This window comes from Theropithecus gelada, chromosome 8, assembly GCF_003255815.1.
Source record: "Theropithecus gelada isolate Dixy chromosome 8, Tgel_1.0, whole genome shotgun sequence".
NCBI lineage: Eukaryota > Metazoa > Chordata > Mammalia > Primates > Cercopithecidae > Theropithecus > Theropithecus gelada.
Window position 1 is genome coordinate 103495635 of NC_037676.1, and position 72089 is coordinate 103567723.

Genomic DNA, 72089 nt, shown 5'->3' on the forward strand with positions numbered 1-72089 from the left:
TTTTTTTGTAGAGACAGGGTCTCGCTTTCTTGTCCACGCTGGTCTCAAACTCCTGGCTTCAGGCTATCCTCCAGCCTCAACCTCCCAAAGTGGGATTACAGATGTGAGTCACTGCACCTGGCCTGGCTATGCTATGTCCTTAAAATGACTGGGTGGTACGTCTAGTTCTCTTTCTCATTTTTCCGCCTGGGAGATGATGAGAACTGAAGTGGTCATCCTGAGCTCACAAGTGGAAACCTTGTGTTGAGGAGGGCTGATAACTGGACTTGGACCACCTGCCTACTTCGACAGTTGTGAGAAAAATTAACTGCATTGTGGTAAATCCTTTGCATTTTGGACTCTTTCTTACAGCAGCCTAGCTATACCTCACCTCCACTTATGAGCCTACTCATTCTGCAAAGATTTCACCAGCCTAGAAAGAGCCTCTCCATCCTCTGAATCGAAAGCCCTTTGACCTGCCTCTTGTGTTTGGCCTCACAATTTACCTGGTACTACATTTGTCTGTGCACGAGTACATGAGTGTTACCTGCTCTTTGCAGGCCAAAGAGGACAGGGGTAAAATCTTAATGGCTTTCTATTACGCAATGCCTAGCATATTGCCTTGGACAATGATTGGTTCCCAATAAATGTGTTGAATGAAGAGGATTCTTCACTGTCTGTATACATGAATGAATTGTAACAAAATTAGGGGCTAGTGATATTTGATTAAATAACCATATCTAAAAACTACTAGATAAGAGATTACTGTCAAGCTAGAGAATGAGGTGCCAAGTTGGCAAGCTACTGGTTTTTTCTCCTGTTCAACATTTGTATCAATGAACGATAGTCAATATACCCATCGTGCCTGTGGATAACACAATGGGAAGCCAAAAAAACAAAAAACAAAAAACAAAAACAAAAAAATCCCACAAAAAACTAGATAAGAGTCAAAAATCAAAAAGATCTGTACAGACAAGAATAATGGATAAAAATTAAACATTAACAGAAAAGTTCTGAATATCAGTTCGAAAGTAGGCAAAGGGAAATAATGGAAGAGAAGTAGTTTAATTAAAGACTATGAAAAAGACTTAAGGATTTTATTTGATTGGAAGTCCAGTATCAGTCAAGAATACGATGTGTTGGCCAAAAAATCCTAGTGCAATTCCAGGCTGAATACCTTCATTCAGCAACTATTTATTGGGTGTCTACTAAGTGCTTGGTGTTGTTTGGAAAACAAGGATGAAGGTGTGGCCCCTGCTTTCAAGCAGCTTACAAAGGTGACATGTGTTCCTCCTAGACTACAAAATAGAAAGCACTTGGTACTGCAGAGTAAAAGAGACAGGAAAGGTCGGCACATGTATGATGAATGGGAACAGCTGAGTTTGGCATGAGAGTGGGCTTGTGGAGAAGCACAAGGAATGATAAGGTAGGAAAGATATTTCAGTGCCAATCTGTAGTAGGTCCTTAGTGCCAGGCCAAGAAGATTGGAAGTTATGTGAACGGATGAGGAAATGAAAGATTTTGCAGCCAACAACAACAACAAAAAAAGATGGTCAGTGTTTTAGGAAGATTTTTTTGGAAGCAGTCTGTTGGACAAACTGGAGTGGGGAGACACACATAGGCTTGGACTGGGCATCATTTTAGAGATTGATGTTCATTTTGTAAGTGGAGAAAGTGAAGCAGAAGGTTTAAGTGATGTCCCTAAAGACACAGAGCTGACAGGGGTATGCAGAAGCAGAATCCAGGATGGTGCTTCTGGGTCCAGTGGGTGATAAACCAATGGCAATTAGACCTTGCACAGTTGTTACAGTTTAGAACAGCATTTCTGGAGGGACTTAAGGAAACCAGTTAAGAGACCATTTCCACAGGCAAGGTAAATATTGAGCACTGGAAGTGGAAAGAGGGTCAGCTGGGGGAGAAACTGCTCCGATGCTGTGGGTTGAAAGGGAAGGAAGCAAGGCAAAGAGGACTCGGAGACAGGAGGTACAGCAGTGGGATGAATGGCCATGGGGAATACGAGGATGAAAAGCAACTTGGAGGAGTACCATTTTGAGTGGGGCCAATTTTTTTTTTTTTTTTGAGACAGAGTTTCGCTCTTGTCCAGGCTAGAGTGCAATGAAGCGATCTTGGCTCACCGCAACCTCAGCCTGCCGGGTTCAAGCGATTCTCCTGCCTTAGCTTCCCAAGTAGTTGGGATTACAGGCATGCGCCACCACGTCTGCCTAATTTTGTTTTTTGTTTTTTTTTTTTTTTTGAGACAGAGTCTCACTGTCTCCCAGGCTGGAGTGCAGTGGCGCGATTTCGGCTCACTGCAAGCTCCGCCTCCCGGGTTCATGCCATTCTCCTGCCTCAGCCTCCCAAGTAGCTGGGACTATAGGCGCCCAGCACCATGCTCGGCTAATTTTTTGTATTTTTAGTAAAGACGAGGTTTCACTGTGTTAGCCAGGATGGTCTCGATCTCCTGACCTCGTGATCTGCCCGCCTCAGCCTCCCAAAGTGCTGGGATTACAGGCGTGAGCCACCCCTCCCGGCCCGAATTTTGTATTTTTAGTAGAGACGTGGTTTCTCCATGGTGGTCAGGCTGGTCTTGAACTCCCCACCTCAGGTGATCCGCCCACCTCAGCCTCCCAAAGTGCTGGGGTTATAAGCGTGAGCCACCACGCCCAGTAACAGAGATTCTAGTGGGGCCCATTTTAATAGAAGGGGCACTGGAAATGAATGTGTCCAGAAGAAGGTAACTGGAAAGCAAACTGCAAGAAGGAGAGAAGGAGCTGCTTAGTCTGGAAAAGCCTAAGTTATTCGCAGAATTGAGTTGAAAAGATTTCCGGGGAGAACAGATAGCTAGCGTCCTACATCTGTAGACCTTTTACAGAACAATGTTAAGCTGCCTCCTAAGGAGCTTTAGCATGGCACCAGTGGAAGGCACTGTTAGATGGCAGCAATGCAGAGTTGTGGAAAGGCCAAGGGGCAGAGGATTTGAGGCAGATCAGCTCCTATCTGTGAAGCAGTGTAGTGGGAGAAGCACAGACTTTGGAGTCACACAGACCTGGGTTCTAGTCCCAGCCTACCTCTATCAGCTGTGTGACCTTGGGGAAGTTGCTGAACTTCTTTGTGCCTCAGTTTCCATAGGTACAAAATAAAGAGGCTAGATTGGAAGACTTCCAAGATCTTGTCTAGATATAAATTCCTTGGTTCTAAAAGGGTGGCTTATGTGCACAAAATAAATAGATGGAAATACAGTATTTTTCTTTGGATTTTGCTCTCGAATCTGTACTAATATTGATTATCAAGTATGCACAGCCAGCCTGCTTCTACTGCACTGTATGATGGCATGTAATGATGGAACAGAGCTGACATGTTCACAAAAGCACTTTTCTCTGTGGGTAGGAGTGGAAAATAGTTCCATTTAGCTGATATCACTAATTTTTAAAGAAAACCATATGAGCTAAAGAGAACTGAAGATGAATGTGGGAGCTATGAGTCAACCACTGAATCTCAGCTGCATTAATTTTACATTATAAATGACACAGTTTTAAAGTTTCTTGGATTTTATAATACTTGAAATTTTTCTTTAAAAGAGTACACCCTATACATGCCAATACATGTTAAAAAGATTGAACATTTCTTCCCATTCTAAAGCATCTTTAAAACCATGACTGTGCTCTTAGCGATTTTTAATATAAAATACATTTCTAGCAGTGTTATAAACTGCTAATAGCACTTTTTGTGAAAATTGGCTACTTCATATAAAAAGAAAAACCCACAGTTTTTGTTATCTTGGTGGGATTTTTCCCCCCTTTTGAATTGTTTTATAGTGGATAATGTTGCTTAAAAACATCCAGCGTTTCCATGAGAAATGAAATATTCAGAAGACTTCTGGATAAGTGATATTTACATAGTTTCTTTAATCTTAAATATCTAACTCTTAAATAGCATATATGAGAAACTGTTTTCCTTTACTGTCATAGATTCAAAGTGGCATCAAAAATTTTCAGGTACGAAACTAAAATATAAGACCTAGAGATTATATAAGAAAGATCCATGCTGGCGATCCTTACCTCAAAGCAAACCAAGACCCAGAGGCAGAGAAGAATTTCAAAGCCTGACTTAGAGGATTGTGGAAAATAATTACATCAAATCAAAGTTTAGGACAATCTTGGACCATGGAAAGAAGAACATTTAGCACATTGTTAAAAATAGATACTCATTCTCTTTTAACCGTAAAGTTCTTTAACATCTTACATTAGCAACAGACAGATTGGACCCAGTTTCAGTTCACTCTCTGCCACTTAACCATTCCAGGCCTTGATTTTTTCATCACCAAAATGGGGGCGATGTTATTTCCTGGCAGGCTAAGTGTGCAGCTGACATGAGACAATGCGTGTGCAGTCCTTTGTAAATCATACAGCACTTCAAACACAGAGGTCTGCTGTTATGGGTCAAGACTGTCAGGAAAGCTCATGGTTAATGCGAATGACCCGGAAACGACTCGTAGCTGTTTAACACACATGTTTTTGGTATCAAAACTGCAAGCGGGATTCAGTTTGAAAGAGCATTATTGAGAGAAAAAAAAAATCTGCTCTGCAGATTCCAACTGTGATGTGGTGCCTGTTTCTTGGCACAGACCTCTCACTTAAACTAATTAAAGTTCTACACAGGTAGAAAACGAATGCTTGACTTGAGATCTGCCATGTGGACCTAAAAGATGGAATTATCTATGGCTCTTTTATTTTGGTTAAAAGAAAGCAGCATTTGCTTTGTTTAAAAAAGAAAAGTGGGGGGAGGGGAATGTATGTGGGTTTGTTTAAATGCTGAAGAAAATTGTTCTAAGCAGCTGGAGGAATAAAAGGGAGGAGCACTAAAGAAAGAATGTGCTAAATCTAAAGATATAAGAACAACACCCAGGAATTGATTGAAAATGCTTTGGTGACAAGTGAGGCATGTAATGACAAGAAAACAGCATGTGTGCATACTGAGGAGGTGCATGTGGAAAACAGGTTTCTCCTTTTAATTAGCTTTGCCGCTGGGATGACCTCCCTCCACTTTCTGCCCAGCTCTTCCATCCCAGAATTCCACTCTGGGTTCTTGTGATGTGCTAACGAGGCTGCAGGGCAGCTCTGATTGAGTGGGTCAATAACACTGGCTCAAGGCCACCTAGAGAAGTGTTCTCCCCAGCCTGACAGATGCCCTCTAAAGAAAAACCTGGAAGAGCACCAGCCTTTTTGATGGTGGCTTAGATACTTGAAGTTCAACGTCATTCTTTGGGTGAAACAGTGATTCTTCCCTGCCTGGTCAACCTGTAGCCCCTTCTGAAATTTAAAATTTTCAGGAATATGTTGGAAAGTCTACTTGTTTTTCTCCAATGTCTGTCCTCCTTCTCTCTTGATAGAATCTCAGTTTTTACTGATTGTACAAAATAAAGACATTTGCCAGCCTTCCTTGCAGCTGGTGTGTGTGTGTGTGTGTGTGTGTGTGTGTGTGTGTGTAAGGGGAAGTGCTGGGTGCAGCCTCTGGGGTGGGGTTATTGCCATCCTCCTCTTTCCTGCCTGGACCATGCAGATGAGGGCCATCCCCCAGAGATAATAAGCAATAAGATGGGAGATACCTGGGGGTCCTTGACACCATGGAGCCACCATACTCGTCTTTGGCTGCAAACTCTCACACTGTCATGGAAGATAAATAAACCTCAATGTTGCTTAAGCCATTGAAACTTTAGATCTCTGTTGCACACAGCTGAACCCATAGTCCAACAAATATATCTTCTTGACTAAATCTTACCTTCTTACTCTGATGATTTATACTCAGAATGAATTTAACTTTGTCTATATCTGGGGTAAAAAAAAACACAGCTCTTCAATAAATCTGGTTCTCTCCAAAAATATTCCAGAAAATTCATGTGATTGGAAAACTGGGCTACTTAGTAGAAATAAAAAAAAAAAAATTTTTTTTTTTCAGGGCATTGTTTGGAAAGCAAAGATCTCCAAAATTTAGTCTTCCGTTATGTCTGCAGAATGCACTTAGTACATGTTTGGTCAATTTAACGTTCGTTGGTGAACCTGGCCAGCAAAGCTTGCGAAACAGAGAATGTGAATGCACAGTGCACGACAGTGGGCTGAGCTTTGGACATCAACAGGGGAATAAAAATCAGTTCAGCTCTTGCTAAAATAGTTTTCCATTGTCTGAATCAGAACTGAGCACAAATGAGTCACCAAAGTTAAAGCTGAAAAACAACTAACTTGGACTAAGAGTGCAGTAAGCCAAAGCCAAGTCTGTTGTATATTATTTTATGGAATTATGGGGATGAAGAGGTTTTAGAAAAGAGTAATGTGGAAGAATCTATGGGCTTGTGTGTATATCTCAAGAAGTTTTCAAAACTTCATGGAAAATGTATATTATGCATGTATTTCAATGTTTTTTTTTTTTTTGCCAATAAACTCATACTACCTTGTTATAACACGTCTGAATAGAATCTAGGTTGAGGCTCTCGGAAGAGTAAGACATCAGCTTGAAAACAGCCACTATGAGAGCAACATGAATTTTGCTAAAATTGAAGCAAGAACAAATGTGTCAAATTTATGGTGACACTTGAGTGAAAGAATGGTGAAATCACTGATGCTTTATGAAAACTTTAGGAGTATAATGTCCCAAAGAAATCAGCAGTTTACAAATGGGTAACTCGTTTTAAGAAGGGATGAGATGATGTTGAAGATGAAGCCCATAGTGGCAAGCCATCCATATCAATTTGTGAGGAAAAAATTCATCTTGTTCATGCCCTAATTAAAGAGGACTGATAATTAACAACAGAAACAATAGTCAACACCACAGACAACTTAATTGATTCAGCTTACACAATTCTGACTGAAAAAATCAAAGTTGAGCAAACTTTCCACTCAATGTATGCCAAAACCATTGCTCCTAGAATCATCTGCAGGCAAAAACAGAGCTTTCAATGAAATTGGAAACAAGTAACATTAAGATCCTGAAGCATTTCTTTGAAGTAACAAGAGAAGAAACATGGCTTTACCAGTACAATCCTGAAGACAAAGCACAATCAAAGCAATGGCTACCAAGAGCGTAAGTGCTCTAGTCAAAGCAAAATTATTCTAGTTAAGAGCAAAGGTCATGGCAACAGTTTTTTGGGGTGATCAAGGCATTTGGCTTGTTTATTTTCCGTAGGGCCAACGAATGATAACATCTGCTTATTATGAGAGTGTTTTGAAAACATTAGCCAAAGACTTAGCAGAAAAACACCCAGGAAACCTTCACCTGAGAATCCTCCTCCACCATGACAATGCTTCTGTTCATTCCTCTCATCAAACAAGAGCAATTTTATGAGAGTTTTCATGTTCGGCCCACCTTACAGTCCTGATTCGGCTCCTTCTGACTTCTTTTTATTTCTTTTCTTAACAAATCTTTAAAGGGTACCCATTTTTCTTCAGTAATAATGCAAAAAAAAAAAAAAAAGGTTGCACTGACATGATTAAATTCCCAGGTCCCTCAGTTCTTTAGAGATGGAATAAATGATGGTTAGTATCATTGCTCACAAGAGTGTCTTCAACTTGATGGAGCTTATGTTGAGAAATCAAGTTTTATTTTGTATTTTTATCTTTTATTTCCATTTTTCCACAAACTTTTTGAAGTCCCCTGTGTGTTTGTATATGTACATACCTAAGCTGGAGTATAACATCAGTTTGGAAAAAATTCTTTACATTAAAATTCACTTCCAGAATACAGAGGTTCACAACTATAGGTTTCAAAGAATATCAGAACAAGAAACTAGAGATCTCTCTCCAGGTTAAACATCATTCCATTATCAATAAGGTTTGGATGTGGTTGCTCAAGCCGCTGTAAATTCTACATTTCTCCACCGATTTTGGAGTGATTTTGTCAGATATAGGGTTAAACTCCATTGCCAGCAACCCTCAATGAACCCAAACAGGAATAGTCTACTTTTCCTGATTTCTTTTTAAAGTCTCAGAAATTATCTTTTTAATTAAACATTCTAGAATTTTTCCCAGGAAACAGCTTCAATTTTATTAGCTGGTATTGTCCATAAGTCACCTTTTGGACAACTGGGTTGACATTTCCTTGATGCCTGTCTTTTGGCCACTCTCATTTATCATAAGCTTTAAGAACTTACGGCTATGCAATTTTATCTGCGTATCTTTTCAGTGCCCCAGAAGCAAACTTTTAGGGCCGAGAGACATATTTTGTATAGCTACTATATTGTGTTCTCTTTTAGCCATGTTTGTTTTATTCCTTCTAATTTTGAGAAATGAGAACACTATCTTTCATGAAGAAGAAATGGAAAGTAGAGGTTATTTGTTGATGTGAAAGGATAAGAGGTATCACATGGAATAGAACCTTTTAAAAGTGTTACACTTCTCTAAAGTTTCAACAGCAGTAGTTCTCAACCCTGGCCACACATCAGAACCACCTGGAAAGCTTAAAACAAGACAAAAACAAACAAGCAAACGATCATACCTGATCCCCACTCCAGAGTTCCTGATTTAATTGGTCTGGGGTGGGGCATAGGCATGTGTGTTTTTAAAAGTTCTTCAGGAGATTCTAATATGCAGAGTTGAGAATTACCGCAAATCTAACCATTAGAAAAGTATAACCTTTTTTTTTAAAGGCCTGATTTCCATAGGCAATCTTGTCCGTTGTCCCATGAGTTAGGATGCAGCAAAGCTTTGATAAAAAGGGATTTTCAGGCTGTAAGCCCATATACTCATGGAAGCTCTGAGCAACAAGAGGTGTTGGCTAACTTAGCTCAGTGGTTCTGAAAGTCTGATCTTGGATAGCATCACTTGAGGAATGTATTGAAAACGCTGATTTCTGAAGCTCCCTTGCTGTCCTCCTTAAGGTTCTAAATTGCTTGGGAACTGAGGTAATGGGAGGGGTACCAGCACCTGTGTTTGTAACAGGCAGGCAGGCCAAGCAGTTCTAGTGCTGCTGTCCCACTCTGAAGACCACAGCCTTACCCAATGGGACACACAGCCTTGAGAAGCATGGAAGACTACACCTTGAGCAAGATTTAGTATATTCAAAGTAAAGCTTTCCAGTCTTAGGCATGAATGGCAAGAACCTCACAGACCAGGGCTGGCTTACAGTTCAGCTCTGTCCCTTGACCAGCAGATCTAAAAGGAAGATCTTATCCTGGGTCAGAAAAACAGATGCTGACAAAGCTGCGTTTTCTGAGGTTCCCAGCATTTCTGAGGTCTTTCTTTACCAATCCCTCCCAAACGCATTATTTTGTTCATTTCTTGTCAGCTGTCTTTACATTACTCCTTTTTAAATTTTTGATCTCCAAACATAATTTATCTTTATATTGACCAGTACTCATTTGAAAGCCTCAGTTTTCCGGAGTTGGCCTTCCAGCCAACTCCCAGCAGCTTGTGCTGTTCAGGTACCCTGCGAGTGCCTCTTGTCTGTTGGAGAACTCAATGAGGTACCTGAGCTACTTCTTTCTCATAACAATTACATGTGATTGTGTGACAGAACTGTTCTTTAGGGTTCCATTCCTCTTGCACCATATTCCCTTCTAGTTTCTGGCCATAGAATCGTAACTATAATTTTCTGAACTTTTCACTACCAATCTCATTAAAGTTAAGTCTCCTGGACCCCTGTGCCTGACTCCATTCTACCTTGGAGAGAGTTGCCTGATTACCCAAGGTCTCCCTGCTAGAACCTGGGTATAGCTTTTGCTCTTTTTTGAGTTTTCACACCACTTTTTTACTAGTCACAATACCTCTTTTACATGTAATTGTAAACTACAATGATATAATTTTCCTTCTTCGTGAGAATTAGATAGTAGACCCTCATTTTTTTCATTCATTTTCTTAGATATGAAATTGTCAAGTCAATAATTTACCAAATGCACTCAGCAGACTGAACATTCTAGTAAAGGCCTAGAGAGCTGAAAAACATTTTTACTACATCTTGCCTCTCTCTGTTTGAAACTGGGGTTAGGAAACATGGTCCACGGATGGTAGTGGCTTGTGGTCCCTGGTTTTAAACTGTTCCCATGGTAGAATCACTTGAGTCTCTCTCCTTTCATCTCCACACAAATATTCTCCATCCCGCTTCTTCATGCAGGCTTCTGGCTTTCTGTGCACTTTCAGACATTTTGGACATATACTGCTCCTCTGCTATCCTTTCTCTCAGGGCTTCCATATTCCATATTCCAATTTAGAACCTCCTTAAGGTTCTAAATTACTTGGGAACAGAGGTAATGGAAGGGGTGCCAGCACCTGCTGTACACAGTCCTGAGCCCTGTGTTTCACGGTATCTAGGAAATCTTGATTTCTTCCAGGTGTTAACATCTCAAGTTCGTTTGCTTCATATTCACACTTGAAATCAGATATCACATTCCTTACTTTTTCTTCCTGTTATTTTTGCATGCAAATTAAGAGATTCTCCAATTACTCTGTGTCATACGTTTTCTTACCAATAACAGGGCTTATAGTTTCACTGAAGTAATTTTTCCACCCTCTTAAACTGCAGTTTAAGGTCTTCTTGGTGAGGTTACCGAATCTCTGACAAGCATATATTCTTTCCACAGTCTTCACAGGGCATGCTTCAGCCCTTGCTAGGAGTCCATCATTTTGCCATAACATTTGCTCCCAGGTCATCTGCTTGCAAGAGGCAATCAAGAGTTTGGGAAACCCTTACAAAAGAAATGACAATAGTTTATTTTTGGCTCCTGACATTTTGTGCTTCTAATACCCAGTAAGCCTTTCTGCCCCACAGTCAGGATGCCTTACTTGGCAGTAAATGGTGAGGCTGTAACCCAGAAACAAACATCGTTTCAGTGTTGGTCTTAATGTCCCTGAGGCGTAACTGCTGACCTTGTCTTCCCTGTAGCTGTGGCCATCATTGACTGAGGAGGGAGAAGTCCTCTTCCTCCTACTGTAATGGTTCTCTTATTGAACTCCTCAAAGGCTGGCCTTGTTTAGGTCAGGTTATCATTCAGCATTCGTATAGGAACTTTGGATTCATTACCTCCAATCTAGGTCAGAAGACATCTAAGGGACACCACCCAGGTCCAACCTCCAAGGGTTTCCATGTGCTGATGGAAAACCTGTCTCCCAGTCACTCAATGTCCTGCTGATCCGGGCCTTCTCCACTCCCGTGGCTGGGAATAGCTTTTGTTCTTCCTTTTTGTTTGAGAGTCTAATCCTGGCAAAGTGGGATGAAAGTTATTAGTCCTAATGTTCTTTTTATAACTTCTTTCTTAAACAAATGAACGAACAAATAAATGAAAACTTAGGATTCCCTTCCAGTGGTCACTTCTGCCTCCAGCGATTAATCCATCTCTCAGCTGCCTTTCACAACAAAACTTTTGAAGAGGTCTATACATGCTGTTTCTACCTTCCCATCTCCCATTCCTTCTGTAACGTGCTAATTTGGCATGCATCCTCCCCAGTCATTTGCAAATGCTATCAGGTCCCCACTATGCCCTCAGGTTACAGAGACTTTTCTCTCATCTGGCTTGCCCTCCCCTTGGGGTCATTTAACTGAGTGCTCCCCTAGAAACACCCTTCCCCTGCTTCTTCTCTCCTTTCTTGCCTCCTATTCCTCTACTTAACTTCTGAATGTAGGGGCTCCTCAGGGCTTGGTCTTGGACCCTCAGTTTTCTATCTATAATCCTTTCCCAAGTGATCACACTCAATCCTAAAGCTTTAAATACTTTCTACATGTTGACAGCTCTGGAATTTATTATCTCCAGCCCAACCTCCCTCTCAGAATCATATATGCCTCTGGACATACGTGTTTCAAGTACAATGTACCTGACACTGCCACTTGTCTAATGGGCATCCCAAACTTATATCCAAAACTGAGTTCTTAATTTCCTAGCACATTCCTCTCAAATCTGTTCCTTCTCCCAGGTTCTCTATCATCTCAGCATATGGCCTTACCAGCTGATTAAGCCACAGACCTGAGAGGCATCTTTGATTCCTCTTTTTCTTTCATCCCATACACAGATGCCATCAGCAGGTCCAAGTCTCCATCTTCCACTTGGATTACTGTTATTACAGATTACTCATCTGTCTCCCACCACCGCACACACTCGCCACCTTCCAAATGATCCCTGCACAGCAGGGAGAGTGGTCTTCACGAATGTAACTCTGACCACACTGCTCCCTTGCTCGAGACATTTTCCGCCCTTCCCATCGCATTTAAAATAGAGTCTAAAAGCCTCGCCGTAACTGACAAAGCCTTGCTGCATTTGGCTCCTGCTCTGCTCTAAATCTCATCTCATGCCATCTGGTCCCCTGGAGTGTTCCCGTCACTCTGGCACTTGGGCCCTCTTTCCTGCCTCAAGGTCTCTGTCCTTGCTTTCCTAACGCCTGCAGAGCTCAGGTTACCTGGCCTCCTAAGAGGAATGTGATGACCACCCTGTGTAGAATAGGATACACCTGCTGGCCTCTTCCACGGTGCCCTGCGCCTGCCCTTGCAGGCTATACACTGCACGAGGCAGGACCCTCCTATCATGCTCAGGGTTGCATCCCCAGTACCTGGCACCTAGGTGATCAGTACTGAATGAATATCTAGATGTGGGTGTTTTTGCACATTGGATTCCTAAGAATCTACCTTTATATGCCACAGTTCCCAAAAATGGTATTCAAACTGGGGTCTGCAGCACTCAGTATGCTGTTTAGCTCTCCTTCAATGTGACGGCCAGCTGTGGAGCCTGGCCCCTTCAGACCCACCACCGTCTTCAGGTTAAGGCCACACTCTGTCCAGGTCGCTGCCCTCTCCACAGCTGCTGACCTAGCACTGGGGGTATAGTATTGGTCCATCCCTGCCCTGCAAGGGATTCTTCTCTTGGGCAACTTTTGCCTGGGGACACCATAGGCCTGTCAGTGGCTTTCTCAGAACTGTGCTGCAATCTGAGGCTTTTCCCACCCAGCCCCTCCTTCCTTCTCCCTTTCTCCCCTCACAGATATGAGAACTACATCAAGGTGTGAAGGCTGTCCTGGTCTACTCTTGCTATCTCCCCCTTTATCTTTCAAAAGTATCCCCTAATCGATTACATTTCTAATCCAGGTGAGGCAACAGCTTCCCAGGGGCGCTTTTGAACCTTGAAATATCAATACCATAAAACATGGTCCAGAAAAGCTAACTTTTATTTGATAGTATGTATAAAACCATCTGTTCATTTCCCATACCTCTTGCAGACATGACCTTCAACTGGGATTAAAAAGAAAAAACAAACAAACAAAAAACCCAAAAGACACCTGTGCCCCAGAGCCTTTGGTTTACCGCCCAGGGCTCTGATCACTCGAGATACATTCCAGAATTCATTTAACATGTGCTCCCACCAGAGTCAGCAGAATGGGTAACCACAGGCAGACAGCACATTCTGGCAATTATCAGGCCCATGCTCCAGAAAGGCAGCCTTAAGTTCATACTCCGGGTTTATAAATAGCGAGTCATCAACCACTACCAGTTATCTTGGTACTAGTGACATAATCTTGTAACTCCTAGTGACTAGAAAGCTTCATTAATTTTGTGGAGAATAAAACCTGCTCTCTTCATCAGAGGGAGAACTGCATTCTAATTTTGTAACTTGCATGATGTGGCACTTTTCCCCCTTCTCTGATTGAAAATCAGTACTTATTCCTGCTCTGCCTAAGTGCCATGAATACCAAGGCCATTGTCTATTTTGTTCACTGTTATAACCCATGGAATGCACTCCGTAATTACTTGTTGAGCAAATTATCATACAGATGCTTTCCTATTATCTCATTTTAGCCTCAAAACAACCCTGGGAGGTGTATGTATTATCTTCATTTTACTGGAATTCAGATCAAGTGACTTTTCCAAGGTCACTTGGTACTCTCCAATAATTCAGACACCAAATATTCAAGAAGCATGTCTGCCAGGGTCAGAAAATTCAGTTGCTAACTGTTTGGCTAACATTTATTGAATACTCTAAGCCAGTGGTCTACAATGTTTTTGGCAATAGGTACGGGTTTTGTGGAAGACAATTTTTCCGTGGACAGGGCTGGTGGGGTGGGTAGGGTTTCAGGGTGATTCAAGCACATTACATTTATTGTACACTTCATATTGTTATTACATTGTAATATCTAATAATTATAAAACTCACCATAATGTATTAATAGAATCAGTGGGAGCCCTGAGCTTTTTTCCTGCAACTAGACAGTCCCATCTACGGGTGATGGGAGACAGTGACAGATCATCAGGCATTAGATTCTCATAAGGAGTGCGCAACCTAGATCCCTTGCATAAACAGTGCACAGTAGGGTTTGCACTCCTATGACAATCTAATTCTGCCACTGGACTAATGGAACTCAAGCAGTAACGCAAGCAATGGTGAGTATCTGTAAATATAGATGAAGCTTCGCTTGCTCGCTTGCCTGCCTACCCCTCATCTCCTGCTGTGCAGCCTGATTCCTAACAGGCCAAGGACCAGTAGGGGGAACTCTGCTCTAAGCACATAATGATTTTATCACATTTGAGACAGAGTTAACTATTACCACCACCCCTACTTTACAGATGATAAAACCGATTTGGACGGCAGAGTGACTTCCCTAAGGCCATACAGGGAAGGGTTAAGGTTGAAACTACAATATAGGTCTCATTCAAAATTCATGCTCTAAATTCTTACTCCATTTGGCTTTTTTTCCAATAGAAAACAATCATTCCTCCTACAAACTACTTTTTTTTTTTTTTTGACAACATGATGGAGTCTCATTTTGTCACCCAGGCTGGAGTGCAGTGACGCAATCTCGGCCCACTGCAACCTCTATCTCCCAGGTTCAAGTGATTCTCCTGCTTCAGCCTCCTGAGTAGCTGGGATTACAGGTCTGCATCATGATGCCCGGATAATTTTTGTATTTTTAGTAGACGCAGGGTTTTGCTATGTTGGCCAGGCTGGTCTTGAACTCATGACCTCAAGTCATCCGCTGGCCTTGCCCTCTCAAAGTGCTGGGATTATAGGCATGAGTCACTGTGCCTGGCCCAAACATTTAACAAAGAAAAACAGTGTATCATCTTTGAGAGACTAATGAAAGGTCGATAAAATAAATCTGGTAGAAGTATAAATCACAGAGCAGAATTGTATTTTACCTTTCATTAAAGGAAAAAAAAAGGATCTTAGTGTTCAGACAGTGGCTTGGGAAGGAGATGAACACTGACTGATATCCAGTCATTGTCAGTGTTCTGTTAACACTGTTACCAAAGACTTGAGGCACCCACTTTAATAAAAGTCTCAATGACAAAAGAACAAAACAAAATGGGGCCGTGTCCTCTTGGGCTGCAATTAAGGAAAATCTATGTGTATAAGAAAGAGAAAGGGAAGGTAGTATAACACATAAGAGAGCTAAGCAGAAACATGGGATGTTTTTCCTGAGGCTTGGTGTCCCCATTAGTTTTACATTTGACCACTTAATTCACATGTCACATTCCTGTGATTTAAAAAAAAAAAAAAAAAAAAAAAGGCCAGGCACAACGGCCCATGTCTGTAATCCCAGCCCTTTGGGAGGCCAAGGTGGGCGGATCACCTGAGGTCAGGAGTTTGAGACCAGCCTGGCCAGCACAGTGAAACCCCGTCTCTACTAAAAATACAAGAAAAATAGCCGGGTGTGGTGGTAGACGCCTGTAATTCCAGCTACTTGGGAAGCTGAGGTGGCAGAATTGCTTGAACCCGGGAGGCAAAGGTTGCAGAGAGTCAAGATTGGGCCACTGCACTCCGGAATGGGTGACAGAGTAAGGCTCTGTCTCAAAAAAGAAAAAAAAAAAAAAAAAAAGCCAGATGTGGGTTTTTGGATTATCCACCGATGTGCCTTTAGCTGAAGTTAACACGGATAGAGATGAACATTCAAAACACAGTATTTCACTATCAGCAGGGCGCAGGCCAATCAGAGTAGATCCTGCACCCTGTGTTGGTGCATGGTGCAGCCAGCATCCTGCTCTGCCAAATGTCACCCCTTCAGTTGCTGGATTTCAAAGGGGTGCAACAGGGTACAGGGTGGCTGAGGGAGTACCCACTGGGGTCAGGCCTGTGACCTTATTCCCATCTGGGTAGAGGTATTTCCACAGGGTCACTGGCACAATCATAGTGCTTTCTATAGCTAAAAATCAGCTCTGGATACAGGTTAACTGGGCACTAATTTCAACCCTTTAAGCTAAGTGAAAATGTTTGACATTGAACCTTCATTTTTCTTTGTTATTTTTTTAGGCGGATCTTTGCTCTTGTCGCCCAATGGTGCAATCTCGGGTCACTGCAACCTCCACCTCCCAGGTTCAAGTAATTCTCCTGCCTCAGCTTCCTGAGTAGCTGGGATTACAGGCATGTGCCACCATGCCTGCCTAATTTTTTTCTTTATTTAGTAGAGATGGGGTTTCACCATGTTGGTCAGGCTGATCTCAAACTACTGACCTCAGGTGATCCACCCGCCTGGCCTCCCAAATTGCTGGGATTACAGGCATGAACCACAGTGCCTGGCATTCGTTTTTCTTTAGATAAGTTATTTTAATGCAGAACCAGTTTAGAATACAACAGACGCAAACCTCTATATTTTGACATAAAGGTCACTTCATTGTGTTGGTGCATTAAAGTATTTTCTTTGAAATTCAAATTTTTGCTTTTAATCTGTCTTCTCCCTGGAATCTGACAGTAGCCACAACAATCCTCTCCAAGTGGCAGGTTTATTCCCTTAGGCCTATAATTAGACTTTCAAGAACTAAACAAGAAAATACCAGTAAACCTCACTTTATGTAATCATGCAATCAAATACTCTTTATGCAAATGGCATTAGAAGGCTGGGCTATGACATCAACTGCAGGCTCGCCTCCCTTGCACAAGGAGCTTCTGCATATGCCAGTGGGCTATGGCATTTCCTTAAAGTGGCAGGCTCTATTATTAACAGCCTTTCATGACCCAAGTCAGTTAAAATCTGGTTTTATATTGAGTTGGTGAGCTTTGTAGTTAGAACTTTTAAGGTGTTTCAAATCACAGAAGCTTGGTTTAGTTTAGAAGCAGTCTCTGTCAATAGGATGGTCACTGGTCAGAGGAATTTTTCCCTTTGGATGATGCAAGCAATCATTGAAAAAAAAAAAAAAAAAAAGAAGGGAGTTTGAATTTGAAAACCAAAACTCAAACTAATCAACCCACCAGATAACAAACCAATCAAAATCAAAACAAAAGGAAAACCAGTTTCACAGTATGAATGGAAACATACGGGACTTTTACTTATTTGATACTTGTCTGCATTGTTTGAATTATTAACCATGAAGCATGTTATTACTTTCATAATCAAAAACTACCCCCAACATGACTAGTCAAGAATGAGATACTATGAAGAAAAGTTCCAGAGCATTTACGAGCTGAGAAAGGCATTTCCCATAGCTATCAATTCAAAATCTAAGAAACCTCAAGTATTTTGAACACTTACACCTCTCCAGACTGGACACCCTGATGTAGCAATGTATCTTCATAACCACCTCTTCCAGAGAGTATTACCTTTTAGATAACTAATGAGCTTTTTTAAAATAAAAAGTTTCTATTATGTGCAGCTATACAGCTAAATGCTCACAACTACTCAGTAAAGCAGATCATTTCAGAGATGAGAACAATGCGATTTGGAGACACGAAGTGAGTTTACTCCTCCAGGTCACTCAAATTCTAAATGCCAGAGATGAATTTGAACCTCGGTGAGAAAGTCCATGCTATTTTCTCTACCTCTGTGACTCTAAAATATCTTCTTCCTGCTATTGACACACAGGAAGGTGTATCTAGGGTCACACATGGGATTCTCAACCAGCTGGCTGCAACTCACACTCTGTTTTCCCCTCTCAAGAAAGTACACTGAAATGCTACTGAATGAATTTTTATAGAGATAACCTTGAACCCATTCTCATAAGTCTATAAACTTCAGTAATTTAAAATGCTCATTAGATAACTTCTTTCCTTGGGAGGCGGAGGCAGACGGATCACAAGGTCAGGAGATTGAGACCAACCTGGCTAACATGGTGAAACCCCAACTCTACTAAAAATACAAAAAATTAGCCGGGCATAGTGGCAGGCGCCTGTAGTCCTGGCTACTTGGGAGGCTGAAGCAGGAGAACGGTGTGAACCCAGGAGGTGGAGCTTGCAGTGAGCTGAGATCACGCCACTGCACTACAGCCTAGGCGACAGAGCGAGACTCCATCTCAAAAAAAGAAAAAAGAAAAAAAAAAGAGGTAACTTCTTTCCATAGCTAGAAGCCACACATCAGTGCATCGCACACCTCCTTGAAGAACTACTGCACCACACCTCAAAGGTTTTTACACTTTACAAAAGCACTTTTCCAAACTTAAAAAAAAAAAAGTCCTCCTCACAGTGCTGTAAGATGGGAGAAGATACCGCTTTAAAGCTAAGAAACCTAGGCCTCGGAGACTTTAGTCTCTTGCGGACAAACTGAGCGACAGCTTCTGAATGGCTCCTCTATCACTTCCCTATACAAAAACCTTTCCCACGGACACCTGGTTTCCAACCTACTTCTACCAGTGTAGAAGCTTTTGTGCATACTTTTAACCCAGACATTTCATGTCTAGGAATTTTCTCAAGAAAATAACCACAATCACTTTTTTTGACTGAAAAGAGTAAAATGGATCTCAGGGTTTAAACTGTTGATCAGAAAGGTTATCATATGGTCAGTATTATTCTCCTGTTCAACCAACAGTGAGTGAGTGGCTCAACGTGAGTTCTATTTTCATGCTACCAATAAAGTCTAGTGCATTTTTTTATATAAACATAATTTATAACTTTATTTTATAATTTCATAAATTGTTTTTTAAATATTACTTCATGTTAATGTGCATTTTATATAACTTACATATAAAGTTACGTTTTATATGTAATTAGTCATAAACTGCATGATATTTTGGTCAATGACAGACTACATATACAATGGTAGTCCCATAAGATTATAATGGAACTGAAAAATTCCTATCATCTAGTGATGTTGTAGCCTTTGTAATATTGTAGTGTGATGTGTTACTGGTGTTTGTGGTGATGCAGGTATTAACAAATCTACTCTGCTGCCAGTCATAAAAGCACAGCACACACAATTATATACAGTATGTAATACTTGATAATAAACAATTGTTACTGGTTTATGTACTTACTATACTATATACTTTTATTTTAGTGTACTCATCTCCTTATTAAAAAAAATGTTAACCGTAAAACAGCCTCAGGGAGGTTCTTCAGAAGGTATTCCAAAAGAAGGCATCATTTAAGTTATCACAGATGACAGCTCCATGTGTGTTATTGCCCCTGGAGTCCCTCCAGTGGGACACAATGTGGAGGCAGAAGACAGTGATACTGATGATCCTGACTCTGTAGGCCTATGCTAATGTGTGTGTGCTTGTGTCTTAGTTTTAACAAAAAAGTTTAAAAATAAATAAAAAACTTTAAAAACAGAAAAAAAAAAACCCCAGAAGATATAAATGTTTTTGTATAGCTGTCTGTACAATGTGTTTGTTTTATTACAAGAGTCAAAAAGTAAAAATAAAAAGTTTATTAAGTAAAAAAGTTAAGGCTGGGCATTTTGGCTCATGCTTGAAATGCCAGCACTTTGGGAGGCCAAGCAAGTTGATCACTGAGGTCAGTTCAAGACCAGCCTGGCTAACATGGTGAACCCCGTCTCTACTAAAAATATAAAAATTAGCCAGACATGGTGGTGAGCACCTGCAATCCCAGCTACTGGAGAGGCTGAGGCAGGAGAATCGCTTGAACCTGGAGATGGAAGTCGCAGTGAGTTGAGATCGTACCACTGCACTCCAGCCTAGCCAACAGCAAGACTCCATCTCAAAAAAAAAAAAAAAAAAAAAAAAACCACACACACACAACCAAACTTATACAATTCAAAAAAAAAAAAAAAAAGTTACAGTAAGTTAAGGTTAATTTACTATTAAAGAAAAATACTTGTAGCCTAAGTGTACAGTGTTTATAAAGTCTACAGTGGTATACAGGAATGTCCTGGGCCTTCACATTTACTCACCACTCACAGATTCATCCAGAGCAACTTCCCAGTTCTGCAAGCTTTATTCATGGTAAGTGCCCAATACAGGTCTAACATTTTGTATTTTTTACACTGTATTTTTTTTTTTTTCTTGAGACGGAGTCCCACTCTGTTACCCAGGCTGGAGTGCAGTGGTGAGACCTTAGCTCACTGCAACGTCCAACTCCTGGGTTCAAGTAATTCTCCTGCCTCAGCCTTCCAAGCAGCTGGGTCTACAGGCACCCACCACCATGCCCGGGTAAACTTTTTTGTATTTTTAGCAGAGACAGGGTTTTGCCATGTTGACCAGGCTGGTCTTGAACCCCTGCCCTAAGGTGATCTGCCTGCCTCAGCCTCCCAAAGTGCTGGGATTACAGGCATGAGCCACCGCGCCTGGTCTGCACTCAATTTTTACTGTACCTTTTTTATATTTAGATACAAAATACTTAGCATTGTGCTACAACTGCCTACAGCATTCAGTACAATAACGTCTGTACAGGTTTGTGGCCTAAGAGCCTCAGTCTGTAGTAGGCTATACCATCTATGTTTGTGTAAGACATTCTATAATGTTCATACAATGACAAAACTGCCTAAAAATGCATTTCTCAGAACATATCTCCATGGTTAAGCAAGGCATGACTCTATATAAATATGTAAAAGTATAATAGAATCACTTAGGTTTACAATGCTGAAGATCACAGATTAAGATGTTATACATAAATATGGCATAATGATTTCTAAATATCTTATGTCAATGTTTTAAATATAAATTGAGCTTATTGTGCCTAAAAAAATTTAACACCATCACAGTACCTTTTAAGCTGTGAGCATGTCTGCTAAACGATAGGTTTATTAATTGGTAATCAGGGCTTTAGGCCTCTTGGAAGGAAGCGTTGATCCCATATATATGGCCATTTCCTGTGTGACACTACTTGATTCAAATCAGGGGTCTGTATCTGCTCCTTCCTTGACCCTCAGCTTCTACTCCTATTTTCCCAAAACCATACTCGCTTGACCTTAGGGAAGCATCTGGGATGCTGACCACCACTGTTGAGAATGTATTTAACCCACACACTGGTACAAAGCAGGCACTCAATCAACGGATGGTAGTTCGTGACCCTGACAACCCAGCCTCAAGCCCGAACTCTTCTCATGTCTGAGAACCTATATGACCCTGGTGCTCCTCCTACCTCTTCTGACTATTCTTTCAGTTACTTCTCCTAGCTCCTTCTCTACCTATCCCTTAGTGAGGGCTTTCCAATGTTTTAACTTTGGTTTGTTTATTCTTTTCACTACATACAGCCTTAAAGGTATGTTCCTAAGACTTCAACTTTATACAAATCTCTCCAGTCCCGACTTCTCTAGTCTCAGTATCATGTTTTTCATCTCATCCTGTGAATGCTTTATAATTACAACAGAAGTATGTGCATATAATTTATGGATACTTACATTGACAGAATAGTCAAGATTTTTTTTTTTTTTACTGACAGAACTTTATGATTTAAGTTGTAGAGTCCACTGATGAAGAATGATCCTGACCTAACCTATAGTAATAATATTGCAGCACCACTTGCCAGGTGATTAAAAATAAGTATTTCTAAACTAAGTTTGACATCTAGGAGCCTATTAAAATACTGAATATAAATATGCTCTATAGTCAGAAATGTATCTCAAATTCAGGTGTGATGAAGATATTCTGACACTTATTCTGACTCAATATTCTCTCCGTTTAAATTTATAAGCATCTGAGAAAGATAAGGACAAGTAAGATCAAACAGTTTGTATGTTCAAACAGGTCAATATAAGAGTAGCTTTTTCCACTTGACAAAACATGCTCAAAGCACATAACTACATCATGGGCTCCCAGCACTGCATTACTTAATGCAAGAGGACTGCTGAATGAGAAGGATCTCAGAGCCTATCTGATCCCCTATCAAATGACAGAAAACCCTGCTGCCCTGTCCCAGACATCACCAGATAATCCCTTTATTAAGAATTTTAGGGAAGGGGTGCTCATGCCATAAGGCAAGCCATTGTGATACTGGATAAATCTAGATGTTGTAATGAGATTTCTTACAGTGAGATAATTTCTATCCATGGCTTTCAGATCTGCTCTCAACAAGACAGCATAGCAACTTTCCAAATGTCCCCTTAGTAAACATGGTTTACAGTCGACTCACCATCCCTGACCTCCTCCCTGCATTGTGAGGAATGTAGACAGTGTTTCACTTATAAACAGCAGACAGAGACATTCGGAACAAAACATCAACTTCACAAGAAAACTGGCTCTCAATAAATAAAAATGTGTGATTAACATGTGTTCTCCTAAACTAAGATTGCATTCCTGTATTTTAAAGCAAAGAAGTCATGCTTGGCTCATAATAAGACTTTAATAAACTAATACATTGGCTCTTAACCTGAAAAAATGCCAAGACAGACTGCAGCCTATATTTTGTACTTGTAAACTGTAATTTTTATAAGTTCTAAATGGATTTAACATTTACTCCATTTAAACTGCTTCTTGTTTTTACTTTAGCCTTTCAGCCTGAAATCTTTCTGGATTGTAATTCTGTATTAGCTTTCCCTCCCTACTTTGTGTTATTTGTAAACTGGTAACACACATATTACACACACACTTAAAGCTGGCAGGATCTGAAACTCAACAGGTTAACACACATATATTAAACATCTGAGTGCAGAAATTCAAAATAAGTTTAAGGTCCATCCACTAAAATGTACTACTGCCTGTAGATAATCTTGCTATCAAAATTACTGTAAATTACTTTGCCTTTCTAAAATTGAGATGTATCATCAAGCTGTCCCTTGATTTCCTCAAGCATATTTTTACATGCAATTCAAAAAAGAAAAAAATACTTTGTAAACTATATAAAGTGTTCTACATATACAGTAATGCTTATAGGAGCCCTCCTCTTATGGCTTCAGTAATCTAAAAGAGTAAATCCAAAAAACAGTTTATTAAAAAGTAATCTATAAAGCAATGAGAATAGTTTGTTGCAATTTAGGGAATGCTACATTTAAAGACAATAGTTTCATGCTGTCATAAACATTAAAGTAGACACAAAAATAAGACTACTCTTGTCCCAAGGATAGTAAAGAACAATAAAATGATAAAAAGATGAAAGGTCACGCCCAGTGACTTTGAGGGTTACAAGGAGTGATCCTATCAGATTAGACAGCATTAGAGAGAGGGCACAGAAGAACGGAAGAAGAAAAAGAGGGCATCCCAGTTAAGATGCAGAAAGATTGTGTGAAGGCAAGAAAGGCATAGTAAGAGTTACTCAAAGAACAGCAAGCAATTCACTCAGCAAGAGGATGGGAACAAGTATGGCAGAAGGGGCTGGCTGGAAGCACATGCTGGGGTCAGACTGTGTGGAGGACCTATCAATCACAACCCAGGAGTATGTGTTCATCTGTATGTGGGCCAGGGAGAGCACCTAAGTGCTTCAGAGGAGGGGGCTGTGACTTGAACTGTGTTTTAGAAGAATTTCTCTTGTCGCAAAGAAAACAAACATGACAAGGGAAAAATACTAGAAATAAAACTACACATGAAATTAGTCCAAGGCCTAACTGAGGAAAAAGGAGATTCACAGTAAAAAGATAACGTACTTATTTACCTAGATACCAAGGGCAAACTTATAATTCTGCATTTTCTTCAATATTCTCTTCTGTGCTTTTTAGAAAATCAAGACACAAATTACTTATTCTCCAGTCTTCTGGATAGCTTCCTATGTGTATCACTTTCCTAAATTGACAGTGGTTCAGACTTAATGTCAAATTCTGCAAATTCCTATAGCCTTCTGAGTTGTAATTCATTATATGTCCTTTTAGTATTTCATCATATTGGGTTCATTTTCACAATGAGAGTTTTACAAAATACACAGCAAATAAATAGGAGTTGCTTAGTGAGTGCTAACACTCATTCCTTGTTATTACTGCTTAACTGAGAACAAGTAAATAAATTTCCTTTACTACTTTTTAGGAACTTTTTGCCCTTCTAAAATTTAGTCTCCTGACACTATTTTTTTTTATAGTTTGTAGTCTTCTTTCATATTTATTACTGTATATTCCTTTTCCCACAGTGCTGAGGTTCATGAAAAACAAACAAACAAAAAAACAAAAAAAAATCAGCATTCGAGTTGAGCCCTGAAGAATAAGTAGCATTTCCACAGCAAGAGACCAGGGCTGAGTGGGGGAGAAGAGAAAGTATTTTAGTCCTAAGAAAAAGCACAAGCAGAAATGGGCAAACGTGAGAAGGGTATGTGTAAAGACACACTGTGTTAGTTTCAGTAGAGGGAGGAGGGAAAGGAAGATAGAGGGAAGAAAGCTAACAGCTACTGAGCACTTACGATTGCGCAGGTACTTATACTCATTCTTTCATTTGCTTGTTAACTTAAAACAATCATTTGAGGTAGGTATTAGTTTCTGTATTTTTTTTTTTTTTTTTTTTTTGAGACAGAGTCTCACTCTGTTGCCCAGGCTGGAGTGTAGTGGCACGATCTCAGCTCACTGCAACCTCTGCCTCCCGGGTTCAAGGAATTCTCTGCCTCAGCCTCCCAAGTAGCTGGAATTACAGGTGCCTGCCATCACACCTGGCTAATTTTTGTATTTTTAGTACAGACGGGGTTTCACCATCTTCGCTAGGCTGCTCCTGAACTCCTGACCTCCTGACCCACCCGTCTCGGCCTCCCAAAGTGCTGGGATTACAGGTGTGCACCATCACGCCTGGCCAGTTCCTGCATTTTATAAGGTGACTGAAGATAATGTAACTCAGAAAGGTGAAGTAACCTGTCCAAAATGAGCAAGGGAAAAGCAGAGCCAGATTTGAACTTAGGTGTTTCCCATTTTTCTCACTGGGTCATTCAACTACAGCTTTAAATTCTTATGTTTGGCCATATTCTATCCTATTTAAGTAAGAAACACTGTTGCTATCAGAAATGCTCCCAGCTATTCAAAGCAAGGCTTGAATACAGTCTATTTTGTTACTATGAAAATCCATATACATAAATATTAAATAATAGAACCTAATATAGATCCCAAACATGAAAGGTTATTTTCTTACTGTAACTTACTAAACTGACTTAAATCTAATAAAAATACTATTTCTTCATAGCAGTCAGGTAACAATAGAAAACATATTTCACTAGTCTTGCATAAAAAATATGCCTTAAATGCAAACTGTGGATTTATACTTTATCTGTTAAGGCTTCCAGCAAGTGGTGCAGACAGAGCCTACGATTTCGTTCTCCATGTAAAATAAGTTACAGGTTTCATAACTCTAGTTATCTGGCAACTCTCAGTTCTTTCAAGTTTACTGTGGATAGCAGATTGAATATAGTCAGAAGGCCCCAACAAATAAATGGGCAATGGACAATTCACAAAATATAAACAGTATCTGGCTAACAAATGTAGTTAAAATATTCCTGCTCCACTAGAAATCAAGGAAATATACAAGGGTTAACCTACCAAATTCAGGAAAAAGTGCTAGAATTCAAACAAAGGTAATGCAGTAACATGCAAAACATCATTGGTCAAGTATTGTCTGGTCCTACATACTATATAGTCTGCAACGCTGGTTCTGTCATTTGCTATTTTAATGAAGCATTGTACACTTTACAGAAGAACTTTAAAGTTTTATGATGTGTAATTCTAAATGTAGAAACAAAGTCTTCTGCACAAATTAGAGAAAACTTAAACGTCCAACAACAGGAAAATGGTTAAAAAAATGATAGGTAATCTACCCAATGGATCATTATGCAGCCACAAAAATTCCACTTAGCACAGTCAATAACACGAAAAACCCACCTGTTATGTTGCTAAATGAAATGGCAAAGTACAAAGACATCATATGAAAAAAGTGACTACAAAATTCAAAAACATGCACTAACTTAAAAAAATCTATGTGGTAAGAATGAGAGAAGAGAGAGAGACAGAGAAAGAGACAGACATGGACACTATTCACCAAAATGTTTTGTACTGGTAAATTTTTAAAATTCAACTTTACCATAGTCTTCAAATTTTTATATATGAGATATATTTCAAAATATGTTACTTTTTTTTTTTTTTTTTTTTTTTTGAGACTGAGTCTGGCTCTGTCGCCCAGGGTGGAGTGCGGTGGCCGGATCTCAGCTCACTGCAAGCTCCGCCTCCCGGGTTCACGCCATTCTCCTGCCTCAGCCTCCCGAGTAGCTGGGACCACAGGCGCCTGCCACTTCGCCCGGCTAGTTTTTTGTATTTTTTAGTAGAGACGGGGTTTCACCGTGTTAGCCAGGATGGTCTTGATCTCCTGACCTCGTGATCCGCCCGTCTTGGCCTCCCAAAGTGCTGGGATTACAGGCTTGAGCCACCGCGCCCGGCCAAAATGTGTTACTTTTATAATGAAGTAGAGGACAAGAAATGCCACGTACAGCCACACTGTAGTCTGGGGTTATTTAGTGCAGGGACAAACATCCCTAAATACAGCTTTTTGGGCCCTAGTAGTATCATCGCATTAGAGCACAGCAAAATTCTTGCCCTTTAATCTACATTCATAATAACCTAGAATAACTAAAAGTGTTTTATGGATAGTAAACTGTTAAATAGAGAAACATACAAGAGGTTGTAAAAAGATCTCTATCAAACCAGTATCAACACAGTATTTCATTAATAAATATAAATCTTCCTGACACACTTGCATCATGTCATTCCCTGCCCCCAAACTCTGAAAGAGACCCCAGTGTCAGGAGTAATTTGAACAATTTTCTAAAGTGTGCACGCACTGCACAATCTCGTCCCATTCTAATGATTCTCCCCACTCATATCCATGGGATCAAAGGCTCTCATTCACAAGCCTTGCGCTCAGGCTGGCCTACTCACTTTGTCTCAAAGAAACTTTATGTACTTTTGCTCAATCAGCCACCCACACCTTGATTTCCCTATTCCTTCCTACTCCTCCCTCAGCTGACTCCCCATACTCCCAGGCACAGACTGCCCTCTTTAACCCACAAGCCATCCTATACACACATAAACACATACATATACATATACCTCATTAAGTTATTGTCTATAAAACACACCAAGCACTTAGCCATATAGCCTAAAATTATGTAAATAAATATATGTATTATCTCCATAACACATCTGAATTTCCAAAGATTAGGGAACTTTGCTATATTTCTTTGTATAAAACATTGCTTTTATGTAATACTTTATAGCTTACAATGCAACTTCACATACATGATTTTCAATAAATACCTTAGTGACTTAAACTTCTCAGAGTTCATCCTAGAAAGATCTGGGATAAAGATATTATTCCTGTCTACAACCCTCAAATAAAATTAGTTAATGATAGCATTAACAATTACTTTATACTGAAGATATCCCCAAGTGAATATAAAGAAATGACCAGGCCGGGCACGGTGGCTCAAGCCTGTAATCCCAACACTTTGGGAGGCCGAGACGGGCGGATCACAAGGTCAGGAGATCGAGACCATCCTGGCGAACCCGGTGAAACCCCGTCTCTACTAAAAAAATACAAAAAACTAGCCGGGCGAGGTGGCGGGCGCCTGTAGTCCCAGCTACTCGGGAGGCTGAGGCAGGAGAATGGCGTGAACCCGGGAGGCGGAGCTTGCAGTGAGCTGAGATCCGGCCACTGCACTCCAGCCTGGGTGACAGAGCGAGACCCCGTCACAAAAAAAAAAAAAAAAAAATAGCCAGGCATAGTGGTGGACGCCTGTAATCCCAGCTACTTGGGCAGGAGAATTGCTTGAACCAAGGAGGCAGAGGATGCAGTGAGCCAAGATGGCACCACTGCACTCCAGCCTGAGGGACAGAGCAAGACTCCGTTTCCAAAACTAACTAAATAAATAAATTGGAAACTCTGGAAGGCCAAGGCAGGGAGATCACTTGAGGCCAGGAGTTCAAGACAAGCCTGGCCCACATGGTGAAACCCGGTCTCTACTAAAAGTACAAAAATTAGCCAGGCGTGATGGCACATGCCTGTAGTCGCAGTGACACGGGAGGCTGAGGCACAAGAATCGCTTGAACCTGGGAAGCAGAGGTTGCAGTGAGCCGAGATCACGCAACTGCACTCCAGCCTGGGCGACAGAGNCAAAAAAAAAAAAAAAAAAAAAGAAATGACCAAAGTCTGTCTCTGAATGTGCGGATTTTAAATTTGGAGCCATATGGTATTCAAAGAATAAAAGCTAAAAAATGGCTATTTAAAAAAAAAAAAGGATACTTCGGTAAGACAACTTATCAAAAGAACATTTAAAATAAAAAATATTTTCAATTTAACATGGTAATCTACAATCAAAAATGACAGGTTGAACTTTTATTTTAAAAAGTCTTATTTTCTTTGTTAAGTAGACAGATATTTTCATTAAACCTACAAACTGAAAGCTCTTAAGATTTTTCTGAAACTTTTACAATAAGTAAAATTAAGGTAGCCTAAACTATTTCAGAATGTAAAGTCACAGTAAACACAACTCCCTGGTGTTGATCTTCATTGCCATACACTGTTAAAAAGTACATGACCAAAAAAGTCCTCTGACCAAAACTAAACCAAACACTTTCCAAAAAAACCAGAAATCTAGTACAAATGAATTAATTCAGACTGAGCAGTTTAAATACAGTATTTCAGCTATAGTTTGGACTGTGTTTGATCACTGTGTTATAGAAAAAGGCCTTTACCCACATTTTAAAATAGGTACAGTATATTACATATACTTTATATATATATATATATAGAGAGAGAGAGAGAGAGAGACAGAGTCTTGCCCAGGCTGAAGTGCAGTGGTAAGATCTAGGCTCACTGTAACCTCCACCTCCCAGGTTCAAGCCATTCTCCTGCCTGAGCTTCCTGAGTAGCTGGGATTATAAGCATGTGCTACTAGGCCCCGCTACTTTTGTATTTTTAGTAGAGATGGGGACTTGCCATATTGGCCAGGCTGGTCTCGAACTCCTGACCTCAAGTGATCCCTCCACCTCAGACTCCCAAAGTGCTGCGATTACAGGCATGAGCCACTGCACCTGGCCACATTACATATATTAATGAAAATTAAAAACATGGGTTTTCTTAGGTAAAATAGTAATGTTGATAAATTCTACCTTATGCCACATCTCAGGTTTGAATTATGATGTCATTAATTGCCTATACAGTGTCTTTAATATTAAACTAAAAGTATAACTTCAAATCTTACAATATCATCAAGGACTTATCCATCCAATTCAATGAACTGACCTAAGTATTTTTCATAATTGTATTTTTATGTTAATAGCCAATCACTTCCCCCTTTCCAACAGTTCACACTTATTCTATATAGTAAGCTTTCAAAATGACAAATTTTTTTCCACCCAAGTATTCTACAGACCTCAAAAAGGCAGACTACAGGGAAAACAACGAGAAATGAAAGAAATCTCTTGCTACCCTCACATCTACCAAGCTATACTTAAGAGCCAATTCTAAGTTCAGAAAAAAAAAAAAAAAAAGTGGGAATATAAAAACCTCTTAAAATGTAGAAGAAATTAGACTAGTTTAGTTTTCTTTAATATCTTCTTTAATAAGACATTACAGCACACAACTGAGCCCCCAGTGTGTCAGTTAAACATGGGGATGTATATCCACATGAAGAGAATGGAAACAAGTTTAATCTTAACCCCATTCCTTTTGGCAAGTAATAGAAATACAGCATACAAATGGACCAATTCTCTCTCAGTGTATTTTATCAAGTCTTTGAAGACACCATAACAGTTTTATAATGAACTCTGCTGCAATCTGTTAAAGAATCTTCAAATTAAATTACAGGGATGTTTGGTTTTTAACTCAAACACAGTAAAACGGGGATTGTACTAATAATCCCCTCATGAACTATAAGGATTAATATGCTCACGTAAGATCAATGCAGCTATTTCCCTGTCACTGAGATAATAGTGTTAAATATGGTGTCTTCAGCTGCTTATAAAAAAGGGTTAAGTACAAGAAAAAACTTTCATCCTGAATTACAGTCACTAAAACAAATGAAAAAAAATTAAACCAAAACTTGTGAATGGTTTTCTATGATTTGTCACTGAACATAAACATACATATGCTCAAAGCGCTTTTTAAAAACTTTTAAGTTGTGATTTAACCAGAACTTCTGAAATATCCACAAGAAATTAGGTAAAATTCTAACGTTCTGGTAATCAACATAGTAGGAAACAACAGATATTAAATCTGAAACTTAGGAAATTAAATACACAAAATAAAAGGACTATTTTCAAGTAAGGGCATAAGAATAGGAGTTGCTAAGAAACTATCAGCACTGAAGCTTTTCCTTGGAAACATCTTAAACTTACAGGGAAGACAAGGTGGGCAAAATATGCAGAGCTACAAAACAAAGCAATGACAAGTTACAGCAGAAGAGGGAATGCATTCTGTAATCCACAGGATCAGATAAGTGGCTCTAAGCAGTTACCAGTAAGTATTTTAGTGTTCTTCCTATTATATTGAGTTAACAGCAGTTTTACAAGTTAAGAGTTGACACAAGCAAATTAGAAGAACTCTAAAATTAGCCTTCCGTAATTGGGTAAGATTTACCATATCCATCTGAACAAACCCATTTCCCCATCCTGAGATCTAAAAGAATGTGAATATTGACCCATTTTAATACTTTTCAAGTTCAGATGGAAGTCATACTGTACACCAGTCTTTGATTTTAGGAAACAGCACAAAGCAAACTCCTAAAATCAACAACTCACTTAGAAAAAAAAGGAGGGAGAGGGTTCTGGGAATTAATCCAGCCACAAGTCATTCCAATCTTCCTGTTAATGCAAAATCCATTTGTAAAAATGGCCAAATAGTAACTACCAAAAACCTCAAAAATTAATGTTTCAATTTTAAATTAAAGAATTTCAAGAGTTTTCAAAGAATCTAGTATCAAGATCGGCCTTTACCAGTTCACATTTGTTCCATATTTTGCATTAAACAATAGGTTTAATGATTATTTCATTATGGCATATACATCAGAACCTAATCTTTCAGAAGGGCTCACTGACAATCCAACTGCTTTTAGGAATTTATCAGTTATCTACAGGGTACACCTGACTGGCAGTTAGAGCCAGGTCATACTGCAATTTTAAATATTCCAACTCAAACACAGGAAATGATCAGAGGGGTACAATGACACATAACCGCAATATACTAAGGCAGCAGATAAGTCATTTTTCACCTAGAGAATCAGCTGCCCATAAAATCATATGCACAATTTTAATGAATGAGTCTGCTCTAGTTTAAGGAACCTGCCACTGAGCTGAGAGAGGGATATAAGAATTGCACTTGCAATTCTAGCTGATGAATTCATTAGATTTTTATAAGGCAAATAATGTGGAAAGTTAGAACAGAATTTCTAAAAACATTTATCCTGTGATGTCGTAAATCAAAGTACTATTTTATTAAATGAGTTATTTTACACAATATGAACATCAATATAATTACAGTTGTAAAAAAATTTTTTATAACAAGAATGGACTGATTTTCAGATTTCCAAATCAGAGTCAACTGTACATTTACACAGAATTGTCTTTGCATGAAGCCCAAAAGGGAACAGCATAAAAATGAGTGTTTCTGTAGCCCCTTTATTTTTGCTGATCAACAGTTTGTTAGAAAAGCAGCTGCAGGTATGTTACCTAAGGTCTGAGACAGTAGAAGAGTCAAAGGTGTCGTGAATCCACCTATAAAACATAAGCAAAATTTTCAATGAATGTTACCATTGCATAAATGCAACTTATATGCATTTCAAATAACTAAGAAGCAGCACTATGAAGATAGTATCTGGTAAACTTGTCAACTGGACTTTATATTCTGAACTTTGATGAATTTATTTTAAAAAGAAATAATTCTCAAACACACAACACACCCACCACCAACTCCACTATTTAGGGGGAAAAAATCCAACCAAATGTAATGTGTAAAGTGGTAACTTTCAACCAACAAATTTATAAACAAATTTATATAGCACATATCTACATTTTGCCCTATATTTTAATACTCAGAAGCTCTGCTAAGGGGATAGGTTGATGGGGGCGGAAAAGAAGAACCTCTGCTAAGTACTATAAGTAAACTAATTGTAAAGAGGTGCTCACGAACATTGGTGTACATTGTTTTTGAGAGGGAAACTCTCAAATATCTTTGTAATCACTATTTTCCTTAAACTGATACGTTTCTTCCATTCTTGGATCAGAGATGGCTAGCATGTACTCATCTCCCCATTTTTGGCTACAGTAGTAAAAATATGGATGTTTCAAAGGCAATGAAAGGAAACAGTCTGAAAAAAAAGGGACTAAGTTACACATTAACTTACAAAGAGGAAGCAATAAAATCTCAGAAGGCAGAAATTAATTTCACAATAACAGAAGACACTTTTGGTCTTGTATACAACCCTGATATTAACAAACCAATAGAAAAAGAGGTGAGTTACCTGTAAACAACCTTATGCCTGAACATCAGCTAATTCTGGAGGAAGTGGAGTCTTAGGATGCTTGCTCTCAAAGTGCTGCTTGAAGGTCTTAGGGTCTGGCATTTGTGTCTAACAAAAAAATCGTGCAAGAGAGAGCTAGACTTTATTTATGAAATAAAAATGTGTTACTTTTTAGAATCCTGAACCTTCTCAGGATAGACAATTATCACAAAAATACCTTTAAATTCCTACAACTTAGTGGCTAGCATATGAAGAGGGACTTTGTGGTAAAGAAATTCCTAACATTCCCACATTTCACATATAAAGAAAGGTAGGTCACATAGAATGTATTCTGCTTATCTGATTAACAGCAAACAATAGGTAACATTTACTGAACCCTTATTATGTTAAGCATGTTACCTTAATTACTACAGAACCTTCAAAGTAATCTTCAGCGCCTACTAGCATCCTCATTTTACCTGATAAGGAAACTAAAACCCAGTTTAATTTGCCCAAGACCTTATTTTAACTTAGTACTAGGTATGTGACCTCTCAGATACTATACTATACTGACTTCCCTTGGCAAGAACCTTCAATTATTTATTCTTAACCCATTCAATTACACAAAATATGAAATAGAAGTCTGTGGTTTTGAGTTTTTAAGTGTGTGAACTACTCTAGCACATTTAGATTAAGGCATTTCTTCATCATTCGTTGATTAAAATTTGCACCCTGCCTCTTTCCAAACTATCACAAGTTGCTCAATTTCATTATTTTGAGTGTACATGTAGTGGACTAACCCCATTGTGGTTTCCTTTGGTACTGCCATTCACTAACTTCAAGGGTAATGAGCTTAAACAAACAGACAAGAGGTTCTGATTTGGAGCTTCAGAAGTACTTCTTTGAGAAGCAGTACAGTAGTGGTCCAGAGGGTGGACTTTGGAGCTGAACTGCCTGAGTTCAGATTCCAGCTCTTCCACTAACCAGCTGGGAGACCCCACACAAATTGTTTAATTTCCATGAGTCAGTTTACTCTTCTGTAAAATGAGAACAATAAAAGTACTTTATCTTACAGGGTTAGGTGGATTAAATAGGTGAATACATGTAAAACACCTGGCTCTATGTCTGGCATATGGTAAGCACTCAAAAGTAGCTGTTATTATTACTGTTCTTCAAATCTAATAAAACACATTAATTCTAGGAAAAGCTCTCAACATGAATATACTCTATATGGTTTTACAGACATCCTAATTATAAAATTTAGTGAAGAAAAAGAAAAAAGCCAATTATATAGCCAGAGGTATATTTACTAGCATATTATATAGCTCTAAGAGTATAGTTTAGAGTTATATGATATGCTAGTGAAGTGTTTTATATGCCCTTATGAAGACATCTTTATTTTATATGAGGAAAGGGATTTTGTTTTGTTCACTCCTTTTTCCCAGGACCTAGAGATTTTTGCCTGGCCATAGGAGCCATTCAAAAAATGTTTGTTGAAAGGGTGAATGAAGATAGATACCTAAAATAATCAGCTCTCAAACCTACTATTTCAAGCAAAGCATCTATTTTTGTCATTTCAAAATTTTAATCTATAAAAACCAATTTATAATGAAAACTGCTCACAGGAGAGCTGTATCTTTCAATTCAATTCCCCTTACCCTACAGACAGTGCAGGTATATATTAAGGCAGCTTTGGCAGCAGCCTTTTGGTCATGTCCTTGTTTCTTCTTTTGTCCAGCTTGCTTTTTGGCATTTTTCTGCTGAGACTGAATTTTCTGCTGTCCACGAGCCATATCTAAAAACAGAAGGTGAAGCATTAGAGTGGCTTATTTACTCTAATACAGAGTAATCTAAGCATAAGAACGTTCTTAGAACTGAAGCCTTAAGTTTTATAGAAACATCTGGCAAATAAAAATGTATAGGTATTAAAATTCCCACACACAAATGCTACAAAAGTATCAACTGGCAGAACCCTGTGGAAAACTAGTTGGTAGTTGTTTATTCTATGAGCCAGCAATTCCACTCTTGGTATGTACTCAACAGAAATGCAAATGTTATGTACACCAAGACATGTACAAAATGTTCTGAGTGCCCATTCCAAAACTGGAAAAAATCTGAATGCCCATCAACAGTAATATGGATACACAACTTGTATACATATTTTTATAGTATTTATACAACGGAATACTACCCAGCATTTAAAAAATTGTGGCCAGCTGGGCGCGGTGGCTCACGCCTGTAATCCCAGCACTTTCGGAGGTTGAGGCGGGCGGATCACGAGGTTAGGAGATCGAGACCATCTTGGCTAACACGGTGAAACCCTGTCTCTACGAAAACTTCAAAAAAAAATTAGCCGGGCGCGGTAGTGGGCGCCTGTAGTCCCAGCTACTCGGGAGGCTGAGGCAGGAGAATGGTGTGAACCCAGGAAGTGGAGCTTGCAGTGAGCCGAGATCGCGCCACTGCACTCCAGCCTGGGCTACAGAGCGAGACTCTGTCTCAAAAAGGAAAAAAAAAATTGTGGCTAGGTGTGGTGGCTCACACCTGTAATCCCCACACTTTGCAAGGCCAAGGTGGGTAGATCGTGAGGTCAGGAGTTCAAGATCAGCCTGGCCAAGATGGTAAAACCCCATCTCTACTAAAAATACAAAAAATAAAATAAATAAATAAATAAATAAATAAATAAATAAGCCAGGTATGGTGGCGAGCGCCTGTAATTCCAGCTACTTGGGAGGCTGAAGTCTCCGGAGAACTGTTTGAATCTGGGAGGCGGAGGTTACAGTGAGGCGTGATGGCACCACTGCACTCCAGCCTGGGCGACAGAGGGAGACTCTGGTCTCAAAAATAAACAAACAAAAACAAACTGGTTGTATCTCAATGTTAAAGGAAAGAAGCCAGTTGTAGGGAATATACATTATTTAAAGATCAAAACAGGCAAAGCTAATCTACAGTGAAAGGGGTCACCTTGGAAGTTATGGGTAATGACTGGGAAGACAGGACATGAAGGGGACTTAGGGGGTTCTGAAAATGTTCTTGAATCAAGTGTGCTTACTTGTAAAAATTCATTGAACTGTACACTTAACATTTATGCACTTTACTGTCCGTAATCTTCAAAAGTTTACGAAAAAAGTTTAGCCCCCGCCATCATTTTACTTGATCACTCTGCAAAGTATTCATTGTGACTTGCGATTGTGATTTTTATAACTTTAAGAGAAATAAAAGCTGTCTGTTAATCCTTCTAAAGGAGACCTCAGAAATAGGTGGAAACTGTTCTCTTACTTAGTTTTCATAAAACTACTGTTATTAATTTTTTTAAAAAGTTGGTCTTGCTGGATTGCTGCACAAATTATAAAATGAGATTATCAGCCAGCCACTAATCCCAGAAGTTTCTTTGCTCTCTAGACGTCAGTTCCCAGTTGAGGGAATGAACTTGGTTAAGAGGGTTCTTTTACAAAGCTGAAAGACACCACTTTTTGTACCAATGATCTGACGTGAACCCAAATGGATTAAAAAAAAAAAAAAAAAATGAAGTCACTGAAAAAAGTTACTTTTACTTTTCCATTTAAATTAAGGGCTTTTATTCGATCACACAAGTTAAACCTGTTCATAAAGAGTCTATCATGAGTCTCAATTGCTTTTTAAATATATCAAAATTGGATCCTAAGTAGAATTCATATATACATATATATATATATATATAGTTTTGACTAGCACTGTAACTGAATGTAAATCATTGCAGGACAGGAACATACAATGGATTTGTATCAACTTCACCAGAGAAGGATGATGCTAGCTTCTTCTGACTAGGACCGTTAATTAGTTAATGGATATGAGGTCAAAGCATTTCATAAAAATTACTGAGCTCCTCCTGTTCCCCAAAAAAGGAAACTAAAAAAATACACTGATTGGAGAAGTTCCCACTAGCATTAAAAAAAATGAACTGAAAGTCAGATAAAATACAAAAGAGGGTCAATGTTTTTCAGGATAGTCAGCTGAATATTTCAACTGACGAAATATGGGTTTTTTATACTAAGCTAGCATACGAGCCTAATACATTTTTGTAACTGAAAATGTTTAGCATGCCAGTCTAATATGAGAACCCCATTCCCATCAAACAATGGTAAATATTACCAGCTGTTATCAGTCCTTAAAGACTAAGCTTCCATTTTTGCTTTAGATTAAAAAAAAAAACAAAAACAAAATCTTATTAATTCTAAGCTAAAAGGCACATTAAAAAAAAAAATGTATTTAAGTCCGATGTTACCGCAAGCTTACAAACCTATTCCCACGGAAACAGGTTTGGATACTTATGTATTATTTGGACGATAGTAGTCACGTGATCAACCTTTATGTATACCAATGTTTTGTAAGATTTTTTGTCTCAATGTCTTACTATCAGGACCTTGTAACAAAATAGTCAGTCCTCTCACACATCTTAACTCTTCGACACAATGTATTTTCTGTATGTTAATACACTGATTTTGTGGGAAACTTTGTTTTACGTTGAAAAAAAAATCTTCAAAAATGGTAAGCCACTAATTTCAGAAGTTTCTTTGCTTTCTAGAAGTTACTATCTATTTTGATATTTCCATGTAGTGACTCGTACAAAGCAATGTCATTAGATACGCAAAATTATTTTTAACTTTTGCACTTAGGATTTTCCCTAAAATATAACATTACACAATAGATTTAACCCATTTTCCATTGTCACCAAACAGCAACCAAAAAGCCCGAAGAGACTTAATAAATAAAACCAGGTAAAGGAAATGGAATCAAATAGACTAAATGCATGAGGTAGGCCCCTAACTTCTGACAACACGCCGCATCGATTTCCTTTCTGAAAGCAGAAATTCAAACGAACCAACCACCTGCTTTTGGACAGCTCAACTTAGGACTTGCTCTCAAGCCAACAGAATTTTCTACAAAATCGTAGGCAGCTCTAACCGCTCCTTGAATTAAATGGGACAAACTGGAGGGAAAAAGTCATTTACAAATACCTACATGTTCGTTTTTAATGCAACTCTCAGTGTGGTTTTCCGAGGGGGCTGCAAAGATGGAAGTAGTAGAAGAAACGAGTTCTAAAATGAGGCGCTCTCGTAGGAGGCAACAAGTAAGCACTGCCCCAAAGCTCCTTTTAAAACCAACACAAATGAGTAACAGAAGAAAAGGATTTTGGGTCCAGGAAGTAGGCTCATTCTCCATAACCATCTGAAAGGAAGAGGCCCAGGCAGCGCTCCACATCCTGACCCTAGCTTTTAACACCATCGTTTTGGGGAGAGGAGAGGAGGAACGCACCCAGATTGAGGTCTCCACCCAACACTTCTCCGACCCCAGCTGCAGCCTGGCGCACCTTCCTCCCCAAACCCGCCTCTCCCACCTTGGAGACCCCTTCCTCCTCCCTGACACCAAAGGCCACGCAGCCCCCATCTAGCCAGTTCTCACGGACCCTGGTACGAGACGCGCCTCCCGGAGGCCGAGACTGCCCGAACCCCGGCCCCTGCGGCCACCGGGAGCGCCACACTCCGGCAGCCGACCGGCGGCTGTCGCCGGGGATAAGGTTACCGCTCCGCTTCCGCGGCTGGCCTGCTACCCGGCCACCTGCAGGGCCTGGCAGGCGCCCGAACTCACCCTCCTTCCCGCGGTCCGCGCCGGGCCGGGCCCCGCCGCCCCCCGCGACCCCTCGCGACTCGCGGCAAGTCCCACGGTCCCCACCGCCCCCCGCTGGCCGGCCCCCGCCCCGTTTCCCGGGCGTCCCGCGGCGTCAGCACCGCCCCCGCTGCCGCTCACCCGGGCCGGGACAGTCTTGCGTCGGAGAGACCGCACAGCGCGAGAGGGCCGGGAGAGGACGCCGGAGGGACAGGAAGGGGGAGCGCGCCCAGCACCGCCGGGGCCTCCTCCACCCGCTCAGGAGGGGAAACAGGAGAGCCAGGAGCACAACAGCCCGCGCCTCGCACGCTCGCCACCGCCGCGCGCCCGCCGCCGCCTCAGCCTTAGGGGAGGCCACTACGCCTCGTGCCCGCGCACGCCGTGCCGCTCTCCCCGGCGCCCCCGCCCCGCCTGCTCCTCGCAGCCCCGCCCACTTGCCTTCCTGCGGCGGCCTCCTCCTGGCCCCCAACCCCTCTCGCACGCCTGCGCCCTGGCCGGTCGCGCGGGCCAATGGCAGCGCGCCCCTATTACATAAGCGCGAGGGGCGGGCCCTGGTGGACACTAACTTCAGAGGACGTCGCCCTCTGTCCCCAGGCGCTCTTCCCCTCCGGCGCGCTCTGTCCCGGCGGCTTCTTCACCCAGCCCTGGGAGTCACGTGATCCCGGTCCTGGCTGGTGACCGGGCCGCGGCGTGTTTCACAAGTCGCTCGCTCACTCGCTCATCCACTCGGGCGGCGGCCGGGCCTCAGGCCCTGCGCCCCTTTTCCAGCTCCTCCCTGGCTGACGCGCCGGTCTCGGCGTCGCCCTCCTCGGCACCGGCTGAGGCGGTGGCTCGGGAGAGGATCGCGGGGCCGCGGTGGCTGAGTCACATTCCGGGAGCCCCGCCACCCAGGACACCGCGGCCCCGGCCCCCAGCGAGCCCGGCGGCCCAGCGGCTCTGAACGCGGACGCACAGCCTTTGTTGTTTCACCAGCCGCCGTTTACCTCACTCCCATGGAAACCCCGGGTGTTTTTCCAAGCTGGGGGGTTTTAGTGAGTTCAAGATTCAAGCCTGAGCCCCATTAAAAATTGCTGGCTGGGCCGGGCGCGGTGGCTCACGCCTGTAATCCCAGCGCTTTGGGAGCCCAAAGTAGGAGGATCACTTAAGCCCAGGAGTTCCAGACCAGCCTGAGTAACATAGCGAGACCCACGTCTCAACAAAAATAAAATAAAAAATTAACGGAGCATGGTGGCCAGCGCCTGTAGTCCCAGCTACTCGGGAGGCTAAGGTGGGAGAATCGCTTGAGCCCAGGAAGAGGAGGTTGCAGTAAGCCGAGATCGCGTCACTGCACTCCATCCTGGGCGACTGAGTGAAACCCTGCCTAAAAAAAAGAAGAAAAAGAAAAATTGCTAGCTAGGCTTCCCTGAGGGGTTTAGTTTGACTGCTAACAATGTACAGTACTGAGTTGCTAATACTTTGGGGAATGGTTAAAGTTCTTTGGGCGCGCTCTGTCTCTCTCTGCATTTACAGGCAATGGCAGCAAACTGTCAATATCTGACTACAGCAATGACGATTATAACCGTGATTAAATTTGCTGATTATCTGGAGACAGTACTTTAGACATCAGCCTTATTCTGCATACTTACCGCCGCCCCCCGCCACATTAGTTTCTAATTAGAACTACTAGTGACAAAAAAAAAAAAAAAAAAGCGTTTGCATTGGCTGTTCTCACCTTGCCTGTAGTGCTGTTTCCCAAGTTTGCCTGTCAGTGCCCAGGAAATGTTAGTTGAATATTAATATATCCCAAATGACTTGGACTGGACTACAGATATCACAGAATTGTTTAAACTAGCCAGGAAGGAGTTAGCTGCCTATTGCGTTTGAGTGGAGAAAAATATGAAATGAAACATGGCATGCAGTTATCTGGGTGTTCAGTTCTCCCTCTTCGTCCTCATTTCAGCTTCTCTCACCTTCACTTTTTATGCTCTTCCTTCCTTCTTACAGTTTTAAATTACTCTCTAGTCCTAGATTGTAAGATTATTTTCATCACCGAATACGCAGTATGTTAAACAGTAGACATTGAGTAAATGGATACTGATCAAATGAACCGAGTGTATCTGAAGAGAGCAGCTTTTAAATTGACATATCATGAAGCTCTGGCTTAGTCACTAATAGTCACTATAACCGTAATGGTTGTATTAATCTGGTTGACAGAAGGATGAGGTACTTGTTGGCCCTGGAAATGGGAACTTCAAAGATCTGTGTTTGTCTAGCCATGAGTGACAGTAGACAGTGGAAAGGGACAGTGAAATTTGTGTGGCAGAGATATGTCTTCTTAACTAAAGAGGTGACTCCTATTGTGAAGTAGGTTAATATGTCACTCTTTACCATGGCCTAGATGAAATATGTATTCAAGCCAGTGTTTAAGTTTTTGAGTCATAACTCCTTTGAGAATTTGGTGAAAGCTATTGAATTTGCCCCCAGAAAGTTCATGTACTTACCATGTAACTTATCCTCATAGGTAGTGTTTCTTCATCTCAGCACCGTTGAAATTTGGGCTGGATGATTCTTTATTATGGGACTCTGTCCTGGCGATTGTAGGATGTTTAGCAACATCCCTGTCTCCTACCCACTTATCCAAGTAGCACCTCACCTCCGGTTGTGACAACTAAAAATGTCTCCAGACATTGTCAAATGTTCTCGGGGTCAAAGTCTCCCCTGATTGAGAACTACTGCCTAGAAGATATGGCATATTGGTAACTTTATGTGATGGTTAGGGAATTTGAAATACAAGGAAAAAAATGAAAAAAACAAAAAAAAACAAGGAATGGATAAGATTCAACATCTGTGAAGTGACACACAGTAAATGAAAGGCGGATGAATTAGCATTACTACCAGCTGGTGTCCTACTTATGTTATAGAAATGTGACAGCAAATGTGATATGAACTCCTTAGAAGCATTTTTATACACATTTCTGGCTTTGATTGTGAATGCTACAGTAACTCTCCTGTTTTTCTTCTTCTGCCTTTAGACAGTTACCCAAGGTTAAGATGCAATAAACATGTACCTGTTTTCTATCCAAAATCACAATCAGATTAAAATGCTTCTCTAAAGACCTCAAAAGCTTATTTGTTTATTTGTATTCATGTAGGGTTTGGGGGGATGAAAGAATTGGTTGATTAATCAACATATTATTTTCCCAATAAACAGATTATTCTGACAAATGTGTAGTGGCAAATAATAGCAACAGCAATAATGACAACAATAAACTCACAACAGAAATGGATTTATTTTTGTTTATTTATTTTTTACTCGCTCTTTCTCTTCCATTCACTTCTGCTTGTTGAGATTTCTCACACGTGCAACCTGGATCGTCTTGTCTTCTTTATATTCTTTCCCCAAAGGAATCTCATTCACTGTTGTGGCTTTAAATAGCAAGCTTCAGGTGACCCCTACATTTCTATCTCCAAATTGACATATCCAAATGCCTACTACTCATCTCCCCTCTGATGTCTTATAGACATTCACATTTAATACCATATTATATTGAGTCTAAGGAGCCATTAATTGTAAGTCACATTTATGTCCATAAGATTAAAAAATACCACCAACTGAATTATGACAAAATGCTGACATCCTTGATTCTAAGATACATCTTGATTTCAGAGACTTTAAAAATAGACTTAAAAAAAGTGTGATTTACTAGAATAGCACCAAAAAGAATAAAATACTTAGGAATAAACTTACCAAGAGAAGTGCAAAACTTGTATTCTAAACTCTAAATAACATTGTTGAAAGAAATTAAAGAAGGCCTAAATAAATGGAAAGGTATCTTATGTTCATGGATCAAAAGACTTTGTAAAGATGGCAGTAATTCCCAAGTTGATCCACAGATTTTGGTGCAACCCCTATCAGAATTCCATCTGGTATCTTTACATAAGCTTATTCTAAAATTTATATGGAAATTCAAGGAGCCCAGAATAACCAAAACAACATTGAAAAAAGAACAAAATTGGAAGATTCACATTTCCCAATTTAAAAACTTATTACAAAGCTACAGTAATTAAAACAGTGTGGTACTGGAATTAGATTAGACATATAAATCAATGGGATAGGATTGAGAGTCTGAAAATAAACCTTCATATGTATAGTCAATTGATTTTCAACACAGGCACCAAACAAATTCAATGGGGTAAGGTGTAGTCTTTTCAGCAAATAGTACTGGGATAGCTAGATATCCACATGTAAAAGAATAAAGTTGAATCCTATCCTCATACCATATACAAAAATTAACTCAAAATGGATCAAAGACCTAAATGTAAGTGCTAAAACATAAAAATCCTAGGAGAAAATATAGGAGTAAATATGCATGACCATGGGTTAAAAAAGCCTTCTTTTTTTTTGAGACAGAGCCTTGCTCTTTCACCAGGCTGGAGTGCAGTGGCACAATCTTGACTCACTGCAACCTCCACCTCCTGGCTTCAAGAGATTCTCCTGCCTCAGCCTCCCAAGTAGCTGGGACTACAGGCACATGCCACCATGCCCAGCTAATTTTTGTATTTTTAGTAGAGACGGTGTTTCATCATGTTAGCCAGGATGGTCTCGATCTCTTGACCTCATGATTCACCTCAGGTGATCCACTTGTCTCAGCTTCCCAAAGTGCTGGGATTACAGGCGTGAGCCACTGCACCAGGCCAAAAAAGCCTTTTTAAGGTATGACACCAAAAGCATTAGTGAGAAAAGAAAAAAAAAGAAAGATAAATTGAACTTCATCAAAATTAAGATACTTTGTGCTTCAAAAGATGCCATTAAAAAAAAAAGACCACCTACAGGATAGGAGAATATATTTGCAAATTATATATCTGATAAATGACTTTTATCTAGAATATGTAAAGAATGCTTACAACTTCATACTAAGAAAGGAAATACCCAATTAAAAAATGGGTGACAGATCTGATTAGATACTTCTCCAAACAAGATATCCAAATGGCTAATAAGCACATGAAAAAATGCTCACCATTCTTAGTCATCAAAGAAATGCAAATCAAACTATGAGATAGTATTATACTTCTCTAGGCAACCTAGAGAAGCCTAAAGACCAGCCAGTATAGTTTTTGCTGAAGAAATTTCAAGTGAATGAAATTTATAGAATACCTCATGAGTATGAATTTATGGAGAGCTTTTATAACTTGGATCGAATTTGTAATAAGGACATTTAGAAAAGCAAAGAATAAGCAAAACAATTAACAGCTACTGGGAAGATTAAACATTGTGAAAGAAATACAAGTTAATGATAGTGTATTACATGGCTGAGCAGTGACTAGCATTTACATAATGATATAAATATGAATCAAACCACAGTTCTAAATGCCAATATAACTTTATTGGGAGGATAGGGAAATGAGAGGTTTGTATGTGTGGTAGGGACAAGTAGTGGGGGTTGGTGAAGTGAAAGAGAGCTAAATTCTCTCTGCCACAGTGGAAAGTCCATAGGTAAATGCCTAAGACTGGGGAAAATTTCAAGAAATAGTAGTATAAGAATGTTATTTAGAAGTATGTAGATAAATATCAAAAGACTTAACTAAAAGTAATTTTAAGTAGCTGTTGCTGAGAAGAGGGAATTTGGCAGGTAGCAAACTCTGTTTTTCATAACTAGTGCTATAGGACTAGTTGAATTTTTAAACGGTGTGCATTTTTACTGTGATAACACAAACTAAATTAAACAAAACGATATTTTATTTCTAATAATCTTCTAACCATTTTTGTTTCTAGGCAATATGTATGACTTCACAGCCTCTGTACTTCAGAAAGGTGGATGATTAGGTCCAGGTATTATAATAAGTGCAGGTATTGTTAGCACCCTTGGCATCTCCTTGCAATTAGAGTCTCTACTTTTCATTCCAGGTAAGGACATGCCTTTATGTTTAACTATTCAATTTTTCTAGTTCTCTACATACCATTCTAATAGTTAGGCACTCAGGCAGCTGAACAAACTAGGGAGGAGAGAGCATCCAAAGTAAATGTGCCCATCCTTTCTGTCTTTCCATGATTACTCTTGAGCAGGGGGCAAAAACAAACATGCAAATCAAGAATGGAGTGATTCATTCTTCTTCGGGTAGGAATTCATACAGGTGTCTTTTGGATGACACCTGTGTCTTGATCTTAAGCATAGTGCTCTCTTGATTTGATGGATGGCTTTGATTTTGTCTGAAATCTATTGACTGCATTGGTGATAACAGGATGACCTCACACAGAGAAATATGACCTGGGAACGGCTTCTGTAGTTTTTCTTAACTTCTGATGATTTATATAGATATTTTTATAATGTCTCCACTTTGAACCATTATTTTGAAGGAGAGAAGACAATAAAAAAAAAAGTTTAGTTACACTCTGAAATTTAACCACTTTTTGGCCAATTAATACATTTTGTCTATTAATACTTTTAATTACATGCCTAATTATATTCTGTATTTGATTTCAATAGTAGTTAAGCCATTCAGGCTCAGAAGAATTTTTAATGACTGATTACTCAGATATAAAATAAAAGAGCTAATCTGAGTGACTTCCAAGACCCCTTCTAGAGATTGAACTTCTGTGATTGATGGCTCAACAGGAACTTCAGGGTTTTTAAAAGAGAACTGTATTTATGAAAGGCAGAATCAAAATCATCCAAAACTCTATCTGTATAAAAATTTGAAACCAAGGCAGTTTACTATTTAGGTAGAAAATAAAAATGAAGGCCGGGCGCGGTGGCTCAAGCCTGTAATCCCAGCACTTTGGGAGGCCTAGATGGGTGGATCACGAGGTCAGGAGATCGAGACCATCCTGGCTAACACGGTGAAACCCCGTCTCTACTAAAAATACAAAAAAACTAGCCGGGCAAGGTGGCGGGCGCCTGTAGTCCCAGCTACTCGGGAGGCTGAGGCAGGAGAATGGCGTAAACCTGGGAGACGGAGCTTGCAGTGAGCTGAGATCCGGCCACTGTACTCCAGCCTGGGTGACAGAACGAGACTCCGTCTCAAAAAAAAAAAAAAATAAAATAAAATAAAAATGAAATTTCTATGTTTTATAAAGGAAAACTGATTGAGGAATAAATAGAAAATAGCATGAACTAAGGGGAAATACTTGTTGAAACTTCTGTGACTATGTTAATCATGTTTTTTATTTTCTGTATCTTGTGATGTTTTGACATTTGGGCGGGTCATACAGCCTTGGGGAGAGACTGCTCCTCCCAGGGCTAGCTAATTCCTGAAGGAAATAACAACTTACCTAGGAATATACCTTTCATATGCAATCTCAAGTCTGTATCCACAACTGCCTGCTCTAACTCTCACACACCAAGCCAATATTTTACCCTGCCCTAATGCATTCCCAGACTAGATACCAGGCAAGTAAGGACCACCCATATAGGCCAAAGCCCACTGAAGTTATTTAAACTGGCACGCTCTAAGCTGTTTACTCCATCCAGCCTTGACATTCTCCTGAAACCTCCCAAAAAGGCTCTGACCTAGGCTTTCCTCTTGTTCCTGCTTATGCCTGCTAACCAAACTTAGTGCTTCCCATGTGGCTCTATGTGGCATGGCTTGCCTCGTTCTCCCAGGACTTGTAAGTAGTAAATTATTCTTTCAATGGCATTGGTCTTTCTGTATCATCACTCAGTCACCTCTATAAATTAAAATCCATGGGTACAACGAGATAGTGACCTACACTTAGTTTTTGTTGTCTGTGTAAACTGGGGGAGATTCCCTGTTTTTCATGATCCTTATAGCTATAGTTGGTTGTTTCACTTGCTTAGGACACTTTATAAATGATAATTCTGACGTTGTAACTCAGTTCCTATGCAGGCCATGTAATTTTGCATGATTACACATCAAACCCCTAGATGGCCTGATGTCTCAGAGTAAATGACTTGTATCCTAACGTTCAAGGTGATAAAGTCATCAGGTGATAAGAAAGTCAATGAATTGCCAGAGAAGGAATTTAAAATGATGATCTTAAAGAAACTCAATGAGATAAAAGAAAATACAGATACACAATTCAGTGAAATCAGGAAAGCGGTTCACAGTATGAATGAGACATTTTAAAAAGAGATAGAAATCATTAAAAAAAAAAAAAAAAACCCCAGAAATACTGCAGTTGAAGAATTCAATCAATGAAATAAAAAATACAATAGATAACTCCAACAACTGACTTGATGAAGCAAGGGGAAGAATCTCTGTGCTTAAAGACAGGTCATTTGAAATTATCCAGTCAGAAAAAAGAAAGAAAAATTTAAAAGGTTAAAGAAATCCTACAAGACTTATATGACACCATTAAGCAAACAAATATCTGTATTATAAAAATTTCAGAAGAATAAGAGAAGGGAAAAGGCATATAAAACCTATTTAATGAAATAATAGCTGAAAACTTGCCCAGCCTGGAGAGAGAGATTGATATCCGGAGCCAGGAAGCTTGAAGATCCCCAGATAGATACACTTAAAAAGGTCCTTTCTGAGGCATATTATGGTCAAATTGTCTAAAGTCAAAGACAAAGGGAGAATTCTTTTTTTTTTTTTGTTTTTTTTTTTTTTTTTTGAGACGGAGTCTCTCTCTGTCGCCCAGGCTGGAGTGCAGTGACCGGATCTCGGCTCACTGCAAGCTCCGTCTCCCGGGTTTACACCATTCTCCTGCCTCAGCCTCCCGAGTAGCTGGGACTACAGGCGCCCGCTACCTCACCCGGCTAGTTTTTTTTTGTTTTTAGTAGAGATGGGGTTTCACCGTGTTAGCCAGGATGGTCTCGATCTCCTGACCTCGTGATCCGCCCATCTAGGCCTCCCAAAGTGCTGGGATTACAGGCGTGAGCCACTGTGCCCGGCACAAAGGGAGAATTCTAAAACAGCAAGAGATAAGTGTCAAATCACATGTAAGGGAATCCCCATTAGACTAACAGTAGGTTTATCCACAGAAACCTTACAGAACAGGAGAGAATGAGATATATATTCAAAGTGCTGAAAGAAAAAAAACCTAAACGTTTTCATCAACCTAAACGTCCATCAACACATGAATGAACAAAGAAAATGTGAAATATATATAGATCACATATATATAATGTGATATAATGGAATATTATTTAGTTATACAAAAGAATGAAATTCTGTCACCCACAGCAATATGAATAAGCTTGGAGGACATTATGTTAAGTGAAATCAGAAAAATAAATACTACATGTTCTCACTTGTATGTGGAGGCTGAAAGTATTGATCTGCTAGAAGCAGAGTGTAGAATAGTGGTTACCAGAGGTGGGAAATGGCAGGAGGGAGAAGGAGATAGCCCAAAGTTTGGTTAATAGATACGAAATACAACTGGAGAGGACAAATGAGTTCGAGTGTTCTATAGCAATAAAGAATAACTATAATCAACACCAATTTTCTGTATACATTCAAATCACTAGAAGAGTAGATCTTGAATGTACCCAACACAAAGAAATGATAAATATTTGAGGTGATGTATATGCTAACTACCCTGATTTGATTATTATGCATGGTATAGATTTATTGAAATGACACACTGTACCCCACAAATATGTACAATAGTATATGCCAATTAAAAATAATAGATACAAAAAAGCAAAAAACAAAAAATAACAAAAACAAAAAATATTATAACTTTGCTAAGTATCGTATATAAAAAAATTATTGTTTATACTCGTCTTATTTCCAAAGTAGACTTGGAGTACCCAATTACCCAAGTGTTAGTTTTATTTAGCTGACATTTTAACTTTTTTTCTTTCACATAATTTCAGAAAGTCAATAAAGAATGTGAATTGGTTAACCTTAAAGAGAGCTATCTTTAGCAGCTTGGAATTTAAAGTACAAATAAATGAAGGATGTCTTTCATAAGCAAATGATGTGTCATTTGGGACAAATGTGATATGATGTGTGGGTTCATCCAACATAGCCATCAGGATACTGTAGTATACCTGGTGTAGTTGCAATTTCCAAGATGGGGGTGTATGTGTACATATCAACCTTAGTAGTTAATTTCATCACTGACTGGCTTCAGCTTTTCTTATGTGTTCAGCTTGGCTTTCTGTCAGTGGGGATGAATGGATGGATATATTCAGATCCTTCCTTTGCCTGATCCATCTTCTGACTCATGACTTACATGTGTCAGATGTTTGGCTTACTTGAATCTGTGATCATGTTAGTGCATTATTATCTGTTCCACTAGAGAGGGAAGAGGTCTCAAGGCCTTGTCTCATTAGCTCTACAGTCGACTCAACTGTCCTAACCAACCATTCAATTCAGGAGATGTGAAATGTTTGCATCAACTGGGCAAATTATGCTAACTGACTGTGGCTTGGTTTCTACATTTGTTCATAGGGACAATCTAAGCCAACATTTTGTCCAATAGCATATGTCGACCATATATAGGGCTGCCTGCAAGTAGTTGGCTTGTTTCTAAAATAACCCAGTGACACTAAAAGCCCAGACTTCACCACCACACAATATATCCATGTAACGAACCTGCACTTGTACCTCTACATCTATAAAATAAGTAAATAAAATAACCCAATTAACTGGAGGGAATGACAGCATACAATGTTAAAAACAATTGTGTAGACGAAAAACTAATTATAACTTAGTTGAAAATTGACTTTTTTAAAAATGACTTTTTCAGTTCGGGGATATTTCAATATTTAATGTATCAGTGGGGGATGTATAGATATACTCAGTTCCTTCTCTTGCCCGATTCATCTTTTGACCAATGGCTTACATGTATCAGATGTTTGGCTCACTGGAAAGATAAGTAAGTTGAGAGAAATAGGAAAGTGAACTTTTCCTATTTTTGAGTCCAAAGTTTTTGGGATACATTTTAATCTCTGATTTTTCTTGGTATTTAGTAAAATTCACATTTGTTATAATATGGTGAATCCTGAGTACTGTAATTTTCAGACAAACTTTTCTTTTGCTGTTACATTATTGTTGCAATTATGAGAGTGAGTGTATTTGTCATCTGGCACAGCATTTCTTTTTTTCATAATATAAAATGCTTAGCCTGAATTGTGATCAAGAAGTGGCAGTGTAAAGCTTCAGGTCATAAATATGTATTGAAATGGGAATGAAGGTAGCAGATCCAAAATATTGGAAATGCAGCTGAACAAGCATTTAAGGAAGGGTGTGCTCCTGAATGATACCAATATATCTGGTTGCTGCCTAGCTAGGAAAGGAATGAGTCAACTTGCTGGACAAGTCCAACAGAGACTGAAGCTCTGAAATTGTGAGAGAGTTCTCATGTCCTGTTCCCACAGGATTGCCAAGGACTTTACTTTTCAGCAAAACATAAAAAGGTGCATGGGACCTTAATGTTAGAGCAGGCTTTTGGTCTTAGCACAGTGAGCTTCTGAGAGCAGTTGGCTGCTGTTTTGCATATTCTAGCTGAATATGCTACATGTCCTAGCCCTGATTCCTCTATGTGAAAAATCTGTAGAGTGTCCCAGTGCAAGGTCCCATGATGCACCTTGCAGAATTACTATATGGACAGTCATTTCCAACCATCCAAAGATATGATCAGTCTCTTTGCAAAAGGAATTCTGGCTTCACAAATTTTATTTTTTCCCCATTTTTTTTTCCCATAAACACCGAGTTACAAATTGTGCACTTCCAAAAATAAAGGAAGAGAAGGGTGCGGGGAAGAGTTTTGTGATGCGTGTGTGGGAGGGGTGAGGGAGGAAGAGTTGGGAACCTGTGGTGGGCCCCCTACCCAGCCCTGGACAGGGCTCCAGCCCCTGCAATGGGGCCTCTGAGGAAGAGGTGGGCAAGGGTCCAGGGTAGCTGAGGGTTGGAGGAAGCCTCTAAATCCAGCGCTCACCCCCAAAGACTCTCCAATGCATGACAGGGGTAGAATAGGGAAGCTGAGGAGGCTCAAAAAATGGAGCAGCAAAAAGTAAAATGAAGTTAGTGGATACAGGAGAAGTGGATCATCATGATAAGGGGATTAAAGAAGGAAAAAGTAGGTTAAGGGAGCAGTGAAAAGGTCTCCCTGAGGCCCTTAGGGAGAGGTGGGGGCCAGCTTGCCTATTAATTTAATATTAAATTGGGGATGGGGGAATTGGATTGGAGAGGAAAATTTATTTCCGGGGATGATTTTTTGGCCTCTCGGCCAGTACAGGAGAGGCCGAGGCCTGGGGAAGGCGGCGGGACCTTCGGGAGCGGGAGTCCCGGGTTCCTGTAAGTCCAGGCGGAGAGGCTCCTGAGTCCTTCCTCCCCACCACCCCATGCCTCTGACAGTGGAAATGCCAGAGGGCGCTGCTGCGGGGGCAGGAAGCCTGCCCCTGTCACCCAGCAGGCAAACGCCGCGGCCTCACTCGCACCGCCTCACTCGCACCGGGTGGATACGGTCTTGCCGCTCCTCCAGTCCCAGTCCGCTCCAGGCCACCGCCCGAATCCCTGTCAGTCCCCCGCGTGGCCTGGACCCCACCGGTGCGACCGCGTCTCTGATGTCCCTTGGTAGACCTTGGGGACATCCTCTCCCGCGCTGGAACAGGAGATGGCAGCGGAGGATGAAATGATCTGGCAAGAGCCTCCAGCTGTCATCTGTTCCATCACTCATGTCGTTCATCATCCCAAGCATGTCCACGAAGCCACCCGACGTTCCCAGCATCCCCAAGGGGGAGACAGCCCCAGCCTGCACCCTGCAACTGTGATGCCACCTGCGATGCTGAGGAAGGGGCTCCAACACCTGACAGCAAAGGCTGACGGCGAGTAGCAGAGGGGTCCACCAGGAACGAGGGATCTTCGGGCTCCACGTCCCTTATGAGACTGGACATCCTGATCCTCGCTCCAGGGGGCTCTACACCGCCCCGGATTCAGGCTCAGCGGCCCATCCGCGGGTTTCGCTTCTTCGCGTGCTGCAGGATCAGGGTCGCGCAGCCCGGGAAGCAGGATTGGTCCTGGCTTGAGCTCCTCCCTGTCCCTCCACACCCAACCCCTGCCCCGTTCCCTTCAGCCTCCTCCCGCAGTTGCCTTTCCCGAAGATCCCAACCCCCACTCCTGGACCCCGAGCCCGACTGATATTTATTTATTTATTTATTTTTAATCATTATCTTTTCCTTCCAAACAAACACCAGACAACTGCTAACATTTTCTTAAATCACCCCTGCTTCGTTGCCATCCCAAAGCAGCATCATAGAGGGGAACTGCAGAGAGATTGGTGTCGTTCAGTGTGTGTACTAACACGGAATCCCTTTGGAAAATTATAGGAGACAAATCAAGGCCTCCTCAAATGGAATAATCGTGAGATCGATCTTATGTATAAAACATGTTAATTTCTGTGAATAACTCAGTCTAGTCTACTCATTAGCCTCTTGGTAATGACATTGCAGGGAATTTTTTTTTTTTTTTCGCATCATTTACTGCTACTGCTCCTTTGAAATTTCCATCATAGCAAGTAAAGCATTTGCTTAAGGTTGAAAGGAAGAGTGTGCCAGGATCTGTTAACAGTGGTGAAGTAAGTGCATTGATCAAGAATTTAGAGGGTTCTGGCTTCTGGGTTCCCCGTGACGTGGGGGAGGCTGGGATCACCGGAAGACCAATGGGGTAGAAGAGGGGGGAAGAGGAATGTGCATGACCCATTATGTGAATGAGAAGCATTAACTGAAATAGTCAATCTCTCTCACAAAAATAAAAAATAACCTCCAAAAAAGAGGAGAATTGTGCAAATGAGCATGGCGAATCATTTTTTACATAAGCAAATAACTTCGAGCAAAGATTGGAGTTTAGATTTAGATTACAAGTTTAGTTCTGTGTGCTGTATAGTACATTTCACAAAGTCTGCAAATCTTTTCTATTAATAGAAGCAATAAAATATTTTGCATTATTCACTTAAATCAGAAATGTGCACATCTTCTGTGATTCCTTTTCTCTGCCACCCTGTGGATTTTACTTAAAACTGCAGTAGTAATGTTCAGAGATGAATATATCAACTGATGTTTACATTTTTTGATTTATTTTCATTTGAATTTTTTGAAAAGATTGACAGGCACAATTAAAAAATATTTTTTAAAACCCACCATAGGTTAATAATAGAAATTCCAAGTACATATAGGTATCTTTTATGACTTTTTTTAAAAAAGAGTTTTTATTATTAAATTATGTTTTACTTAGGCTCCTTTCTTTTTTCTTTTCTTTTCTTTTCTTTTCTTTTTTTTAAGATGGAGTCTTGCTCTGTTGCCCAGGCTGGAGTGCAGTGGTGCAATCTCAGCTCACTGCAACCTCTGCCTCTGGGGTTCAAGTAATTCTTCTGCCTCAGCCTCCCTAGTAGCTGGGACTACAGGTGCCTGCCACCAAGCCTGGCTAATTTTTATATTTTTAGTAGAGACGGAGTTTCACCATGTTGGCCAGGCTGGTCTTGAACTCCTGACCTCAAGTGATCCGCCTGCCTCAGCCTCCCAAAGTGTTGGGATTACAGGCGTGAGCCACCACACACAGTCTGGTCAACGTTTTAAAACACAAAAATGAAGTTGCAAGGATACAGGAAAGTTGAAAGAATTTTATAATACATAACCATATACCCACCACCTAGGTTCTACCATTAACATTTTTCTTTGCTTGGTACCATTTGAGGAATTTTGGTCCTCTTTAACCTCCTATAAAATAGAGAACACTAGCATGACCCCAGAAAGTCTTCTCCTCCCCTTTCCCAGTCAATCTCTACCCTTGCCCCACCAGAGGTAACTGCTATTCTGGTTTCATCCATCATAGGTTGGTTTGTTTGCTCTAGAACTTCACACAGAAGAATTCATACAGTGTAAATTCTTTTAGTAAGGCTTCTTTTACTCAGCATGTTCTTTGGTAACAAAACAAAAAATTTATCACTTGATGTCCTCTTTAAGCCATATTTTCTCTATGTTCTCCTCTTGCCAACCATTATCTTTTTTGACTAATGATAATACTGATCTTTGCCAAGTACTTTCAAATCAGTGCCAAATAAAAAGAGGCAAGTTATAGAAAGATACACATAATCTACATGTAACATTTTAAAATACAAAATAAGGCGGGGCGCCTTGGCTCAAGCCTGTAATCCCAGCCTTTTGGGAGGCTGAGGCAGATCACCTGAGGTCAGGAGTTCGAGACCAGACTGGCCAACATGGTAAAACCCTGTCTCTACTAAAAATACAAAAATTAGCCAGGCATGGTGGCAGATGCCTGTAATCTCAGCTACTCAAGAGGCTGAGGCAGGGATATCACTTGAACCCAGGAGGCAGAGGTTGCAGTGAGTTGAGATTGTGCAACTGTACTCCAGCCTAGGCGACAGAGACTCTGTTTCAAGCAAACAAACAAACAAACAAACAAAAAACAACCAACAAAATAAAATCACACAATGCTTATTTAATTTTCACATTCTGAGATTATTACTCCCCTTTTCCCCATGACAAAACTGGGGCAATTTGTCTTGATCCATGGAACTGGACACAAATCCGAATTGCTTTTAAGTTTTCACATTATTTCACTCTTCTACCAAATTTTTATCAGCATAATGTTTTTGAAATTTTTCCATGCTGTTATTTATATCAGCTGGTCTTTCCATTTTATTGCTGAGTAGAATTTCATTGTATGGGCATCTAAGTTTGTTTATCCATTCTCCTATTGATGGACACAAGCTTTTTCTAGGTTTTTAATTATTAGGGCAAAGTTGCTATGAACATTCTTGTGCAAGTGCTTTTAAGAACATATGTTTTTATTTATCTTGGGTAAATACATAGGAGTGAAATTGGTGGGTCATGTGATAAGTGTGCATTTTATTATCTTATTTTATTTTATTTTTGGAGATGGTCTTGTTCTATTACCCAGGCTGGAGTGAAGTGGTGGGATAATTGCTTACTGCAAACTCAAACTCCTGGGCTCAAGCAATCCTCCCACCCTAGCCTCCCAAATAGCTAAGACTACAGGTGTGTGCCACCAAGCCTGGCTAATTTTTTAATTTCAATTTTTGTAGAGATAAGGGTCATGCTATATCGCTCAGGCTGGTCTTAAACTCCTGGCCTCAAGTAGACCTCCTACCTTGGCCTCCCAAAGTGCTGGAATTACATGTATGAGCCACTATGCTCAGCCATACTTCATTTTTAAGCAACTGCCTGACTTTTTCAAAGTGATTGTATCATTTTATATTCCCAACAACAACATGTGAGAATTCTGGTTGCTCCATATCCTCCCCAGCATTTGACGTGGTCTAGGCCTTCTAATTTTGATAAAGGGATCCCAGGCCTATTTTCTGCTTAGAGAATTGTTTAGTATGTGAATTTTCTTTTAATCAATAGCATAGGCCAAGGGGTTCTAGGTTCTTCTCAGAAGACATGAAATTCCCTGCCACTAAACTCATCAAAAATTTAGTTGTAAGAAATAATTAAAAATAATTCCTTGAGAATATGCCATTTACTCATTCCTGTTAAGGTTCAAATTTCATCCCTGGACAAAGACTGAATATTCAGACAGCTTTCATTTACCACCTCCTTTGTAACTGTTTTTCCTGAGTTGCCCTTTATGTCATACCTTTAGCTTCCTTTGAGCAGCAGTATAAAAATACAATCACATAAAACTCTGTATTTGCTATAAGAAAGTTAAGAAAAATATAATCTATTTTATCAAATGGTTCTTCTCTTGCAATTCAGTGCTGGGAACGTATGTGCTTCTTTCTCCTGAGCTACTCATAGTTTTTCACTTGTTTGTTTGCTTATCTTAGAGACCCTGTGACTGATGACTGATCTTTTCTCTCTGTGTTTGGTCACTAAGAAGCTTAGAAATTGTGACCTATCGATTTTGCAAGAATTTCTGGCACATTATCTATGTTTGTGGCCTCTGGCTTCATTTTATAATGTCATGCTTGGTTTTCTCTTCATCTTCCTATCTCTATCTATCTATCTATCTATCTATCTATCTATCTATCTATCTATCTATCTATCTATCTATCTATCTATCTATCTGAGAAGATGTCTTATTATGTTGCCAGGCTGGCCTCCAACTCCTGGCCCAAGTGATCTTCCTGCCTCAGCCTTTCAAGTTGCTGGGACTACAGATATGTGCCACTGTGCCTGGTTTCTTTACTTATTTTGATCCTTATGTATTTTGTAAACTTCCTCAAATAATTCCCAGGCTGAGGCTAGTTCATAAATAAAATAAAATTGGGCTGCTAGTTTGATGTACTATTTAAAACATTGATTATTCAGAGAGAATGTGGCTAGTGATACACATACACACATACACAAAATTGAACATGTTTGGAACAGAGATGAATCATAAAAACAGGTTAAATACCTCTTTTCTTTTTTTAAAATTAGGGTAATTAGAGTCGCTAGGCATTTAATAATAGCAACACTATTCACCATAGTCAAAGGTAGAAATAATGTAAATGTCCATCAGTGGATGAATGAATAAAAAAACTGGTATACACACACAATAGAGTATTATTCAGCCATAAAGAGGAATGAAATTTTGGTGCATGCTACAACATAGATGAATCTTAAAAACATTGTGCTAAATGAAAGAAGCCAGACTCCAAAAGACGATATAGTATGATTCCACTTATGTGAGATAGCTAGAAAAGACAAATTCATAGAGATAGAAAGTAGAATAGAAGTTACCAGGTCTGGGAGAGTGTGGAAGGGGAGAGTTATTCCTTAATGGTTACAGAGTTTCTGTTTGAGTTGATGAGGGAGTTTTGGAACTAGATAGTGGTGACAGTTGCACAACATTGTGAATGTACTTAATGCCACTGAATTGTACACTTGCTTAAAATGATAAACTTCATGTTATATGTATATTTCCACAATAAAAATTTAAAACAACTTAAATACCATTGTTTTGTTACTAGGGTCATTTGAGTTGCTAGTCTGTTAATGAGTTGTTACTGGTTGCCATCTACTTTTTCCATAAGACATCCCAGTGCTCATGCTAGGCAATTGATATTATCAAGAAGCTCATATTTTGTTAAAAAGCCAATCTTATAATTAAGAGTTACATTTAAGAACACATGACTAAGGAAGCAGTATTATATAAACTGCAGAGATGACCAAAATGTGTCACAAGAGCCAAGACACCACAAAAATTGTCATGGCTTGGGACTATATGGGTGTCCCACAATGGTCACAGAAAGGAAGACATAAGGAAAGGCAAGAGCTGACTCTGGTCACCCACTAGGCAGGGATGATCCTGTGCAAGGGGTCAAGCAATGCCTAACATGGTTCAGAGAAATGGTCTGCCTCAGGAGTCAGGGCTAGAAAGAAAGTCATGGGAAGAGGCAGACAGAAAGTAAGCATGAGTGACTGATATATGAGGGGCAAGGTGCCACCCACTGGGCTGGGCACAGGGATACGCCTCCACTAGCAGGGTGGAGTTAAGGATCTATGCCGTTTCACAGATAAAACTCAGAAATAGGGTGTCTGGGGAAGCTATCAAATGCCTTAATAATATTTATATTCTTGAATCTAATAATTTATTGACAAGGAATTTGTTCTATGAAAGTAATTAATACAAAGATGTAAGTAACTATTAATAGAAATATTTTTATAGCAACAGTGCTTACAATAATGAAAAATTATGAGTAACTTAGATGCCCAACAATAAAGAAAATCCATAAGGCAAAATAACATGTAGCTATTAAAAATGCTGATGTGGGCTGGGCACGGTGGCTCACGCCTATAATCCCAGCACTTTGGGAGGCTGAGGCGGGTGGATTTCTAGGTCAGGAGTTCAAGACCAACCTGGCCAACATGGTGAAATCCCGTCTCTACTAAAACTACAAAAATTAGCCAGGAACGGTGGCAGGCGCCTGTAATCCCAGCTACTCCGGAGGCTCAGGCAAGAGAATCACTTGAACCCAGGTGGCAGAGGTTGTAGTGAGATGAGATCGCGCCACTGCACTCCAGCCTGGGCGACAGAGTGAGACTCTGTCTAAAAAAAAAAAAAAAAAAAAAAAAATGCTGTTGTGGAAGATTTTGCAACGGCATGTAAAGATGTTTTTATTTTTGGCCGGGCGCGGTGGCTCACGCCTGTAATCCCAGCACTTTGGAAGGCTGAGGCGGGTGGATCATGAGGTTGAGAGATCAAGACCATTCTGGCCAACATGGTGAAACCTCGTCTCTACTAAAGATACAAAAATTAGCTGGACATGGTGGTGCATGCCTGTAGTCCCAGCTACTTGGGAGGCTGAGGCAGGAGAATCGATTGAACCCAGGAGGCAGAGGTTGCAGTGAGCCGAGATCCTGCCACGCCACTGCACTCCAGCCTGGCAACAGAGCAAGACTCTGACTCAAAAGAAAAAAAAAAAAAGATTGGACAGGAGAGAGCAAGACTGGATGGGGAGAGAGGGTACACTACTATAGGTAGAATGGTCTGGAAAGGTGTATCTCTGAGAAACACGTATATGACCAGCCATCCATGTCAGCAAACTAGGAGGAGGTATGACATTTGATCCCACACTTTACACTCCTGTTAAATAATAAACCATGCTATTTCATATAGTTTATAATGATCTGTGCTGTGTTAAGGTATGGAAGGACGCAGGTGGTATATTATTGAGAAAAATTTTGAATAAATGCCACTCTTAACTCTGGTCATTTGCAATTAGATCACTTTGTACTTCACTGAAAAGACAGGAAAAGTATTGCCAGGCCATTAGCTTGGATTTTACAAAATGAGCATCAACAATTCTATGTCCAGGAAAGTTCTAGGACTCTGCTCTAAGTGGACTTAGCCCTGAAGGTGCTGGCCCAGGGTGGAAATGCCTGACATTGGCAGAGGAACAGGCAGTGCCAAGGTAGTTCCACCCCTTCCTCATGCATACCATGCCAGACCATACAACAAGGCCAAGTTTGTGCCAGCTGCTCTGCCAGAGACCTCACAGTTCATTTTATTCAACCATTCAGTAGATATTTACTGAGCTGCTACTGTGTGCCAGGCTCTGGGGATAAAACAGGGAGCAAGACAAAAACAATCCTTGTAAACTGAGAGCTTGTAGCCTGGTGAGAGAAACACAATTAAACAGGCAATTACAACAAATCATAGCAGTGCTAGGACAAGGTGCTGTGGGAACATGGGGCAGGGGTTCCTCCCTTAATTTGTAGGGGTCTTAAAAAGCTTCCCAGAGAAAGTGCTATTTGTTTGAGCTGGGCTTAGAGGTTGAGTAGGCACCAGCTGTGGCAATTAGGAAAGGATGGAGGAAATAGAGTTCCAAGCAGAAGAAGCATGGAAATGCCAGGAGGTACAAATCCTGGACTATTTGAAGCACTGAAAAGCTTAGTATTCATGGAGAACTGTGAGAAAAGAAAATCCAGAGACATGTCTTTTCTGTTCACCTATCGTTCACCTATCATTATTTTCAACAAAAATTTTCAGCCATATACTTAAATAAAGAGAATAATATAATGACTCCACCATAGCCATCACCCAGCTTCAATAATTATCACCTAAGGTCAGTCTTGTTTTGTCTGTGCCTCTCCCATTGCACCAACTCCTCTTCTCCCACTCTGTGGGTTATTTTGAAGCAAATTTCAGACATCATATCATTTCACCTGTACGTTTTTAAAAGTCATTCCATATTAATTTTATATGCAACTCCTGGTGTAGTATATTCTCATGGTAAGCACTCAGTAAACAAATTCATTTGTTTGCTGAACCAATACATAATTGAGTAAAAGAGAAAAAAGGCAGGCAGAAGCCAAGTGATGAAGGGCTTTGTCTGTCGTCTTGGAGTTTGGGCTCTATTCTGTGGGCCCCAGGGAGTCAGAGCAGGGTCTTGAGTCAGGGAATGACATACAGTGGCCATTCTACCTGAAGTGTTGGAAGGGAGAGTTTGAGGTGGAAGTTGCATCTGCAGAGAGGTTTTTAGGAGGCTATATTACAAATCCAGGCCATCAGATTATAACTATATATGGGAGAGAAAGTAGAGGTGGAGGGGGATACAAAAGGCAGAAGAAAAAGCAGAAATAGAAAGAGGAAGAAGAAGAAAAGTGGATAGTAGAGAACGAAGGAAAACATAAGTCCAAGAAAGATGAAGGAAAGCGTTGAAAATGGGAGGCTGTGGAGAGGGCCTGGAGAAGAGGGTGAAGAGCACAAGGAGACTGAAAGCTTTTCACCCTTGGTTCTTGTTGTGCCATGCCAAGCAAGTGCCTGGAGAGAGCAGAAATGCCCATTTCCTGCCAGTTCTCCTTGCCTCAATGGGCAAAATGTCAGCAGCACTGAAGGGGAGAAGCCTGGTTTCAACATCTGATCCAAGGAGGAAGGGAGAGAGGAGGAAAGTGTGGTGACAGTGGTTCTCAGGGCCTTGCACGTATTCAAGGAGCATCCAGCCAATGAAGGGGAACTAAAATCTAGACAGGAAAAGAGCTAGCAGGAACCAGGCCAAGGGGAGAGAACCTCCAGCCAACTGGGAAGAGGTTCAGGGCTAGGTCCTCCCCTAGAAGGAGCTGGAATAGGGACAAGCGCCAAGGCTCTGGGCAGAAGACCATTGTCCCTGGCACATCCAAGTGGTGTTTAATCGAATGCCAGCAGCTCAAGGCTCCCACAGACACTGGGGATGGAGGAGGGGCAGTCACCCTGTCCCCAGGCACACACTACACTCCAGGTGTGGGAGCCACCTGTTGTTCCTGGCACCCCTGCAGGATTTTCAGCCCTGGGGTCTTGGCAAAGCAGATCTTGCAAGTGAACAGCCTTTAGAACTCAAAGCTTGGCAGGCAGGGGATCAATATTTGAGATATTTCTATTTCCTAACCCTGCAAGGTTTAATAAGGTTTTATAACCATTGTTTGGTTTAGAATTAGACAAACATAGGGCTGCCTCTCCTCTCTAAGCCAGATAGTGCTGTGAAGAATTTCCCTAAATACAGCTGCCTCTCACCCTACCGCTTCCGCTACGGACCGAGGAGGTACAAGCGCTAAGGTGGTGGGAAGTCATTGTCCACGCTTGTTTACTGCATAGAGTGGGTCTTCCACAGCATCTCTACGTGAATGGAGTAGGATTTGGTCTTGTCTTTCTTCCTTTTTTTATTTGGACTAGCAAAAGGCTGCCACCTGGAAGTGTTTGCTTTGCAGACTTCACCTTCCCCTGGGTGGTGGCTAAGCTTCGACTGCAGTAAGCCGACCCATTTGAGCGATTACTCTGAGCTGTGTTCTCTAACCCAGGATTCAGCAGCAGCGAAGGTAGATTTTAGTTAGCTGTCTGCCACCTCTTCTGTCCAGAGCATGAAGGCTTGCTCTCTTTTTTTTTTTTTTTTCCTGTTTGTTTTGTTTGTTTGAGACAGAGTCTCGCTCTGTTGCCCAGGCTGGAGTGCAGTGGCGTGATCTCGGCTCACTGCAACCTCCATCTCCTTGGTTCAAGCAATTCCCCTGCGTCAGCCTAATCTTGAGCAGCTGGGATTACAGGCGCATGCCACCATGCCTGGCTAATTTTTGTGTGTGTATGTATTTTTAGTAGAGACGGGTTTTCACCATGTTGACCAGACTGGTCTCGAACTCCCAACTTCAGGCAATCTGCCCACCTCGGCCTCCCAAAGTGCTGGGGTTACAGGTTTGAGCCACTGTGCCCGGCCGAAGGCTTGCTCTTTATGGGGCCCTCTGGAGACCCAAACGATGCTCTGTGGGGCCTCTGTAGACAAGACTCAGCTAATAACAATGGGAAATGTCCTTATCTCTTTTGCGACTACCCCAGGGCCGTGGTAAGATCCACTGATAGTGTCTTTTGGTTTGTTTTTGACACCAATTGACAAGTTTCTCCCAAACTTTTTATGGAGACATTTGTATCAAGAGAAATTGGCCAGGTGTGACAGGTTTCCTCCAGTAATCTCAATGCTTTGGGAGGCCGAGGTGGGATGATCGCTTGAGGCCACGAGTTCAAGACCATCCTCAGCAACATATCTCTACAAGAAAACAACAACAACAAAAACTAGCCAGGTGTGGTGGCACACACCTGAAGCCCTAGCTACTTTGGAAGTTGAGGCTTGAGCCCAGGAGTTTGAAGCTGCAGTGAGCTATGATCACACCACTGCACTCTAGCCTGGGCAACTTAGCAAGATCTTGACTCCTTAAAAGAGAAAAACTGACAGGAACAGTAAACGAAGGGGCCTCTAAGCAAGGAGTTGGTGGAGGTCATTGATATTCCCTCAGCACAAAACTGTACACATCTTACCTAAAAGAAAGCAGCCACCCTTAGCCTATCTTGCTCAAGAATATTCGTCACAATTGACTGTGCACTCTGTTCCTGCATAAAGGACCATCTATGACACGGCAGCTTCTCAGGGCTTCAGGTTCCATTAGAAGATTTTCTTATTTCTCTCCCTGTCCCTCCAGAAGCTGCTGGATTGATCAGACACTAGCCTCTGCTTTCTAGTATGAATGTCTGTGCTTAAAACTGGTGCTCCTGGTAGTACAATACAGTAATAGCTCATCATCTACTATCAGAGAATATAAGAACATTTTCTAAAAAAAAAAAAAAAAAAAAAAAAAAAAAAATCACAATTTAATTATTGATATGTATAGGTTGTAGCCTTTTTGTAAAACAAAAAAGCACTACTCTGCTTTTGTTAACAGAATGGGCTGGAGCATAACTTAAACGTCTGATAATGATAATTTAGGATTGCCATTGGACACTTCTGATAGCATATTCTGCCCACGGAAGAAACAGTCTTTTTCTCCTAAATTTCACCAGATTGCCTCCCAGGCAGCCAGCTTTGCCTCTGCTCCTATATCTTAAAGTTTAATGGCTTTACTTTTGTACCAGTCTCCCTTTAGTAGGCTGTCTACAACCCCAGATATTCATAGAATGAGAATTTTTAGATCTAGAAAAAAATTGGCGCCTCCACAGTCTTTGATTGTCACCTAGGGCAGAACTGCAGGTTACCAAGGAAACCAAATAATCCCGTATTGTTTGTAATACTAAGTCAAAGTTGCTCTCTGTGCATCTGAAGGAACAAAGTACCAAGAGTTTGTCACAGTTGCCACTGTTAAGGTCAAAGTCTTTTAAACTTAGTCACTATTAGTCTGGAACTGTATCCAGGGAAGGGAATACTACAGTACCCAGATTTTATTCCATCGATAGCAATAGTAGGTGTCCTAGTGATTGGAACTAAGTTCCACCTCAGAGTCACGTGTCTCTTGAGTCAGTGTTGTATTCACCTGTGGATAACTGTGGGCAGTTAAGAGTAGTATAAAATAGTCCAAATAAAAGGTGAGGGAATCTTGATGAGAATGGGAAAGAGTCCAAATCTGCTAGATGTTCCAAAGTTAGAATTGGAAATTTTGGTGACTGGTTTCTAGAACAGGAGGGGGTGAAGTAGAGAGGTAGTCCCAGAGCAGCCAGCTCTCTAACTTGGGTGGTGGCACAAGCCAAGATTTAGAGCACATGGGTAGGACACGTAGACAGCAGGTTTCTCTGACCACATGCAGTTGAGCAGCCCAGAGGATACTCAGAGGAAAATGTAGTCGTCCTTGGCTTCGCAAACACTCAGATGACAACCATTCTGAGAGGTGCATATGGAATTGCCCTCACTATGAACATCACATGGTGGGAAGAGGTGGGACATTGGTTCTTTTGGGTCAAGTTCTCCCACTAACTAGCTATGGAACCTTAAGCAAGTCATAACTGTTCTTCTTAAGTTTCTAAAATGAGAATGAGAATATCTCTAAAATAAAATGAGAATATTTTCAAGGTCTGTTTCAAGTGTAAAATTCAGAGCCAAATGTACTTTGATTCACTCTGTCACTTTTTCCAGGGAGGTATATTTGCTTGTTTGTTCAATTATATATTTGTGAATTGCCACAAGACATCTATGCCAGTTAAGTCTTACAGCTTTGTCAGTTGAGTTAAGTAGAATTATTGTCTGTCAGGATATCACTTGCCTGTTATGGTTTGAACCTAGTGCATTGTGTGATGGTTACTTTTTAAAATAATTACAGATCTTGGACTTTCATCACTGTCATAATTCATCTGCCAAAACGTCCCCAGGACTTACTTGCTGTCATGCAGCTTTTTGTTTATAATTGTGGTAAAAAAATCACACAACTCAAAACTCACCATTTAAACCATTTTAAAGTGTACAATTCAGTGGTCTTTAGTACATTCACAATGTACAACCATCACCACTGTCTAGTTCGAGAAGAGTATCATCTCAAATGGAAACGCTCTACCCATGAAGCAGTCACTCCCATTGCCCCTTCTCCAGTCTGTGACAACCACTAATCCCCTTTCTGCCTCTGTGGATTTGCCTATCCTGGACATTTCATACAAATGAAATCATACAGTATGTGTCCCATTGTGTCTGGCTTCTTTCATTTAGCCAAATGTTTTCAAAGTTCAGTATCCTGTGGTATGTATCAGTACTTCATTCCTTTTGTGACTGATTAATATTCTATTGTATGCATATACCGTATTATATTTATCCATTCATCCGTTGATGGACATTGGAGTTGTTTCCATCTTTTGGCTACTGTAAATAGTTCTATGGCGAAAATGTATGTACAAGTTTTTGTTTGAACATGTGTTTTCAATTCTTTTGGTTACATACCTAGATGTTGAATTGTTGGGGCTTATAGTAATTCAACATTTAACTTTTTGAGGAACTGCCTAATTATTTTCTAAAGCAGCTGAACCATTTTACATTCCCACCAGCAATGTATGAGGATTCCAATTTTCCTACATCCTCACCAACACTTGTAATTTCTGTTTTTCAAAAAAATGTATTATTACAGCCAGCCCAGATGGGATTATAGAAAGCATGCTCTAGTGGGTGTGAAGTGGCATCTCATTGAGGTTTGGATTTTCATTTTTCCAGTGACTAAGGATGATGGGTATCTTCTTATGTTCTTTGTTGACCATTTGTATTGTGTCTATACAGGTATTTTGCTTATTTTTTTCATTGGATTTTTTGTCTTTTTTGTTATTGAGTTGTAGGAAATTTTTTGTATATTCAGCATTCTAGATCCTTATCAGATATATGATTTACATATATTTCTCCCATTTTGAGTACTGTTTTTTTACTTATTTGTTAGTATCCCTTGATACACAGAAGTTTGTAATTTTGATGAAGTCCCACTTATTTAATTTGTCTTTTGTTACTTGTATTTTTGATGTCCTAAATAAGAAATCATCGCCAAATCCAAGGTCCTGAAAATGTGCTACTATATTTTCTTCTGATAGTTTTATAGTTTTAGTTCTTGCATTTAGGCCTTTGATCTAGTTTGAGTTAATTTTTGTATGTAGTGTGAGTTGGGAATCTGACTTCATTATTTTGCATGTGGACATCGGTTGTCTTGGTGACATTTAGGAAGGTGTTTATATCTATTGGTTATTCCATGGCAGCTAACCACATTAACTATGCTATGGTTCCATACATTGTGCCCATATGTAGTGGACACTACTGGTTGCCTACCAAAATCTACTACTCCTTATTTTTTCATAAAGGAATCCGAGATTTGTTTGGGTATTCACTTTTTTCCCCACATAATTCAGGACAAAGTCACCCCACCCTAGGCTCTAGATCCTAATTAGTTTAAGCCTGCTGTTCTCAGAGTGTCATCCATAAACCCTTGAAGGTTTCTTAGACCCTTTCATGAATTCTGTGAGATCAAAACTATTTTTAAAATAATGCTAAAGTGTTATTTGTCCTTTTCACTGTAGGTAACATTTCCACTAATGCTACAAAACCACTGGTGGGTAAAACTGCTGGTGCCACACCCTATATACAAGATAGTAATAGTAGTTATATTTTTGTATTCCACCATGCACTTGCAGAAAAAGAGAAAAAATTAGTTTCACTTGATGTCCTTGATGAAAAAGTCAATATTTTAAATTTAATTAAGCATTGACCTTTGAGTATACTTTTAAAAAATATTCTATATGAAAAAATACAAGTTACCTTCTGTTACATATTGAAGTATGATTGTTATCTCAAATGAAAGCATTTATGTGATTGTCTAGTCTGAAAGCTAAATTAGCTCATTTTTTTACTTGAAAGGATGATTGACAAACTATGTTTATTTAGACATAAATATTTATAGACATTATTTCAAATTTGGACAAAAGAAGCCCATTTGGGGAAACCAGTTTACAGTTTTTGATGCCAGGGATAAAGTTCAAGCTTTTGAGCAAAACTGGAATTTTGGAAAATGTGAGTCCACTATTGTGAGCTTGATATATTTCCATATTTTATTAACAGGTTCCGAATATTTAGATTTTTCTGATAATACCCGTGGCAATATTAGTGAATATGATTGTTTTGACACTGTATAATGAAAGTGTCAATATTTGGAAGATCCGCATAATTCAGTGAACCAGTATTTTCCTAATGACCAATGTTTGACTTTACAAAATCATTCATGTATAAAAGATTAATTCAAAGTGCAAGACAGATCAATACATATTAATGTAACAGAACATAAAAAGTTCATTACTATGGTTTCCGTGCACACAGTTTTCAGGGTTCTATTATTCAAGGTGCATCTCTGTCACCTGCCAAAGTGAAGTCAGGTGGCTCAAGCTCAGGCAATCAGGCTGTCTCCTCTACTGGAAATTGATCTTGGGTGAAAATAAAAAAGCATAGAAAACTGTTGAAGTTGACACTGGGGAGAGATTTTTCATTTATTGTTGCTACCTGAATCCTGAGAATTGCCCTGATTCCTCCCCCTTCTGAGGTCTGGTCCCTCAATTTTTTCTTAGACTTGGGAGCCACCTGTGTCCTTAAAAAAGTATTTTTTTGCTTAAGGGAGCTACAGTCTGATTCTGTTGCTTTCCATCAAGAACTCTGATAGAGATGTAGAAACCTACTGTGAGTCCTCTCTTGCTGGGACACCGATGCTCTCCCTGCCATGCTGTGCTTCCTGTGCCTCTCACCTATAGATCTGGGACCTTTGAATGACATTGTTGATGAATAACGAATGGAATTAATTAACTTGACTAACTTTCCCCAGTGCTATGGGTTGACTGTCCCCTCAAATTAATGTGTCAGAAACATAATCTCCAATGTGACAATATTGGGAGGTGAGGCCTAGTGGGAAGTTAGATAATGAGGCCCTCATGAATGAATTAATGCTGTTATAAAAAGGACTTGCGTTGCCTTCTTCTGCTCTTCTGCCATGTGAAGACACAGTACTTGTCCATCTTCCACTTGCCCTTCCATCTTCTGTCATGTGAGGATGCAGTGAGAAGATCCTTACTGGATGCCAGCACCTTGATCTTGAACTTACAGCCTCCAGAACTGTGGGAAATAAATTTCTGTTCTTATTGAATTACTCAGTCTGTGGTATTCTGTTATAGTAGCACCAAATGGACTGAGACACCTGGTTAACATTCACCATCATCTGTTCATCTGCTCACATCCCTGCGGATATGGACCACTTGTCTGAGCCAGGCCAGTAATCTGCATATCCCTTCAGATAGTATACAACTGATAGCCTAGGTGCCTTCCTGAGAGCTAGGCTGACCCTGTCCTGATTCTTTTCCTTTCCATTAGTTCTGTGCTTACGAGTGCCCAACATTCTTCAGATCCAAGGCTTTCATGAATTTATAGTGGAGAAAGAATCATACCTATTTTATATACATTTTCATCATGAATTGGAAAGAACAGAGGACCTAGCATAAGAACACCTGAATTCAAATCTCAGCTTTACTATCTGCTATGTGGCCTTGGGCAACTCATTTAATTTCTCTTGAGTCTCAGTTTCCTCATTTGTGAAATGGGAGTTGTAACTATTCCTGCTTTACTTACCTTACAGAGAGGTTGTAAGGATCAAGTTACATAATGGATGTGACAACAGCCTAATATCCACTAGTTTAACTTTCCCAAGGATCAGTATCTGTGTTTTGTCTGCGTTCCGTCGACATGGCACGATACCTGGGTCACAGTAAATACAACATGTTGGTTGAAGTAACCTCCTTGGGAGGGAGTTGTTGCAAAACTCTACTAGAACTGGGACTGAACTGGCAATGGGAAAAAAGAGGAGCAAACTCAGAGCATGTGGGCTCATTATTCTATAGTCTTATTCACTGGCTCCTCTTTTAGGTTCTTTTATACTGCACTGGTTTTTCACAACTCTAAAAACCTGGAGTTTTTCCTTCCCCAGTTGCCATTGAAACCGGAACTGCTTGAAAGAGCAGCTGAGCAATTCATCAGGCTCTGTGGCTTAGAAGGAGATGTGAGCTCACTCTAAATAAGATTTCCAGTGACACACAGGCTCCAGCGGGGATGTTACAATTTCATGGTCACACGTTACTGGCATTGTTTTAAGTTGCATGAAAGCTTTTGCTAAAGCCAGCTGCTTCAAGCTTTGCACCAACCGCTTGGGCAAACTGCCAGTCCCTCTGCCACATTCTTTCTGAATCAGAAGGATTATTGAATATCCCTCACAGATTCTTGCTTTCTTTCTTTCATGAGACAGGATCTCGCTCTTTTGCCAGGCTGGAGTGCAGTGGTGTGATCATGGCTCGCTGCAGCCTCGACTTCTTGGGCTTAAGCAATCCTCCTACCTCTGCCTCTCAAGTAGCTGGGACTACAAGTGCATGCACTATGCCTGACTAATTTCTTGTATTTTTTTGTAGAGACAGGGTCTCACTATGTTGCCCAGGCTGGTCTCAAACTCCTGGGCTCAAGCAATCCTCCCACTTTGGCCTCCCAAAGTGTGAGCCACTGCACCTGGCCTCTCACAGATTTTTCTAGGGTGAAACAACCCAGCAGATATGGACTGTACCCTTAGAATGAGGCAAAGACTGAAGGGATTTTCATATTGTTGTAATTAAAATTTTATTTATATTGAAGGAAAATTTATATCTAATAATACTCATAGATTGTAGCTGTTCATTGGATTAGTTCTTTCAAATGTAAACACCTAAGTAAGCATCTCCTCAATTGAAATGTAGAACATCGCCAGGCGTGGTGGCTCAAACCTGTAATCCCAGCACTTTGGGAGGCCGAGACGGGCGGATCACGAGGTCAGGAGATTGAGACCATCCTGGCTAACATGGTGAAACACCGTCTCTACTAAAAAATACAAAAACAAAAACTAGCCGGGCAAGGTGGTGGGCGCCTGTAGTCCCAGCTACTCTGGAGGGTGAGGCAGGAGAATGGCATGAACCCGGGAGGCGGAGCTTGCAGTGAGCTGAGATTAAGCCACTGCCCTCCAGCCTGGGCGACACAGCGAGACTCCGTCTCAAAAAAAAAAAAAAAAAAAGAAATGTAGAACATTTCTGTCACTCCAGGAGCTTACCTCCTCTCTTCTTTCTTTCAGTTCTTGCCCCAGACAACAGGCAATAATAGCCTAACCTTCCATTAACACAGATTATTTTTGCTTTGTCTAGAATTTCTTATAAATGGAATCATATGATACATACTCTTATTTTTCTATTTCTTTTTGTATCTGAGTTCTTGTTTTTGAGATGTATTCCTGTTGTTGCATGTATCCATTGTTCACTATTTTTAAATTGCTGAGTAACATTTCATTATATAAATAGACCACAGTTTGTTTATCCATAATCTTTTTGAGATTTATCCTTGTGTTGTGCATATGTGTTTGTTCTTTTTTATTACTGAGCAATATTCTACTATGCAAATACACCACAATTTATCTATTTTCTTGTTGAGAAACATTTGAGTTGTTTCTAGTTATGTCTACTATGAATAAAGCTGCTACAAAGAGTCCTGTAAAAGTCTTTTTTTTTTTTTTTTTTTTTTGAGAGTCTTGCTCTTGCTGCCCAGGCTGGAGTGCAGTGACATGACCTGAGCTCACTGCAACCTTCGCCTCCCGGGTTCATGTGATTCTCCTGTCTCAGCCTCCTGAGGAGCTGGGACTACAGGCACCCGCTACCAAGCCCAGATAATTTTTTTGTATTTTCAGTAGAGACAGGTTACACCATGTTGGCCAGGCTGGTCTTGAACTCCTGACCTCAGATGATCCACCCGCCTTCCAAAGTTCTGGGATTACAGGTATGCGCCATCGCGCCTGGCCAAGTCTCGTCACGGGGGTTTGTTTTGCCTATGAGTAGAATTACTGGGTCATGTGGTAGGTGTATGTTTAACTTCATAAAAAACTCTCAGAACTTTTCCATAATGGTTGTACAATTTTACATTCTCACCAACAATGTACGAAGTTCTAATTGTTTCACATTATCACTTACACTTGTCTTTCATTTTAATCATTTTAGTGGGAGTGACATGGTTGGTATCTCATAGGATCAGGGGACTTTTAATGGAATTTCTATATTTGCTACTCACAACCCTAGGCAGGACAGATGAGAGCAATAGGAGGACCCTGGCAGCAATTAGGGGTTCTTGTACTCCACTCTCTCCCTCCCCCATCCTTCACCAAGCTATACTTTTTTCCTTCACAATATCCCCTAAATCTGATACTTTTTCACTTTCAGAATTTTACTTTAGTTAATTCTTTGGCAGTTTCTATTTGGAGTTGAATCCCTGAACCTGGATCCAACTTCAGCCCCTGTTCCAGGAGACAAAGCAAATGGTATCAAGAAAGGTGTCTCCCTCTCACCTCTACCTCATCTTTTCTTTCTGACCTCCTTAGGATTATAATTTCACTACAGTATGCAAATCATAGCAGACATCATGGCCATTCCATCGTGTGGGACAGAAAACTCTTTGAGTAATGAAGATGATTCATAGGAACCGTAGAACTTAATCTAGTGATCATCAGAACTTTCCCAGGAGGATGACTTTAAGGGTTTGAGGCTAAGTGGCATCTTTCTTCTGTAGATTCATTTTCTTTTTTCTTTTCTTTCTTTTCTTTTCTTTTCTTTTTTTTTTTTTTTTTTGAGACGGAGTTTCGCTCTTGTTGCCCAGGCTGTAATCCAATGGCGTGATCTTGGCTCACTGTAACCTCTGCCTCCTGGGTTAAAGCAATTCTCCCGCCTCAGCGCTCCAAGAAGCTGAGATTACAGTGCACGCCACCACGCACAGCTAAGTTTTGTATTTTAGTAGAGACGGGGTTTCACCATGTTGGTCAGGTTGGTATCGAACTCCTGACCTCAGGTGATCCACCCGCCTTGGCCTCCCAAAGTGCTGGGATTACAGGTGTGAGCCACCGCGCCTGGCATCTCTGTAGATTCTTTTTTAATGTTTATTTATTTATTTATTTATTTTTAATTTATTATTATTATTATACTTTAAGTTCTAGGGTACATGTGCATAACGTGCAGGTTTGTTACATATGTATACTTGTGATTCTTAAGACTTTCATCTTCATGCAACCATTGCTTTATGGGAGCTCTCCAGGGTACTGGACTTTTGCTTGAAATAATCTCTTGACACCAGAAACTAGTGTTCCATGCCTGCATTCAGCCACTATCTCCATGTGTCTTAAACACTGTTCCTCTGATACCTGCTTTTAATTCCAACCCAAGTCCTCACGCCTGTGACTGTCTTTAAGATATTAATTCCCTCTACGTTTCCATTTCCTCAGCTACTACCTTTGGCCAAGCTAGTAGCATCTTCCAACTTAGTGCTTCTCAGATTTAAATGTGCAAATGAGTCTCCTGAGGATCTTGTTAAAATTAAGATTCTGATTCTAGGTTTGTGGAAGGGCTCAAGATTCTGCATTTATGATAAGCTCCCATGTGACTCTGATGCTGCTGGTCTGTGGAACACACTGACTAGCAAGACTCTAACTAATCTTCCCACTTCCAGTCTTGCCCTTCAACACTGGAGTTATCATTATGAAGGCACATCACCTTTCAGTGATTTCTAGTTACCTTTAGAATGAAATCTAGACTTTTTATTGTGGCCATAAAAACTCTGCTGCATGGGCTGGTATCTGTTTATCTTCCTTGCCTTATTAGGTTCACCCTTCTCCCATTCTCTACATTCTAGCCCACTGGACTTTTGATTGCACTTGCAGAAAACCACATACTTTCCAATGCCAGTTCTTTATGTATGCCATTACCTCTGCTTGGAACTAACTCATTTCAGTAGGGCTATCTCCTTGTAAATTTAGGGGGCTCAGCTTAAATGTTCCCTTTTTAGAAACACCTAGCTAGAAGGTAAGCCCCATGGTGAAAGAAACCTGTCTATTTTGGTCATTGTTGTAGTGCCAACATATAGTACACGCTCAATTAATATTTGAGGGAGGCCAGGCATGGTGGCTCACTCCTGTAATCCCAGCACTTTGGGAGGCCGAGGTGGGTGGATCACCTGAGGTCAGGAATTTGAGACCAGCCTGACTAACATGGTGAAACCCCGTCTCTACAAAAATAAAAAATTAGCTGTGCATGGTGGCTCGCACCTGTAGTCCCAGCTACTCGGGAAGCTGAGGCAGCAGAATCTCTTGAACATGGGAAGTGGAGGTTGCAGTGGGCTGATATTGCACCACTGCACTCCAGCCTGGGTGACAGAGTGAGACTCCGTCTCAAAAAAAAAAAAAGAAAAAAAATTGAGGGTAAAAGTATGAATATTACAAGCTTTACCCAAACTGGTCTTGATTAACATATTTTTCTTCCATTTTCAAATAGATAACTTGGTTTTCTGGCTGGTGTTCCAATCACTGATGATTGCATTCCAGCAACTTTCTAACTGCTTTGTCTCTAGGACTTCCTGCTTGTTAATCCATCTTACTCTCACCATCAGTTAATGAACCAGAAGCGCTGCTTTTGTTATCTTATTTTCCTGTTATAAAAACAGTAATTCTCATTCCCCATTACTACTGAAGAGTGTCCAAGCTCTTAACAGGATATAGTAGATGGATTGAATTTATGTCCCCAGCTAAAAACCTCACTGTATCCATACCCATTGCAGTGAGATTTTTGAAAATCTCTCATCAAAGGGTAGAATCTATTTCTCCCTCCCTTGAATATCAGCTTGCCTTTTGCCTCAAGAGGCCTTGCAGCTGCCACTGTGTTTCAGAACCCTCTCATGAGAGTGCAAGTCTGGACTCGCCTGCTGGAGGATGAGAGATCACGAGAGGGGAGCCCCATTGTCCCAAATGAGGCTAATCTTAGATCAGCCTTGTCTGGGGGAGGGGGAGGAGTCCTATGGCCACCCACATGTTTGGTGACTCACTAGAAGGACTTCCAGGAC

At 40.5% G+C, this 72089-nt stretch overlaps 1 protein-coding gene across 7 annotated transcripts; it reads right to left on the reverse strand.

The window, feature by feature from the left end:
- Positions 1-29528: 29528 nt before the first annotated feature.
- Positions 29529-39514, reverse strand: ZNF706 (zinc finger protein 706). 7 transcript variants are annotated; one of them, XM_025394257.1, is made up of 6 exons: positions 38213-38510; positions 37427-37470; positions 35137-35257; positions 34087-34223; positions 32450-32557; positions 29529-31703 (listed from the first exon to the last, which is right to left on the reverse strand). In XM_025394257.1, the coding sequence occupies exons 4-5, from the start codon at positions 34219-34221 to the stop codon at positions 32462-32464; spliced, it is 231 nt and encodes a 76-aa protein (XP_025250042.1). In that variant the 5' UTR covers positions 34222-34223; positions 35137-35257; positions 37427-37470; positions 38213-38510; the 3' UTR covers positions 29529-31703; positions 32450-32461. The 7 variants fall into 7 exon arrangements, with proteins under 7 accessions (XP_025250042.1, XP_025250040.1, XP_025250043.1 ...); XM_025394255.1 differs by lacking the exon at positions 37427-37470 and having other exon boundaries at positions 38213-38516; XM_025394252.1 differs by lacking the exon at positions 38213-38510 and having other exon boundaries at positions 29534-31703; positions 37427-38106.
- Between the last annotated feature and the right edge of the window lie 32575 nt (positions 39515-72089).

Excerpts from the sequence above, each read along its gene's own strand:
- ZNF706 (XM_025394252.1), bottom strand. The coding sequence starts at position 37,852 with ATGGGGGCTGCGTGGCCTTTGGTGTCAGGGAGGAGGAAGGGGTCTCCA. Across the intron at positions 34,224-35,136 it reads CCAAGTAGCTGGAATTACAG|ATATGGCTCGTGGACAGCAG; the intron begins GCGCTCGCCACC and ends TTCTGTTTTTAG. Across the intron at positions 32,558-34,086 it reads ATACCTGCACTGTCTGTAGG|ACACAAATGCCAGACCCTAA; the intron begins GTAAGGGGAATT and ends TTTTTTTGTTAG.